At 36.6% G+C, this 72,089-nt stretch overlaps 3 protein-coding genes across 7 annotated transcripts in view; all 3 read right to left on the bottom strand.

Moving 5' to 3' along the window:
• Positions 1 to 36,073: 36,073 nt before the first annotated feature.
• Positions 36,074 to 48,668, bottom strand: caprin2 (caprin family member 2). Its single transcript, XM_056456369.1, is given in 22 exon segments — positions 36,074 to 37,027; positions 37,537 to 37,597; positions 38,357 to 38,454; positions 39,075 to 39,179; positions 39,718 to 39,880; positions 40,145 to 40,261; positions 41,400 to 41,486; positions 41,572 to 41,682; positions 41,775 to 41,827; positions 43,144 to 43,185; positions 43,188 to 43,227; positions 43,304 to 43,423; positions 43,503 to 43,544; positions 44,244 to 44,492; positions 44,572 to 44,612; positions 44,691 to 44,828; positions 45,157 to 45,239; positions 45,599 to 45,837; positions 45,924 to 46,010; positions 46,089 to 46,151; positions 47,091 to 47,328; positions 48,664 to 48,668. Coding segments are annotated over 22 exon segments (2,745 nt in total). The 3' UTR covers positions 36,074 to 36,464.
• A 3,870-nt stretch (positions 48,669 to 52,538) lies between these two features.
• sinhcaf (SIN3-HDAC complex associated factor) lies at positions 52,539 to 64,228 on the bottom strand. The gene is made up of 6 exons (XM_056455738.1): positions 64,089 to 64,228; positions 60,964 to 61,091; positions 59,713 to 59,812; positions 57,952 to 58,075; positions 57,700 to 57,850; positions 52,539 to 56,007 (listed from the first exon to the last, which is right to left on the bottom strand). Exons 2-6 carry the CDS (start codon positions 61,089 to 61,091, stop codon positions 55,770 to 55,772), a joined length of 741 nt encoding a protein of 246 aa, XP_056311713.1. The 5' UTR covers positions 64,089 to 64,228; the 3' UTR covers positions 52,539 to 55,769.
• A 3,414-nt stretch (positions 64,229 to 67,642) lies between these two features.
• dennd5b (DENN/MADD domain containing 5B) overlaps positions 67,643 to 72,089 on the bottom strand; it is a 61,419-nt gene continuing 56,972 nt past the window's right edge. For all 5 annotated transcript variants that reach the window (XM_056455736.1, XM_056455733.1, XM_056455734.1 and 2 more), the window contains 4 exons: positions 72,011 to 72,089; positions 71,807 to 71,933; positions 69,773 to 69,947; positions 67,643 to 69,236 (listed from right to left, as the gene is read on the bottom strand). The exon at positions 72,011 to 72,089 is cut by the window's right edge and continues 4 nt beyond it. In XM_056455736.1, coding sequence (XP_056311711.1) covers positions 69,053 to 69,236; positions 69,773 to 69,947; positions 71,807 to 71,933; positions 72,011 to 72,089 — 565 coding nt within the window. In that variant the 3' untranslated portion in view covers positions 67,643 to 69,052. The remainder of the gene's footprint in view (positions 69,237 to 69,772; positions 69,948 to 71,806; positions 71,934 to 72,010) is intronic.

Here is a 72,089-nt window from a genome sequence, read left to right as displayed (position 1 = left end):
TTAGCATAGATTCAACATGTACTGAAAATATTCCTCAGAGATTTTGGTCCATATTCACATGATAGCATGACGCAGTTGCTGCAGATTTGCAGATGATTCAAATCTCTCGTTCCACCACATTCAAAATGAGCTGTATTGGATTGAGATCTGGTGACTGAGGAGATCATTTAGGTACATTGTTCAATGTTCAAGAAACCAGTCTGAGATGATTCACATTTTATGACATGGTGTGTTATCCTGCTGGAAGTAGCCATCAGAAGATGGGTACACTGTGGTCATAAAGGGATGGACATGGTCAGCAACAATTTTCAGGTAGGCTGTGGTGTTGACACGATGCTCAATTGGTTGACACGATGCTCAAAAAGTGAGCCAAGAAAATATTCCCCACACAATTACACCACCACTACCAGCCTTGACCGTTGATACAAGGCTAGATAGATCCATGTTTTCATGTTGTTGACTCCAAATTCTGACCCTGCCATCCGAACTGCAGCAGAAATCGAGACTCATCAGACCAGGCAATGTTTTTCCAATCTTCTATTGTCCAATTTTGGTGAGTCTGTGCGAATTGTAGCCTAAGTTTCCTGTTCTTAGCTGACAGAAGTGGCACTTCTGCTGCTGTACGTGCATTCAGAGATGCTTTTCTGCATACCTCAGTTGTAACGAGTGGCTTTTTGAGTTACTGTTGCCTTTCTATCAGCGCGAACCAGTCTGGCCATTCTCCTCTGACCCCAGGCATCAACAAGGTATTTGCACCCACAGAACTGCCGCTCACTGAATATTTTCTCTTTCTCTGACCATTCTCTGTAAACCCTAGAGACGGTTGTGCATGAAAATCCCAGTAAATCAGCAGTTTCGGAAATACTCAGACCAGCCCGTCTGGCAGCAACAACCATGCCATGTTCAAAGTCACTTAAATCCTCTTTCCTCCCCATTCTGATGCTCGGTTTGAACTGCAGCAGATCGTCTTGACCATGTCTACATGCCTTGATGCGATGAGGTGCTGCCATGGGATTGGTTGATTAGAAATTTGCGTTAACGAGCAGTTGGACAGGTGTACCTAATAAAGTGGCTGGTGAGTGTATGTAAATATTAATTGAAAAATCGACTCTATATTCAACAACTACTCCACCATTTTGAGTTAGTCAATGAAAATTAAGCTAAATTTCATGCTAATACACTTTAGAGACAATTTTCAAGTATATTTGGACAACTGGTGGCCAATTTGTATGTTATTGTTTGTAAAAAAAAATCATACATTTTGGTACAAATTCAGGTTTCTCATGAGACTAGGTTGGATGTTGCCTTTTAACCATAATCACCTTAAAAGGAAACAAAATACCACTACCTAGTGTAAAGAAGAGCCTTCATTTCAGGAGTGTGTTTTTTATCCACAACATGTCATCTAAACTGGCAGCTCACAGCAATTTAAAATAAAACAACTGTTTATGTATGGCGTAGGTGTGCAATAAATAGAAAATGTGCAGTGCATTATTGCTTTCAGCATTAAAAGATCATTGCTGTTTCTCTTTCACAGCCTTTTCTTCACTTGCTGCTCTGTTCCAGTTAACGCATGTACGCTTTCTCATGCCATTTACATTAGAGGAAAACTGTAGGTGGAGGGGTGGGGGTTACTGGAAATGACCTTCACAATGTCAGGCAACAAAAAGACAGTGAAACGCTTACACAACCACTCATGATCTTTAAAATAACAACAATAAGAATCTATATAATGGAATAAAAATAAGTAGATATAGAAATAGAAGTTATGTAATAGAAAAAAAACAAATATAAAATATTTAAAAACTTTAGATATAGAGTGTGTGGTCGTGGAAGAAATAAAGGAGCCATTTATGCAAACATAGAAGTGTTTCTAACAAAGTGCCTGTTGAAACCAATTAAGTATATATAAATACACTCACCAGCCACTTTATTAGGTACACCTGTCCAACTACTCGTTGATGCAAATTTGTAAGCAGACAATCACATGGCAGCAACTCATTGCATTTAGGCATGTAGACATGGTCAAGACGATCTGCTGCAGTTCAAAACGAGCATCAGAATGGGGAAGAAAGAGGATTTAGGTGACTTTGAACGTGGCATGGTTGTTGGTGCCAGATGGGCTGGTCTGAGTATTTCAGAAACTGTTGATCTAGTAGGATTTTCACGCACAACCATCTCTGGGGTTTACAGAGAATGGTCTGAAAAAGAGAAAATATCGAGTGAGCGGCAGTTCTGTGGGCGCAAATGCCTTGCTAATGCCTGAGGTCAGAGGTCAGGTCAATATGGGCCAAAATCTCTAAGGAATATTTCCAGTACCTTGTTAAATCTATGCCACAAATGATTAAGGCAGTTCTAAAGGCAAAAGTGGGTCCAACCCGGTACTAGTAAGGTTTACGTAATAAAAATGGCCGGTGAGTGTTTATGCACATATGTAGAAGTGTGTGTGTGTGTGTGTGTGTGTGTGTGTGTGTGTATTGTGCATTCAGTTCCCGCAAGTGCACAAAACCAACAAATCAAACCAACTTAATCTGCTCTCAAAAAAAGTCATTTATTGGTTTATGTATTGCAGACAAAAGAATGCTAATGCTAGAAAAGAGCTAAACAGACTACTGAATACTTAGTAAAAACCTACTCTTAATTAAAAGTGTGCACTATGACAGACTAAAAAGCATATGACTCGTTTGAAAGCAAATCATTTCAACCAAAAACGTGCTTGTTGTTTTTTTTTGTTTGCTTTTTTTGTAGCAGAAGCAGCCGGGAGAATTCTGTCTGAGCTATAAACATTTTCAAGAGGGGAGGCTGATGGTCTTTGTCACTGTCCTTGAAAGAGATCTCGTGCCCTGCTGTCTGAAAGCGCCCTTTCTTCATCCAGTGGCAGGAGAAACCGTGCCTGTGTCACATCATTCTTCCCCGTCCGAAAGCCAGCTCTCAACTCTCACAAGCCCTGAGCCAAGAGACATGAAAGGACCCTCTCAAAAGAGCAGGGTTACAGTCCAGAGCGCCAGGGCCTGCCAGAGGTCTTCATTGACCAGCGTATAGCAGACGACAACAATGACTGTCTGTGACTCCAAAACACCCTCCTCCTTGCTTTTACGGCCGCCACATTTGCGTAGTCCACTACCCCCAGCACACACACACATATATACACACATCTGTAGTAACAATGGCCTCCTTTTCTCATGTCCCCCACAGGCCTTCTGTTTGAGTACATCTCTCAATAGCTTGGTTATACCAGCAGCCAAATACCCACCTCCTAATAGTACATTCACACACACAAACAGCCGTCTGATAACCAGGCACAGCTGGCACTTGGAAAAGTACGAGGGCACATGAGACGCTTTCCCACCAAAATCATGTTGTGACTCAAAAGCAGAAAGCTGGAAGCAAAACAGCCTATGATCACTGCGCTAAAAGTCGGGGAGCGGGAATTGTTCAAAGAAACAAAAAACAAAAGAAAACAGAATTGCTAATCAGGCTAGTACTTCTTTCACTCCAAGAAGCACTAAAAAAAACTTCACTTCCTAATTTATTCTCAAAAGCAGAAAGCCAAGGAGATCATAATGCTAGGATCTAAAATGAGGAACTATTACTCAAGGGAAAACTGTGATATTGACATGCTAATAGCTAATCAGGCTTGTTCTTCTTTCACTTGAGGAAACTCAACAATCTTTAAGGAAAACAACAAGCGTGTTTGTAAAGGGAACCAAGATGTAGCACAGATACTTTCAGTTCCTTCTTTGTCTATTTAACTCACATCCACGTGCTAACACACGAGACCTAACCTTAGCCAAACTTAGAAACCTGAGATCTAGTGGATTGACAAGAGGGACAAAGCACATGACATTTATTAACTTTCCTCATCATCCTGAACCAGTCTGTTAGTCAACCATCATTAATGCAAAGTTTGGTTTTATGGCTGATACTATCACGTCTGTTTGCATTCACTGTAGGCCAAGACCTGTAACTCAGGGCTGAAAAACAGCCTGGAGGCTTCAACCACAACATTGCTGCAAACACACCCACTCGTACGACTCTACAGAATAAATAACATGGCAATAACTGCATCTCAGTATAAACAGAAGCAGTTAAAAAAATGTTCCTTCATTGAGCCCACACAGGGCTCGTCACAAAGCAGAAAAGGAATTTAAGAGTTTATTTGGTTTGTTATATGTCACGTATGGCCCGTATCGAGCACTTCAAAGGCTTAAATCAGCTTAGTTTGCTGGCTTTATCGCTACCTGGGCTTACTATACAGGACTATGTTTCTGCAAAGATGCAAAAATCTACTTCTGCCTATACAAGTTTTGCAGTGATGTCTAGGATAAAGGTATACATGTAAAATAAACAAGGTATACTTTGGGCTTAAATCTATTTGTGTGGTTCATTACACAATACTATATAAACACATTAACGATGAGCATGATTTACAAGCAAATATGCTTGCGTCATGCATCTCTCTCTACTTGGATTACTAAGAAATTGTACTTGAGTGCTTACGTGCGAGACCTGCGAAATGTGGTTAAACTAAAAAAAAACACAGAAAACCTCAGTAAAATCACAACAATAAATGTTGATTTGCATCAAATTTGCTTTCGTTAACACATGGATAATAAGGTTTAGTGTATGGTAATGAACATGACAAACACAAATTTCATTATTCATTCATTCATTCATTCATTTTCAACCGCTTTTTCGGGGCCGGGTCGCAGTCTTGGTTAAAGAACTCCAAACTTCCCTCTCCCCAGACACTTCCTCCAGCTCTTCCGGGGGGATCCCAGGCCAGCCGAGAGAAATAGTCCCTCCAGCGTGTCCTGGGTCTTCCCCGAGGCCTCCTCTCGGTGGGACATGCCTGGAACACCTCCCTATGTAGGTGTCCAAGAGGCATGCCTGAGCCACCTCAGCTGACTTCTCTCAATGTGGAGGAGCAGCGACTCTAGTCCGAGCTCCTCCCGGATGACAGAGCTCCTCACCCTATCCATACGGCTGCGCCCTGCCACTCTGCGAAGAAAACTCATTTCAGCCACTTGTATCCGAGATCTTGTCCTTTCGATCATGACTTAAAGCTCATGACCAAAGGTGAGAGTAGGAACATAGATTGACGGGTAAATCGAGAGCTTCGCCTTTCGGTTCAGCTTCTTCACCATTACTGCTGCCACTGCACCAATCCGCCTGTCAATCTCACGTTCCATCCTTCCCTCACTCGTGAACAAAACACAGGGATACTTGAACTCCTCCACCTAGGGTAAGGACTTTCGTCCAACCTGGGGATGGCAAACTACCTTTTTTCACACAAATTTCATTTACAAAAAAAAAAAAAGCAATGTATTTCAGGTTTTGCGAAAATGTAGCCAGGTCACTGGTGTCAAACTCCTGGGGAGCCACAGCTCTGCATACTTTAGCTGTGACCCTGATTAAACACACCTGATCAAACTAATTGAGTCCTTCAGGCTTATTTGGAACCTACAGGTAAGTATGTTGAAGCAGGGTTGGAACTAAACTCTGCAACACTGCAGCCCTAAAGGCTAAAGACCAAAATCTTTCAATAAACTACCCAACAAAACAGTGGAGAGATCAACTAAGGGGTCATTTGAACATTTTCAGCCAAAAAAAACTGCAAACTTTTTTTATACAGTTGCCTGTTTATTTACAAGACATCTGTGTGTTTGGCACTGATACATAAATTTGAAAATGGGTTTCAAAGTGGAAGTTTTTGAAAACGTTACTATTGTAAACCCACTGAAACAAAAGTCTTTGAAAATGATGACATCATGCGAGTGCATAGTAGATATTAAAAGGCAAGCGCATACAAAAATACACAACAATGGCAGTAGACCTAGTAGTAGGCCTACATGGTGTGTTGCTGCTACTCAAGTATTTCCTAACGCTTCATCAGCAAAGTGTAGATTTACTTTACATTACAGCCAAGCAGAGATGAATCTTTCACATGGAGAATTATGGACATGTAGTCACTTTAATATGTGCAAACGCAGATTGTTTCATTTGTCAAAATTGGTTACATAATTTCGTTTATATGTAGCCTAATGCCGAGTTCAGACTGAACGATTTTCAAAGTAGTCATATCCCAGCTGTTTTCACACTGCATGACTATCTGGGCTAGTGTTCCATCGCTGCTGTGTTTACACTGCAAGATGGATTGGCGACAGGGGGTTTCACACTGCATGAATTTACAATAGGAGAAATCGCAGACAACTTTGTCTCCGTCCACGAACTACGTCTCACAACCAAACACACGCTAGAAGTGACATGGAAACAATGCGAGGTCATGTAGTATATCTTTTGTTATTAACTACACAATGAGAAAGAAGCTTTAAGAGAAAGTAGCATACTGATTTTGTTCACCTACATTTTAAAGGGAATTAGCAATTTCTCTTCCAACATTTTTATTTTTCGACCCGGTTGTGGTATTTCTTAGATGAGATGACACGTCAAATAGACACAGGAACTCTTGCCAATTTTCAAACAGGGTTTCCTCCATTTCTTGGGTCCAAATAGACGAAAAAAAGCCCTTTTAACAACTCCCCCAACCTCCCGCTGGCCTACAGATACCTATACTGCTCTCTCATTGGCTGTAGGTAATCGCCAACGTCATTTTCAATCAGAACACATTTCACACAGCACAATTCGATCGCGTCTTTGATAGTTCACACTGTGTGATTGTTACTCACGTGAATGAGCACCAATTTGCCTGTGATTTCAGCTGTTTGTCTGCGATTTCTCAAAACCTGTTGGCGAGTCAAAATCGGGTCATGCAACTCGCCATAAGTCTACCAAACAAACTTAGGTTGGTTTAGGTTATGTTTATTTCACTAGGCTGTTCTTATGGGTTCTAAGTTTATCACTACTTCTCATGCACTGGCACAAGCGCACATATGATAAGCAGCGCCATCAGGACAACAGATCTTTTGCAAAAACAAGCCCCCAAGGGCAACTGCCACTATGGGAGGACTGCAAATCTATTGTGACGCATTTTCCATTTTTATTTTGTCACACAAAAGCTGCCTATCAACATTATCAGCTCGTTTCCAGTCAAGCGGCCTACGTCTTTTATGATACCTGAATACCGAGAGGTGTGGCGGCCCTGTCCGTGCTTGTATATCACAACCTGAGGGAAGAACAAGGACGATAATACAGTGCATAGCCTAAACAGAGTTCTGCAGAATATAAACACTGAGATAAACACGAAAAAAGGAAGATGTGCGTTTTTCTGTATGGGTGTTTTGAGGGTGTGAGGGCTGCTGAATAAGGGATTTTTGTTGCCATAACAGGCCTGACGGCTCTTAGCTTTCTGTTGAAAAAGCAAAGAAATAGGACTGTTTAAAGCGCTAGCCTTCCTCCACTGTGGGCTGTTGTCATTTAAAGTAGAGGCGATGTGTATGTGGGAAGACTGTAAAGGTATTTTAAAGATGAAAACATCCACCCCTGAGTGTGTGAGTCATTTCACATGTGTGACAGACATCTGGAATGAGCAGCTGTTCCTCCGAAAGCTATGCTAACCCACTCATGTTGTTCCGCAAACACACACATAATATCTCAAAGTGAAGCTATGGTTTGCCTGTTGCTAAAGCTGCCTGGAAAAATCACACCTAAAAGTCATTATCGCACCTATAAAGTCATTATTACAACATGTCATTACTATAATTGTTACTGCAATGAAGTCAAAACTCAACCAAATTGGCATTCTCCCACCAAATGTTGTGTGTCATCTTATTTTCCTTCTTATAATTTTGAGTTCTCTGTCATTTGTGTGAACTCAAAATCATATGATATTTTTCACTGCATTTGAAGGGCATTTTGAGGTCTGCTAAAGGTCTGTTCAAGATGTCTGCAACTGGTTTGTGCTGTGAATTTACCAGTCAAAGCTCATATACACAAGGTATTGAGATCCAATTTTGTCAACCTACTAACCAGAGGACAATGCTAAATACAAGAGCAAACAAGTCTATTTTGAGCCCGTTTTCAACCACTTACCCATGGAGTTGAAACCAAATTTGGTTAGATTGCTTGTTAATGCTAGGTGGATAATGGTAATACATAGGCCAGGGCTATTCAATTAGTTTGTCATGGGGGTCAGTTCATGAAAAGCATCCCAAATCAGGGGCCGGAGAGATATGACTTAAAATATGAGTGATGACACAACTGCATATAAGAGCCCATATGTTGTATTTTTGCTCCTTAAGACACCCATGTTGGCTTTTTCTAGATTAAAATGTTAATATATTTAATTTGGAACTACATCATATCAGTGCATTTTACAATGGCCTTTTTTTTACAACAAAAGCAGTGCATTGCCCAAGTAGGCTTCTTCTACATTCAGACACATTCATATGCTATGTTTTGAACTGCATAACAATTATGGATGTAACAATTATAGATTTTGGTTGTGCGATTATATAGTCTGAAGAGTAATCATGGTTCCACGGTTATCACGTCTAATGTAAATTTAAGCTTTATATCAGGTAAGTATTTGAATGAACTGTTGCTATCATCTGCGTTCATACATAAAAAATAATTTTAATAATTTGTAACAATTCGTCAAACATTTCTTTTGTTTATATTGCACTGAAAGCTACGCACAACTCTCACCACTACGGTGCGAGACGATTTCTCTGCGCAGCCTTTAACTGCAGCTTGCGCTGTATTGAACAGATGCACGTGACTTCATAACTATTGCAGCCGTGTTTCGACTGAACTAAATTTATTTTTGATGTCTGTCACACTATTTGAAAGGGCCAGAACAAATTGCCTCGCAGGCCAAGTTCAGCCCGCAGGCCGCCAATTGAATAGTCCTGACATAGGCCATATGTCTCAAACTTGATTCCTGGTGGACCACAGATCTGCACAGTTTTGCTCCACCCCTAATGAAACACAGCTAATCCAACTAATCAAGGTGTTCAAGACAATTAAGCAGGTGTGAGTTGGAGGTGGCTGGAGCTAAATTGTGCAAATTTTGAGACCATTGACATAGGTTGACCGTTTGAGATTGGGTCACTAAAAATACATGTTAGTCCCAGGGGGAGATGGAGCCAAAGTTAACCAAATGTTAAAAGGACATCAAATTGACAAGAGGAATTTTCTCCACCAACATAAGTCCATCAGGTCAAATTACTCATCAAGACGCTTCCCATTGAAATGACTATTTTGGCTTTGGAAATTTAGACCAAAAATTAAGCTGCGTTTTATTTCTGTATTAGGGCTGCACAATATATCGTTTCAGCATCGATATTGCAATGAGATCATTTACAATAGACACATTACAGGATCTGCAATTTTGAGTTGGGATTCGAATTGATCATTTTCATGGGTTTTTGAAGCAATCAGGCCTAAGAAATTGTACCGTTTGTAACTTTAATAATGATTCATTTTATTTATAAATGAAGACTACAAAGTAATATTTTACATTTAATTATTCCATTACTGTACCTGAATACTGTTAGACTGATTTGAGACCAATAAAAGACTATTATATTTTATGCAGATGCACTACATTATGGAGTCATCCTAATCAATTTAAAGCTCTGAATCCTTTACAAACAGAGATATTTAAATCCATCTGGTGAAGTTGTATTCATATCGCAATATCTATTGAGAATAACAAAATATCGCAATGTTACATTTTTTCCAATAGCCCTATCAACAACAGCAGCCCTATTCTGTTTGATGATGTATTTCTAAAACTCATTTTATCTTTCACTCGCAACAAACTAACAGTTGGAGACAAACTGACAACATCGAAGAAGGACAGCCATTCCAGAGCAGAAGCGAACGGTCAAATTTTGATTAAAGATTACCAAAACTAACATTTTAGTTTCTTCTCAGTGGATTACCTTGCGCAGAATAATTTATTAATGCAGATTTTTAGATATTTTTTCACGTTGTTGAATGCAGGCCTTTTTAATGTATATTATACTTACATTTACTTGTATATGTGCGCAGGCATTTGATGCAAGTGCATTGCAACAAATATCAAATAATACCTCTCCTGGCCTTCAGAGGTCGGTTTGTGTGCAATCTCTCACCATCATCACACCAATTTATGCATCCCATTCTGTTATGTTTATGCAGTTTTCTTCAATTACCTAGTGAATAAACACACACAAAGCACAAATGTCTCCTAATTACTGATAAATAATTAAATATTCATGTGCGACCTGCGCATACAATGTATGCATTTATAAAATGTTGAAAAAACGTATTTTTCTACTATATACATATTGAGATATTGACTATATAATGTCACCAGGTGAAATGAATATGTCTATTTGGAAAGAATTCTTAATTATTAATACATCGGGATGATTTTGTAAGGGAATGCATCTACATAAACTATAATAAACCAATCACAAACACTGAGAAATATAGTACAGCAACAACACTATGCAAAGAAAATAAATAGTGCTCTATGATTTTCGGGAAGTCTAGCGATATTTAGATGCACAAATGTAATAATCAAATGTAAAAGAACACCAAATATTATATACACATAAATGGGATTTTTCTTAGTTAAAAATGTAATTCCTTTTGCCTGAATACTTTTAAACTGAATTAAATAATAAAAACCCACATAAATAATAAATGCTTTGGCAACCTCATGGTTAAACATGGCAAAAAACTCCACAAATCATGAGTGTTTTCCAAAATCTGGTCAATAATAATACTGATTCAACATTGCAGATCCTGCGATGTGACTATTGCGGAAGAGCACATTGCCATATCAATGCTGAAACGATATATTGTGCAGCCCTAAGTGCATGTGTAAAAAAAATACAAAGCATCTGCAATTCTTATTGATTACAAAGGTATTATTTTTGCTCACAGTTTCTGTGGAGAACAAGCGCAGACATTGCACAAGCATGAAATCTGTCTACTGTGTCAGTTCGCCAGACACTAAAGTACATGCAAAAAAAATTAAGTAAACTTTTTGCTTTCAATAATGTCTTTCACGCATCCAAACACATTTTTCCATTCCTCTTCTTTTCCATTATGTAAAATACACGTGCCACATTATTTTAAAAAAATGGTGCTTAAACTAAAAGACAAATTTTTTAAACATTTTCCAGTGACATTTTTAGGGTTAAGACAGTATCCTTGGTCTGCATGCTAAGAAAGCTTCACATAGCCACTCAGTATTAGTGTGTGCTTCTCACATACGCTGCCTATATGCAAACACACTTTTGTGCATTCAAAGCTCTCTTCTATTCTTCCACCCTCTCTTGATTCCTCTACCACAGCTGTTTTTGAAGGCATCTCCATGACTGGAAATAAGCTTGAGGGTCAAGCGCTCCGAGGCTGCCAGTGTCTGGGTTGAACAGAGGGTCTCTTTTAGACCCGTAAGGCTCACAGCGGCCTGTAAGATGACATCTGACCTTCTGCAATGCTAATAATGCAGAGACTCAATCCCGCAATGTACTGGCTATGCAGTTTATTACCATTTCACAGCGCTAAAGAGAAATGCTTTGTCCAAGCAACCAAATTAAAAAGTCTAATTTATGTGGAAAAACTCATTCAGGGCGAAACCAGTAAAAATATCCTTATAAATACTTCTGGCAGGCACAGTCGCAATTGTTCAACTCTGCATCACAAATATTTGGATCTAGAGATTTTACAGTGTGCTTTGAGGCAACCATCCATTCCAGCACAATAAATATAAATGATTTTCAGGAGGTGTGAGTTAAGACTGGTTAAGTATTCCGCTTCTATACGCTCACACACACACAATTGCACTTGTTTTTGACAGTTAAAAGTATGATTACAAGTACTGGTTGCCTCCCAATTTTTCGGTGCTCTGGAACCAGATCAAACTTGACACTTTTCTGCTGTGCGTCAACATTCTGACATGCCTCGAACACACCTGTCTTGACAACTCAAAACATTGCGAAAATTAATATGTGAATCAGCACCAAAGTGAAATGTATAAACACTTTTTCATGTGCGAGCGAGCAGAGCTGCTGGAACATCGACATGCCCACTTACCCTGAGACACTTCCAGGAAAACAGCACTTCCAGGCTTTGTTGCTACAACACTTATATCATCTAAATCCTCTCTCAGAACAGGCCTCAAAACAATTATCACAAATACAGACATGCACGAACCACCAGGGTTATTTTGGTTAACTAAAGCAACAAAAAAAACATTAATCTAGAAGCATATTTTTGTTAACTTCAATAAAGATCACTTGCAATGTCAAAAAAACTTCATTTTCACAAAATACCTAAAACTAAAATCAAAATTACAATAAATAATATATATTAAAATACATATATACATAATAAATGTACTCAATATATGAATAAAACTACATTTCAAATGCAAAATAGACAAATTAATTAATCTTAAAAATTGTAATAATGTTAATGTTAAAAATAATATTAATTCACTGTGCATTAAATAATGGTAACAAATAAATCTCTGCAATTTAGTCATCTATTATGTTGAGTGTTACCAAGCTAACAAATTTCAGCTTCATAACATATGCAGCCCTATTGTTTATGAGTGTATTTTACTACAGAGCTCCGTACGATATGGTTAGAGATAAGAGATTAGTGCATGAGTCAATGATCATCAGTCCTACACAGACGTATCATAAAGACAGGACAGTATGATCCATCACTTCTTGAGGTCACACAATGTACACAAACACAATCACATATGCATGAGGCATCGATGATGTCAGAGTGCGCCTACTGATCAGTTATTTGGGGCTTTGTGTGGAATTTAGCACGTTTCTACCTTAACTCAAACATTCACAAACTAAAATTGACCTTCTTATGGATGTGGCCACAATATCAGATCTTTTAAATCATTACATTGAAACTAATGCAATGTAACCTTTGACCTTTAGTTTATTACTTTACTTTGAGTATGCAGTTTTATGTTTACGGTTTAAGGTTTTGTTTTATGAGCATAAATTCAAAATGACTCATGAAAGTGATACATTTATGATGTAACACTTGAGAATCCAGATTACTGTGTCACATGATCCTGAAATTATTCCAATATGATGATCTGCTGCTCAAGAAACATTTCTTATTGTTATCAATATACTAATAATGTTAAAAAGTATATTTTCAGGATTCTTTTATGAATAGAAAGGTAAAAGCATTAATACTGAAATCCTATTTAAGTTATGAAAAATATCTGAAAAGACTTTGGTTGTGAAGGCCAGGTTGTGAAAATTTTTAATGCTTAATTCTTGCAGAGCATTTATATCAACTCTGTTCAAGACAAAGCCTAACAAGTAGCCGAGAACATGCTAATTCATGCTAATCGTATGCTGATCATGCTAGAAAATATATGATAGTTTATGCTAATAGTACTCAAAACATTCTAAAACCGGCATTAACCATGTGAGCAACTTGCTAATTCAAGCTGGCAAAATCTTTAAAATGCTCACTAAAAAAACAGAACAAAAATCATTCATGCAACATTCATGCTAATTCATGCCAGCCAAATGATAAACATGATTAAAAACTGCTTGATATATGCTAGCATCATCTTAACAATACTCAAAACATTCTAACAAGATGGATAAATGCATTAACCATGTTCTAAATCATGTCAACAACATGCTAGTTCATGCTAGTAAATGTTAAACATGCTAGCAAAATCTTAAACATGCTCACTAAAAAACTCATTAGCAACATTCATTGCTCATTCATGATTAAAAACTGCTTGATATATGCTAGCATCGTCAAAAATGCAAGCATGATGCAAAAATGCATTAACCATGTGCTAAATCATGTCAGAGAATGTGATAAATCATGTCAACAATATGCGAATTCATGGTAGCAAATATTAAACATGCTAGCCAAATGTTAAACTTGATTAGAATTTTTTGGAAAACTGCTAGCAACATGTTAACAATACCCAAAACATTCTAACAAGTTAACAATTCCAACATGTTAATAATACCCAAAACGTTCTAACAAGATACAAAATGCATTAACTATGTGCTAAATCATGTCAGAGCATGGGATAAATCAAGCTAGCAACATGCTAATTCATGCTAGTAAACGTTAAACATGCTAGCCAAATTTTAAACATGCTTGCCACATGGTAAACTTGATTAGATTTTTTTTAAATGCTAGCAACATGTTAAAAATACACAAAACATTCCAACATGCTAAAATGCATTAGCTATGTGCTAAATCATTCCAGAAACATGCAAATTTATTTTAGCAAATTGTAAAATATTCTACAAAGACGTTAATTCATGCTAGCCAAATGGTAAACATAATACCAACACACTACGTACATGCTACTTCAACATGTTAAAGCATGCAACAACATGATTCCTCATAACAAAACCCTTAAATTGTAATTACTTTACAGTTGTTTTAAACTCACAGACCTGGCTTTAGCAAGTCGGCATCATCACACCATACTCGTTTCAAACAGAAATCTCTAAGTGACATTATAAATGTCTTTTACTGTCACTTGTAAAGAGTTGAATGCATTCTTGCTGACGGTATTAGGCTATTAATTTTTAAAGGGCTAACAAAATGTAGCAATGCAATAATTTTGGCTCATGCCCGAACAATGACAGATACAGATCAGCTCATGATGGCACACCTATCTGCGGCACACACATACAACAAAACCCATCTGTGAGATCAACTGTAGACCAATAAACAGCTCTTACACAACCCAATTAATGCGTCAGTCACTATGGTGATGCACAATCCTACCGCAAACCGCACAAGAAATGAATGGCTGTGTTGAGGGTGGAGATGGGTGGTGCAGTTAATAACCGGGGAATGGTTTACATCACTCACAAAAGCCTATACAAACATCTCAAACTGCTATACATGACTACTGTCCTTTTTTATTCTTCCTTTCTTTGTCTATTTTCCTGCACCTGGCGTGCCTAATATAATGCGGTGGTGACGTGAGACACAAAAGTCACGATCAGCATCAGATGCCCATATGTTGGTTACTGTTCTCCGGCCCTATAAAAGCCTCCAGCAAAGGCTGATTGGATAATAAAATGAAAATTAAAACAGTCCTTCTAAGCTGTCTTTGTTTTTCCTGGTCAACACAAATTAAACAAGGTTGCTCGGGTTCTTAGCAGGAGCTCATATTTCTCTCTGTGCGGCCAACTGGATGAAACAAACAAATTCACTGCCAGTTCCAACGGGTCACGCTTTCTGCCCAAAATGACTAACGGGAAAGAGAAAATCTCCGGATGGAGTGACGGTATTTCAGCCCTCAGATGGCTGGAGATGAGTCAGAGGAATGATAACCGAATCTAAATTGGAACTTCTAACATTTTACTGTGATCATCAAGTCATCAGGGAGATCAGCAATATCCCTATTCATCCCTAACCGTGGGCCTGTCTTCAATTAAATTCAGTACTGGAAAGGGTTTAGTTTGAGAAGCCACTGGTAAATTATGCATTTAATGTAGCAATTTTTTCCAGTTAGAGAACCACAGAAACATACAGGCAATGAGGGATTTTAAATTAAAGCAAATTAGTCCAATTCAAATGATAAAAGGCATGTAAACTATTGAAGTTAAACAAATAAGAAAGTCATTGAAATATCTGTATTAAAACAAGCACCCAAATGAGTATTACCATATTTATTTGCATAATAAAAAACATACTGATGCTACAATATAAGAAAATATCAACATTTATATCAATTAATATCAAAATTAAGATATAAAAGTTTTAAATTATTTTGAGTTTAAAGTTTTAGACTTTTTTGGACATCAGTATACTATCCTGACTTACGTACTTACCTTTTTCCAAAAGTTTCGAACATATCCATAGAAAACCGGAAGCAGTAGACTGTGTAAATAAAAGCTCAGCTGCTTTCATGCCGCATTGTGCTCGTCTCTTGACAGCAAATGCTTCAGCAGTCTTGGTTCTATTCGACAGTTTACTGCACTCTCTGATTCATACTACCATGATAATAAGTTGTGAATACTTTACCTTGTCCATGAACATGATTTATGTAGAAGTCACATAAGATAAAACCTTCAACTCAGCATCATGCACCATCATCAAAAAATGCATTTGTTTGTAATGAATATGCACCCTCTAGTGGTGAAAATGACATACTGTGCCTTTAAGTAATCATTAAATACTGAACATTATATTAGGAGTATTAGGAAGAAAAATATCGTGACGTATTGACCTTATTCTTCAATGCGGAAGTGCGCGCGTTTTTGCGATTGTTTTAGAACTTCCGATTCAGTTGCCTATGGGAGAAATGACTAGGAATAATAAACGGCAAAAAACGGTCAAACCACTTGCTCTACAAACAAGTGTTTGCATTAGAATACAGACAAAGTAGAATAATATACTAAAAAAATATCAGTTTGCAACATCAAGCAGCAAAACGAGCTGTTTTTAACGTTTAAAAATGTATGGAAGTGAATGAGACCGAAAGTTTTGAGCCAAAATGATTCAAATGGCTGCGCCCACTCGTACGCGGAGAATAAGGTCAATAAGTCGTGGCGTATCTGTGACGTATGGAATACTGTTTCCGGGTCCAAGCCGCTATTCATTTGAATTGAGAAAATATTCATTTATGACCACTTTTAGTCCTATCACACATTAAAGTATATTATATATAAAATCATGGTGTACACAACATCACAGACATCAATATTTAAACAATATATAAAATAATTGATCACTTTCTGGCAATCTGATAATAGGCATGTATATATATACATAATCGTGATTTTCAAAAGTAATATGTCGCTTTTTAAACGTTTATTATTTCCATTTGATGAGCCTCCCCAAACAGTTTGATATGGTGCTTAGACCTAGGAGCCACTTTGTGTGACGTCACACTTAACAAGCGGATTATTTAAGCACCGTTTACTGAAAATATGCAAGTTCTATTTTAATATGTATTCATAACATTGCTTTGAAAATGCTAATCTAATAAATTATGAATTAAAAGAGTTTTTTAAATGATTTTTTTTCATCACATAACCTATAGCAGCTATAATAAATCTATTTTAAGCGGGCCACAACCACCACACACATTGAGAAGGCAGTAGACCAACATTTTCAGATCATACCTGTCAACCTTCCTGTTTTTTCCAGGATTCTCCTGTATTTTACAATTCTATCCTGATATCATCCCGTAAAGGTATTTTCAGTTTTTCTCTGAAGGGTGGCAATAAACATCAAAGAGCCGATCCTCCCTATACGCAACCCATACCGCCAAACCGCCAGGGGACGCCCCTCGCTCTTAAATGTGAATCAGTTCTGTGCTTTTGTATTATTTAGGCATGAAAACACTTTGAAATCATTTTAAAAAACAGCGGGATTCCCTTTCCTTTTCATTACAGGTGCCGTCGCCTCTCCTATACAATCCTCTAAACAGTCATATAGCGGTGCGTGACTGTCAGCTGACGCGCTCCATAGTGATAAATAGACGATGTTTCCCAAACAGATTCTGTACACGTGATTTGAAGCAGAGCGAAAGTCTGGGTTTTGGGTACATGTTTGAACAGACATATACACATAATTAATAATAATAACAACATCTAAAGATGTCGATCTTGGTGGGGGGGTTTTTCCAAACATAATTAATTTTGTCCTAAATGAACGTAAAAAGTTACGAAAGCAATCGAATACTTTCATTATAAAATTATTAATATAAGATTCATTCGCTGCTCTTTAATCAGAATTTGTAAGTTATACAGTGAAGATTAATGAGATTTGATAACTTAACCATTTCTTTATAATGGCTATTAATTTTGATAAGCTAAACTGTTTGCTAATTTATTTGCTGCTAATGCTATTTATTTTTTCTTTTGTAAATAATAATAATAAAACATATTACTAACTGTTTAACTGTTTATTTACAATTAAACAGCTCCAGAAGTACATATTTAATAATTTGGGAATTTTTGGGGGGGGGGGGGGGGGGGGGGGGGGGGGGGTTGGGGGGTATCCCTCATTATGGTGGGCATATCCCTTATTTTCACATCTCAATGTTGACAGGTATGATTCAGATTTGTTTTCAAACTATTTGAATGCGTCGTGTCTGCTTGGTCCCACAAATGCTAAATATGTTGGTCACATCTAAATAGTTTTGCTCTGGTTTAGTCTAGCTTGGACTGATAACACTCAGTCAGCTGATAAACATAATAACAAACTGACAAGATTCAGTCCCAGGCCACATGAGGACAGTTCACACCTCTTTCCATTCCATTGTTTTCACCACATACCTCTTTTTCTCCTTCTCAGATTTCAAGGTGTTCATTTCAACGATGTATTTGGCTCAAAACTGGAAAATCTTCTCCTTTCGCACATCTGAAGCAGCTGCTGTGTACACATGAAACACAAGCTTGATCCATCAGAGGTGAAGAAGTCAATTAACACCTGCACACACATAAACACAAGGTGAATAAACTGTATGTCAACCACTAACAAAACACTTGTATGTAAAATATGTATTTCACATTACCACAAACACCTGAAGATAGGAATGGACAGCCATACTGCAATCAATAAATATTTATAACCAGCAGTGGATCGTGTTTATGTGGAGTTTAAAAACAAAACAAACAGCAGCACTTCCGGTTTCGAATCCGATTGATTGGAGTTTCGTTTGTATCCCTCCGCTTGACCGTGTTTGCGCGCGGCCGTCAGGCTGTCAATTTTCCCGCGGCAGTCTGTCAGTTTGTAAAATACACGTGGTGAGTAACTTTGACTCGTTATTCCTCTGTTTATGCTTCAATGACAACAATAGGTGGCGATATTTTTCTCTAATGCTTCGTTTGAACGAGTCATTGAATCCTTTAAAGGGTTAGTTCACCCTAAAACTACTTTTCTGTTAATCATAAAACAAATTCAAAACAATTTGCTGAGACTAACTGTTAAAGGTGATAATGTTGTGTTTCTTGCACCAAAGATCATTTCACTCAGGCCCGTAGCCAAGGAGGGTTCGGGTGGTTCGGAAGACCCACCCCTCAATGACAAAGGTCCAGTATTTGTTCTATTCGTTAATTCATTTGTCCTATTTTGACTGCTACAGCATCATAAATTGTGAAAATAACCCATTGAAAAATGCTTTAAGACCAAGCCGAATCATCTGTTGACCATCACATCAGTGTAACTTCAGCTAATCAGTAAGCAAACTATTATTTTTCATGAGTCCAAGATCCAGCTGTGCAAGAAAACATGCAATCAGATGTAAGTGAAGTCATCTTTCTCTAGTGTATTGTTTTTAAATACAGAAAACATTTACAAGTAACTTCTATTCTCAATCTTGGACCTTATTCTTGAAACAGAAAATGACCAATAAAAAGGTGTGAAGCACCAAAAGTGACCCATATTCAGGGGTGGATTTAACCAATAAGCAGGTAAGGGGCCCTTAGGATCTCAGGAAATGTGAGGGCCCCCAAATAAATACCTAAAAGTATACATTGTCCCTATAAATTGTATATAACATTGTTTTCTGTCATATTTTGTACAGTGAGTGTCTAAAAATGTTAATTTGTGTCCCCCACCCTGAATCTTGAACCAGTACAGCAGTTAAATCAGTAAAGATTTAGTTTTTAAAAAGAAATAGTTCATTAATTACTTTTAGTTGTGAATTCAAATTATTTCAAAACAAATTATTTCAAATGTTTTAGAAGATGTTATGCTTTACATGTTATTGTTAATTTGCATTAGATAAAATGTAGAAAAGGAGATAGAGTGATATATGTATAAATTATATAAAGAAGTATCATTTATATAAAAAATAAAGTACAAAAGGTGCATTTAAAAACTTTTGGGCCTCATGGCTGGATTTGCTTAGGGTCCCCAAATCACTAAATCCGCCCCTGACCATATTAAAGTTAATTTGAATACTAATTTGACTATTGTTGTTATCGATGAATCTTTACTTTTCTTACAAGAAAGGCTAGAGAATCATAAAGCTCATTTATTATTATTATTTTTTCATTTTTTATTATTGAAATGCCCAAATTCGGCCTGAGGATAGTTGAATATACTGGCCAGTTTGTTATATGCCTAATAAATTACAATAGGTAACAGTTTTTAATTTAAAACTTAAACAAATGATGATGTAATAAATTAGTATTTTTAAAATAAGTATTTATTAAAATTTCTTTATTCTAAATCTTTAGGAAATATTTTGGTACATCGAAAAGTGTGGTTATGGTGACCATCCGACAAGCTAATCCATCCTAAAATGTCACTAAAATGTAGTATTTAGGCCTCATAAATAAATAGAAAATAAGGCAAATAACTACAAAAAAAGTTCACATTTTGATGGAAAAAAGAACCACCCCTTTCACCAGGTTGGCTACGGGCCTGTCACTTTATTTCACCTCAATGTATCGTCAAAAAATATGGATTCATTTTGTTTTGCCTGTATATCTTTTTGACTCAAAGCAGTGGATCACCGTTTCAGATTAAAAACGCCTCTTTAAAACTTTACTGAAGAAAAAAAGTTAAATTTATTATAGCTCAGCGAAACTCACTTAAATCTTTGTGACTCTTAGAGATAACATAAACTACCCTGACAGTTGTAATCCTGATATCATTACACATGTTTGCTGTTAACAATTTAGTCTAAAGGGTAGGTGTACTGAAAGTCAGTGTTTCTACATTCCTCTCTTACTGTTGACTTTACCTGAGTTTTAAGTGAACTATTCAGATCATCTGCCCCTTTAGCGCTGACTCTAAAAACAAAGCTTTGTGTTGTACTATGGGTGTGGAGCAGCTACATTATTACAGAACCATAGTGGTGAAAATGTATCTATTACTCTAACAATACATTTACAGACTATTATAGCCATAAATAATCTTTAGGTCAAATGAGATTCATAATGCAGTGAAACTGATACTTAAACAACTAAAACTCTATGTACACTTCCTGACAAAAGTCTTGCAGTCTATCCAAGTTTTAGGAACAACAAATAATAACTTGACTTCTAGGCATCAGAAGTGGCTTATATGAAAGGCAAAGATTACGCTTATTTTACCAAAATAAAATATGATTATGTCTTGATTTTTAATTAGTTAATTAGGACAGTAAGGTCTGACTTTGCTCAGACAAAAGTCTTGTGACCTAACATAAATAATGTACAGTGTAGAATATAAAGTCATGGTGCAGTGGAAAAAGAATTAATATCGTGTATGACTCCCTTGAGCTTGGAGGACTGCTTACATACATCTCTGCAGTGACTCAAATCACTTATTAATAAAGTCATCTGGAATGGCAAAGAAAGCGTTCTTGAAGGACTCCCAGAGTTCATCAACATTCTTTGGATTCATCTTCAATGCCTCCTCCTTCATCATACCCCAGAAATGCTCAATAATGTTCATGTCTGGTGACTGGGCTGGCCAATCCTGGAGCACCTTGACCTTTGCTTTCAGGAACTTTGATATGACGGCTGAAGTATGATAAGGAGCGCTATCCTGCTGAAGAATTTACCCTCTCCTGTGGTTTGTAATGTAATGGGCAGCACAAATGTGTTGATGCCTCAGGCTGTTGATGTTGCCATCCACTCTTCAGATCTCTCGCACGCCCCTATACTGAATGTAACTCCAAATCATGATTTTTTCCTTCACCAAACTTGACTGATTTCTATGAGAATCTTAGGTCCATGCAGGTTTCAATAGGCCTTCTGCAGTATTTGTGATGATTGGGATGCAGTTTAACAGATAATTCTGCCACTTTTCCAAATAATCAACTAGAAGTCAAGTTATTATTTATTGCTCTTACAAATGGGATCGAGGACAAGACTTTTGTCAGTTAGTGTGTGAATAGAATTGAAAACAATGTGCACTTGTTTTCCAGGTGGTTTCGACAGCACCAAAATATTCCTGTAAATATCTGCATGATGCAGCACACTGATGCCAGACCCTTCGGTAAGAGATGAGCTCAGAGGTTTTGTGTGTGCATGTGTGTTTGTTGATGAACATCAGTTCTGGATAATTTACATACGATAAACAACTCTAATGTGAAGCAGTCGGGCCCGGAGATTGTGCCTGTGAAGCTCTCACGCATGGATCTCCAAACACAGCCCCACAGACATGTAAATCTTAAAAGGATTCAAGCAACGCCTCACCGCTTGCATTACGTAACACACTCAGGGACACAGAATAATCTGAGATGTACCAAAATAAAGCTAATTTCACATTGCATTAGGCCGTTAGGCTGGAAATATTAGTGCATAATGGGTAAAAACAGCCCTCTATTTACATGCCGGTGACTTTGAAGTCTCTTCCACAGTGGAGAACGTCTCACCATTCAGACTGTGATATTCAGAGAAAGCTGAAAGAACTTGTTTACCTCACACTGTCTCCACACATACGCAGCGGGCAAAAAATCGTTTTACAGCCTGATTCTTTCCCAAAGGGGCCTTTCCAGAGGCATCATTTCCCGAAAGCTATAATTATCCTTCTACTGCAGCAAATAAGGATGAAAGAGAACAAGACGGTGAGGGAGACAGAGTGATACTTACAGAAAGAATAAGAAATCAAGGCCCGCCTGGTATGACAAACAAAGCGTGCGAATCCAGGAAAAAGAACCACAGTGTTAGCGTGTTGGCCAGAACAGGATTAATCTTTATTTGTGCGTGTTTCTGAGTAAACATGCAGATCATTAGTTCCTTTTTAACATGTGAAAACATCATGAGACCAGTCATAGCTTCCTTGTTTGAAGTGTTGTGTGAGGTAAACATGCTAATATTGCTAACGATGCTAAAAGTGGCTAACAGTGGTGGTTCACAGAAGTGACGTTCTGAAAAAGACTGATTTCTTTTTCCATGTGGAAACAATTAAATGGTCTCGCCGGCCGCTAAGTCAAACCGCACCAGTGCACTTTCCAACCTGCCCCAACATTATCTTCAGTCTCGGTCTGCAAACAGGAGCCTGTGGCCTCCCCATGCTGAACATCAAACTCGCTCGCTTCCAGCCTTCAAACATGAGAAAGATGGCAGCCATTAACGTTAACATAAATCTGATTTAAACGAAAACACAGCGTTTCCAAATTACAACACAATCACACTAAATCAAGAGAAAGCATTATAATGGCAGAGAAGTCTCTAGAGGATAAGAATGGGTAAGAAAAAAAGAGTAATGTTCTGTGTTTAAAGCCATAAAGCATATAAATGTGCAAAACCTTTTTTACACACTCTGCAGTTTATACTTCATAATGCCTACTATTGTTGTCATAGCCCATTTACTCAGATATTCCGGATTTAGTACAGAGTGATTTCAATGTATAATGTGAATGCTAGTACACTGTAAAAAGCGATTTGTTTAAAAAAGTGAATGAAACCAATGTAGCTTGGAACTGTTAAGATATCTTAACTTATTTTTTATAATCTTGCACATTTACAAATTTACTTAATAATTTTAAGGCAATGGGTTTGTTAACTTTTTAATACAGTAAAATAAAGGCTTTAAAAGCAACTGGTTTACTCACTTTTTAAAAAGTAAAGTCAACAGAGCAACGAAGTTACTTGTTTTTTTTTTCAAAGTAAAGTCAACTAATTGCTTCTAAGTCAATTAATCGCTTTAACAACATTGTTAAATAAAATCAACTAATTGCTTTAAAAGCAATGAGTTTACTCACTTTTTTAAAGTAAAAGTGAACTAATAGGCTTAAAAGCAACAGATTCCGCTTTTAAAGTCAATAATCGCTTATAAGTCAACTAATCGCTTTAAAGTACAATTTTAAGTAAAGTCAACTAATCGCTTTAAAAGCAATGGGTTTACTCACGTTTTTACAGTAAAATCAACTACACTGAAAAAAGTATTCAAAGATGATTCCTTGGATTTACTTAATTTTTTACGTTAAGTGGTTGTAAACAATTTATTTGGGCTGAATTTAAACAAACAAATTAAGTTGAACATTATTAAATTTAATTTGTGTGTTTAAATTCAACACAAATAAATTGTTTGCAACAGTTTTGCATGCAACACTTTTTTTAGTGTCGCTTTAAAAGCAACAGGTTTACTAACTTTTTTGAAATAAAGTCAACTAATCGCTTTAAAAGCAATAGGTTTACTCACTTTTTTAAAGTAAAAGTCAACTAATATCCTTAAAAGCAACAGATTTACTAGTTTCTAAAGTCAATAATTGTTTCTAGTCCAACTAATCACTTCTAGGTCAAGTAATCACCTAATCGCTTTAACAACAATTATCAACAAATCAACTAATGGCTTTAAAAGCAATGGGTTCACTCACTTTATTAAAGTCAACTAATAGGTTTAAAAGCAATGGATTTACCAGTTTTCAAAGTAAAGTCAACTAATTGCTTTTAAATCAACTAATTGCTTTAACAACAATTATGAGTGAAGTCAACTAATGGCTTTAAAAGCAATGGATTTGCTCAATTTTTTAAAAGTAAAGTCAACTAATAGGTTTAAAGCAATATGTTTACTAGTTTTCAAGGTAAAAAAAAAAAAGAATTAATCGCTTCTAGGTCAACTAACCACTTAAACAATTATAAGTAAAGTCAACTAATGGCTTTAAAAGCCATAGGTTTACTTACTTTTTTAAAGCAAAGTCAACTAATATAGGTTTAAAAGCAACAAATTTACCAGTTTTCAAAGTAAAGTCAACTAATCACATCTAAATCAACTCATAGCTTTAACAACAAGTCAACTAATCACTTTAAAAGTAACATTTACTCACTTTTTTAAAGTGAAGTTAACCTATAGGTTTAAAATCAATAGATTTACTTGTTTTCAAAGTAAAGTCAACAAATCACTTCTAAGTCAACTAACACTTTAACAACAATTATAAGTCAACTAATAGGTTTCAAAGGAACAAATTTACTCGTTTTGAAAGTAAAGTCAACTAATCGTTTTAACATCAATTTTAAGTAAAGTCAACAAATCACTTTAAAAGCAATGGGTTTACTCACTTTTTTCAAGTAAAGTCAACTAATGGCTTTGAAAGCAATGGATTTACCAGTTTTAAAGTAAAGTCAACTAATCGCTTCTAAGTCAACTAATCGCTCTAACAGCAATTTTAAGTGAAGTCAACAAATCGTCTTAAAAGCAATGGGTTTACTCACTTTTTTAAAGTACTGTAAAGTCAACTCGCTTTAAAAGCAATGTGTTTACTCACTTGTTTAAACTAAAGTCATCTAACTGCTTAAAAAGTAATAGGTTTACCCCCTTTTTACAGAAAAGTCAACTAATCGTTTTTTACAGTATACTCTGAATATTCTGAATATAATCACTTTTTAATAAAATAGTGTTTTGTTGTCACGGATTGGCCAGGCTCTTCCACCAACATCACGCACCGAGCACCTTCACCTGAGTATTAACCACGCACAGCTGCACCCAATCACTCCCATTCACTATATAAGCACACACCTCACTTCACTCATTGTCCGGTCTCGTTCCTACGAAGCGGACTCTGAGTGAACCACTTCCTAGGTTTCACTCCCCTACGATCTCAGCAAATATACTTACCTTATCTCTGTTTTCATTCCAGTCTGTCCAGTGTTCCAGTTGTCCTGTCAACGTTGTGTGTCTCGTCAGTCTGTCTTCCCCGCAAGTCCTCTGGTGTGTGCATTCGGTCATCCTTCTGTGTCTATCATCCCACCTGGCAAAGAGAATCATCAGTTCATCCAAACTCCATTTCAACTCTCAATCATTATCCAAATTACTCTGCTGTTGTAATAAACCTCATTTATACTTACTCCCCTTGTTTGTCCGTCTGCTTCCGTAACAGAAGACCGGACCTTCAACTACCAACAGCATGAGCACTCACGATCCCCTTCAGGAGTTGGTGGATTCATTGAAGAGAGTGCTACTACCATCTGCTCCACTTCCCGAAGCACCACCAGCACCGAGCACTTCTTCACCGTCCACCCACTCATCCAGTCCCATGGCTCGACCAGCGCCCTACTCTGGCGGGGCGGAGGAGTGCAATGGATTTCTCCTACAATGTTCTCTGGTATTCACTATGCAACCCGAGTTATACCCTACAGATCGGTCCAAAATCGCATTCATCATCTCCCTTCTCTCTGGGTCGGCTCTTCGGTGGGCTGAAACCATCTGGCAACAGTCTGGGCCGGTAACAAATTCCATTCAGTCATTCACCCAATATTTCAAGGAGGTTTTTGGTCGCGCGGATGCCGAAGTAGCAGCTGGAGAACAGTTATACCATCTCAAACAGGGAGCCATGTCCACTCAGGATTATGCTCTCAGGTTCCGAACTCTGGCTGCTGCTAGCGGGTGGAATGAGCGATCTCTCCTCACAACCTACCGGCTCGGACTAGAGCCCAGCCTCCGGTTACAGCTGGCCGCCCTCGACGACACGATGGGATTGGAGAAGTTCATCCAACACTCTCTGCGCTGTTCCGATCGTCTGAGGGTCTACCAGCATGATCCTCCACCGGTATCACAAGCACTCCTCCGTTCGCCAGAGCCAGCCGTTCCTCCAGAACCAGAGCCCATGATCATAGAATCTGGTAGACTCACAATCACCGAGCGACAGAGGAGGCTGACCCGGGGTCTGTGCATGTACTGTGGTGCCAAAGGACATGTCAGGCTGGACTGTCCCATTCGTCCAACACGCTCTGTGGTGAGTTTGTTCAGTTCTCCCATTGAAAAGATGCATCCTCTCACCACTAATGTCCAGTTAACTACCCCTTCTGTCTCAGTTTCAGTCACAGCCCTCATCGACTCCGGGTCAGCAGGAAATTTCATCTCGCACGCCCTCTGTCGCCGACTACAGCTTAACACCGAAGCCTCGACGCACGTCTACCAGATTCAGCCCATAACCAACGATATCCATTCTCAGGCACGTATCCATCGAAAATGTGAACCCGTCAATCTCCAAGTAGGACTGCTCCACAAAGAGGAGATTCAATTTCTGGTTCTGGAGGGTGCATCGATGGATATCATCTTAGGGCGCCCGTGGCTGGTGAAGCACGATCCCATCCTCTCTTGGGGCACAGGAGAGATTAAGAGATGGGGAGAAGAATGCAGATCCAGCTGTTTTCCCGATCTACCCTTACAAATTCAAAGACCCCTTACCGTCTACGTCACGTCTGTCGAAAGTCCTGTCGAGAAAATATCCATTCAGATCCCGAAGATCTACTCCTCATACGAGGATGTATTTTGCCCCAAGAGAGCTTCCCAGCTACCTCCACATCGGCCATGGGACTGCGCCATAGACCTGCTTCCAGATGCTCCTATGCCCAGAGGTAGGATCTACCCGTTGTCCCTTCCGGAGACCAAGGCAATGGAGGAGTACATCCATGAGGCTCTGAGTCAGGGGTATATCCGTCCATCCACGTCACCTGCTGCCTCAAGTTTCTTCTTCGTGGCTAAGAAGGATGGAGGGCTGCGGCCATGTATCGATTACAGAACCCTAAATCAAGGTACAGTCAAGTTCCGGTATCCCCTTCCTCTCGTCCCTGCGGCCCTGGAACAACTCAGATCCGCCAAAATTTTCACCAAGTTGGACCTCCGCAGCGCCTATAACCTGGTGAGAATACGTGAGGGGGACGAGTGGAAGACTGGGTTTGTGACCCCTACTGGACACTACGAGTACCTGGTCATGCCCTATGGTCTGGTTAACGCCCCCTCCGTATTCCAAAACTTCATCCACGAAGTTCTCCGGGAGTTCCTTCATCTCTTCGTCATTGTATACATAGATGATATCCTGATTTACTCCCGGAGTGAGGCCGAACATCGCCACCACGTTGCGGAGGTCCTGAAAACCCTCAGGAAACACCGCCTGTACCTCAAGGCTGAAAAATGCTCCTTCCATTCACCATCTGTTCAGTTCTTGGGGTACATCATCGATCAAAGAGGGGTTCGTATGGACGAGGGGAAGGTCACTTCCGTCATCTCCTGGCCCGAACCAAAGACCATAAAGGAACTCCAACGTTTCCTAGGATTTGCTAATTTCTACCGACGTTTCATCCAGAATTACAGTCTCATCACCGCTCCGCTCACCAACCTGTTGAAAAATAAACCCAAAGCACTACCCTGGCCTCCCGAAGCCGCCGCAGCCTTCCAAAACCTAAAAGAATCCTTCACTCAAGCCCCACTGCTGACTCATCCTGATCCTGACTTGCCGTTTGTGGTCGAAGTGGATGCATCGACCACCGGAGTGGGAGCCATCCTGTCCCAGTACCACGGTACTCCTTCATTACTCCATCCATGTGCCTATTTCTCCCGGAAGCTCAGCCCGGCGGAAAGGAACTATGACATCGGAAATCGAGAACTTCTGGCCATCAAGCTCGCCCTGGAGGAGTGGCGACACTGGTTGGAGGGGGCCAAACATTCGTTCCAGGTGATCACAGATCATAAAAATCTCCAATACCTAAAAGATGCTAAAAGACTCTGTCCTCGTCAAGCCCGTTGGTCATTGTTCTTCTCCAGATTTCAGTTCTCTATCTCATATCGACCAGGTTCAAAGAACATCAGAGCAGACGCACTTTCCAGAATTCACGACCAGCATGAAATTATTGAGACACCGGCCAAGATCCTTCCCGATCAGATCACTATCTGTCCCATCCAATGGTCCGCTCCTACAGTAAACGCCACTCCAGAATCCAGAACTCCGCCGGGCTGTCCCCCCAATCGACGCTTCATCCCTGAAAACCAACGGGTAGATCTCATTCATTCCAGCCATACATCTCTGGGCACAGGACATCCTGGGGCCAACAACACCCTCTCGCTGCTATCCCAACGCTTTTGGTGGCCGAACATGGCGAGGGATGTGAGAAGATACGTCCAAGGCTGCAGAGAATGCGCTATGGCGAAGAGTCCTCGCCATCTACCTGCTGGTAAACTCCATCCCTTGCCCATCCCAAACCGCCCCTGGTCACACCTAGGAGTTGACTTCATGACAGACCTCCCATTGTCTGAAGGTAACACCTGCATTCTAGTCATCATAGATCGATTCTCTAAATTCTGTCGTTTGATTCCTTTGAAAGGTATACCCACAGCCCTGGAGACCGCCGAAAACCTGTTCAACCACGTCTTTCGAAATTTTGGGTTACCAGAAGATATAGTCTCGGATCGAGGACCCCAATTCATCTCCAGACTATGGAGAGCATTCTTCAGACTCCTAGGTGTGACCGTAAGCCTCTCGTCTGGCTATCACCCCCAAACCAACGGCCAGACCGAGAGGAAAATTCAGGAAGTGGGGCGGTTCCTCCGGACCTTCTGTCACGGTCACCAAAACTCCTGGAGCCAGTTTCTGGGCTGGGCGGAATACGCCCAGAATTCCCTGCGGCAACCTACCACCGGACTCACGCCATTCCAGTGCATCCTAGGGTTCCAACCTCCACTCTTCCCCTGGGATGGCGCACCATCTGATGTCCCCGCAGTGGATTACTGGTTCCGGGAGAGCGAGAGAGTCTGGGACGATGCTCATCACCATCTCCAAAGGGCAGTACGCAGAACAAAGGAGGTATCTGATAAGAGGAGGATTCCAGGCCCCATCTATACTCCAGGACAAAAGGTCTGGCTCTCCACCAGAGATATCCGGTTGCGACTGCCCTCCCGAAAATTAAGTCCCAGATTTGTTGGTCCCTTCACCATTCTGGAACAGGTCAACCCCGTCACATACAAATTACAGTTACCACCACAGTACAGAATCCACCCCACATTCCACGTGTCCCTTCTAAAACCCTTTCACGATCCTCTGATTCCCTCCACAGAGCCTGGCCATGAAGAGGAACCTCCTCCCCCCCTGATGTTAGAAGAAGGGGCCATCTACCAAGTCAAAGACATCCTACGGTCCCGGCGTCGTGGTGGTCAGCTTGAATACCTCGTCGACTGGGAAGGATACGGTCCAGAAGAGAGGTCATGGGTCTCCAGATCCGATATACTAGATCCCGCACTTATGGAAGAGTTCCACTCCAATCACCCAGAATTTCCAGCACCTCGAGGACGAGGTAGACCACCACGACGTCGGAGGTTCAGGCCCTCAGGAGCGGGCCCTGGGGAGGGGGGTAATGTCACGGATTGGCCAGGCTCTTCCACCAACATCACGCACCGAGCACCTTCACCTGAGTATTAACCACGCACAGCTGCACCCAATCACTCCCATTCACTATATAAGCACACACCTCACTTCACTCATTGTCCGGTCTCGTTCCTACGAAGCGGACTCTGAGTGAACCACTTCCTAGGTTTCACTCCCCTACGATCTCAGCAAATATACTTACCTTATCTCTGTTTTCATTCCAGTCTGTCCAGTGTTCCAGTTGTCCTGTCAACGTTGTGTGTCTCGTCAGTCTGTCTTCCCCGCAAGTCCTCTGGTGTGTGCATTCGGTCATCCTTCTGTGTCTATCATCCCACCTGGCAAAGAGAATCATCAGTTCATCCAAACTCCATTTCAACTCTCAATCATTATCCAAATTACTCTGCTGTTGTAATAAACCTCATTTATACTTACTCCCCTTGTTTGTCCGTCTGCTTCCGTAACATTTGTAGTTTCCATCAAGACAATAATGGTAAAAAGGTATTCAGTTTTGCGCATCATAAAAGCTCAATATTGCTGTAGTAGTAAGACTAGTACGCTATTCTAAACATAGCACGAGACTGAACTAACAGCACTGGCATGTTGACATTGAGTAGGGGAGTTAGGGAGGAGGTTTAGGAAAAATATACGTCTAACATGAAGGAGCGAGAGCGCACGGAGCAGCCGAAATGAAGGGGTGCAGCTTCAGGTTAGAATCACACACCTGGACCTCCTCATAGAGGTGTAAACTCAAGTCACACAGCCCTTCTTTTGTACCAAATGTCTGAATTCTGTCAAGGCTGTGCAAAAACACTCAATGTTACATTTTACATGTGCTATGGCAACACGTTTTTGCAGTTCCCTATGAAAGTAAACTTGCAATTCAGTTGTTTTCAATTTACTAGTTGTTACGAGAAGATGGCTATCGGAGGGATTAAAACAACAGCGTAGGACTGGCAGAATCAGACGCTAATCTTATCGCAGCTTACAGAGTTTATTTCCTGGGCGGAAAATAGGATATTTACCCCCATCCCATCATGCGCTGCTAACTGCAACAATGCAAGACACCCAGCAAATGTGCTAGATTGGAAGTCTGAAAGGGGATTTCCTGCTGCGCTATGCTGGGAATTTAAGAGGAACTATTTTGCACACAGCCTTTCCCCGCTAAGGATTTTTCTTTTCTTTTTTGAGAAAAATCAGTGAAAAATTGAGAAGTAAACACACAACAGCACAATGACAACTCAGTCTAAAATGCTGACAATAGAATATCCAAGTAAACAAGCAATTATGCATGAGTTTTAATCGATTAACGTCTCTAAATATTAGCTTTGTGCACAGTACTTGGTCTGTCGCCAGACCAACACACATCGCAAGCCTAGCAGTTGTCGCAAGTGCTTTTAATGGAATGAAATTCTCAAATCTCTTTACTCACTCCTTATTACAAAGACACAAACCATAAAAATTGTTTTTAATTGGAAGCATTTGTAAAACATCACTGCAGCTTTGGAAATATTGTAACTAATGTGTTTAGGATGGTGTTTATATTCATGCTTGCAGACACAAGGAATGTATTTTTCCATAAGCTTGAAGCAATATATGGTATAAGAAATAATATAGAGATCCGCACAATAACAGATAAAGTACTGGCAGCTCATGACCTATTTTCTTGAACTTCTTAGTACATAAATGAATGTGTAAAATAACAAAATATATTGTTTAAGAGTCAATTAAATTGAAACTTTTCAACATCAAAAGTTGTCAGAGCAGATATTAAGGTCCCACAATGCAATATAGGGGCGGCACGGGGTGGCTAACGACCCACCTCTTAACAATTAGATGTTACAAAACACCAACATGGTGCAGCTAAATATTATCTTCAATTTAAATGGCCCTGGGAGAAAGTAGGTAATGCAATATAGACCATTTTGGAGGATGTAAACAAAAACAATGGTCACAACGTGACTTTTTTAATGTCTATAGCTTCCGAGAATCTAAAAAGAGCCACATATTGATAAATAATGTTATGATAGCTGTTTAACAATAAGTTATGATTGAATGGCCTCTTGTTACAGTTTGATAACAAGCAGGAAATGTCCATGACCACATTGAAATGGTCTATATCGACAGAAAACTCAATCTGGAGCTATAGGGCTGTTAATTAACCAATATTTTTGACCATAAAGTAATACTTTCAGCCACTAATCAAATATTCTACAAGCAAATTTTACTATAAATAGGTTAACAATATAATATCAGCAGGTCAAGTGACCTCTTAAAATGGCCGCCCCCATGAGGGGAGCCTCTGCATGTAACGTAACACTTTATTAGGCAGCTAATCTGACTGGAAAGACTTGTTAATGTACATAATTTCAAACATTTTCAAAAGTTCTATTAATTTCAGCTGTAATTTAAAACATTTAGAAACAAGGCAAGGCAAGATGACACTAGGCTACTGAATTACACATGATTGTCAATACAAATTCCTGAAACAGGGCCAGGAGTGTTGAATGTTCAAGGACAAGTCATTAAACAATGACCCACTTTGTACATCTGTTAAGAGTAAACACTGACTAAATACATTTAAACAATCTTCTAATGACACGGTCACCTGCTCTTTTGTTCACCAACTACACCTAGTTTCTCTCAGGAAGGACGTTGTGGCGGATGACAAATTACTAACATTAAGTTTAAAGGCCGGAGACGGGGAGAAACGGCTGTTTAGTCTCGTACGTTTCACAGCTTGCGTGAATACATCATTTACTTGCAGTCTTCCACAGATAAATGACTTCCAGGTATTATTTTGTCTCAAAAACAAATACAGATGAATCCAAATGGTCATGTCCACTTTACAAGTCTGTAGTTTCTTTGTTGTGTTTTGGATTTAGATGGAAATCTCAGAGATACACTTTCTCAGAATCAGATTTGTGACCGCATTACAAACTAAAAGGCAGAAAAGCCTCAGGGTAAAATTTGAAAAGGATAAAAGAGAAGTGGGAATTTTATATTTAGTCACTGTTTCTGTTCCAGCATTCAATTCAATTCAATTTATCTTCTTTTATATAGCGCTTTTACAATGTAGATTGTGTCAAACCAGCTTAACATAGAAGTAAATTGAAACTGTATAGAGTTTAAGTTCAGTTTAGTTCAGTTCCATGTGGATTTTCATTGCTGAAAGTCCAAACACTGAAGAGCACTGAAATGCACAGCTCCACAATTCTAGCACATTTGTAGGACAAAGAATGTCCAGATGATGGCAGGCTAGAAGACAGCTGATCATCTTAGTCATCCAGCGCTCCTAAGGAGCAGCGGTGGGTTTACATGGGACATGACCTAATGGAGGGTTAAACTAGGTTTAATGGGGGAGGGTATTATATGAACAAGTCTGGGCAGGTCGACCGCAGACAGACTCGCCCTGTGGACCAGCAGGAGGTTACATTTCATTGAAGGGATTATAACATGAGTGACAGTCTGCCAAAATTTATGTTTGCTTCTGTCTTGAAGCATTAGTCTTGTATATGTTTGTTTCTGCCAGCAACCAAACACTTTCTGCCAGAATTGCACATTTGTATCTTGCAATTTTGACTTAATCTCACATTTGGGAGTTTAGCTTGTAGTCATCAGGAGAAAAAAAAAAAAAAAAAAAAAGAGTTAGAATTGCAAGAAATAAATACAGAATTGCAAAATAAAGTCCTTGTGAGGGCCTTTAAACTTCTAATTCTTCTTCTAAACTACTAGAAGAACATGCTTAACCTTAAATACACAGAAATAACATTCACTTAAAGGGCATTCATTGAAAGCAAAATCAACCAGCACACTTTGGCTGCTAAGGCTGAGCACTGGAAAGTAAACATTTGTGCATTGTGTGACGTTCAAAGCCCTCGGCATGACACTTTTCCTGTAAGCTTAAATGACCCAAGTGAAACCCTACTGAACATGAATGTTTTTCCATTAGATTCTGAGCTGAAGTGATCACCGTGAAAGCCAACGTCGCCCTCTTGTGCTCATCTCAAAATGTTTCTAATTCAAAACAATATATGGTCAACAACGCAGCTTTCCAACTTTTCTTTTACATGCAGAGTGATGATATTTGAGCCTTCCATAAAGATCACTGGAACAAAGGTGCTCTTTTGTACCAATTTACTCCATCTCACACCTTATTCGTTTTAGTAGTAGTAGTATCAGTGGTTTAAATATATATAAATATATATAAACATATAAAAATATGTTTGTGTGTGTGTGTGTGTGTGTGTATGTGTATGTGTATATATATATATATATATGTATATATATATATATATATATATATATATATATATATATATATGTATATATATATATATATATATGTATATATATATATATATATATATGTATATATATATATATATATATATATATGTATATATATATATATATATATATATATATATATATATATATATATATATATATATATATATATATATATATATATATATATATGTGATTAATGTGAAGGCCAACAGCGGCCTCTTGTGCTCATCTCGAAATGTTTCAAATTCAACAATGCACCTAGATGCAGATTTCCAACACTCCTTTTTCATGTAAAGTGATATTTGAGCCCTTCATAATTATATATGATTATGTATAGGTTTGCATACAGAGAGGTCTAGCTGTATATAAACTAAAAGCATTTTCCATTTGCACATTTTTAAGGCCTTAAAATATTCCATCACCCAAGGTTTACTGCTAGTAACTTTAAAGAAATTTTTCTGAATTCTTTATACAGTAAAGACTTCTGCAGGGTTATTTTTACATTAAATTATTCCAATTCTTTACCTGAATACAATTTGACTGCCCCAGAAATCATAAAGCACTATTTATTTCACTCTTATCTTTGCTTTTTAGTATTTGCTTGTAATTTAAAATCACTTCCTTACAAAATTATCCCAATCATTTTAAAATTAATACATTCCTTCCAAATAGCGGTTTTAAAAACAAAATCTCATTTATAACAGAATTACTCTAGTCTTTGCCTTGACTTGCCAATGTCTTCTGCACAGTCCTGTATCTGTTGAATGGCAGTATTTACACTTAATAAAAATGTAAAAAAAAAATCTGTTCATTTACAAGATTTAATTGAAACATTTAATTTTCGTTTGCTTTTTTTGTAGCTTTATAATAAAACTTACAAATTAAAAGCTGCAAGCAGTAATGAAAAGGGACCTCATATTTAAAAAAAAAATAAAATAAATAAACTAAAAATAAAAAATAAATTTAAAAATAATTTTTTAAAAAGCTACATCTTATTAGAACTCTGTGTTAATGGCATTCGCCCCAACCCTCTCCATTATTCTATCCACCAAGTTGGGATGGTGGGCCAAATCAAAGGTTACAATAGGCCCTACTTCAAGCATCTCCGCAATAATTTAACCTTTACAGATGTGGCTTAATACACAGTATCCATGTGTAAACTACCAATGTCTAAAAACGGTTTAATAATAAAAAAGATTTAAAAAAATAATAATTAAAAAAAAAAAAAAAAAAAAGTGTAGATCAAGTGTTAGAAAAACCAGTCAGCTAATGTCATCTGTGTTTAATCCACAGAAATGCAAGCTTTTTCAATGTGTTGCATATTTTAACTGGTTGTGTATTGTGACTGCTGGCAAACTATAGTGAACAGTTGATCAAAATTGAGGCTTGGTCAGAGCATTCGTTGGGCCTTCAGTTAATTTGTGCTAATTTAGTAGTTTAAACTCACAATTAGTACTTTAAATACAAACAAAAACATACACAAACGAAAAGTCACAAAAGAAATGAACTGCACTTTTTTTTATTATTACAGGCACAAGAGGGAGCAAATTTTGGCCTAAATGCTTTCACAGCAGAGTCAGTGTTCAAGATTTCTCACTCACAGTATAGATTTCACAGACACACACAGATGAACACACACACACACACACACACACACACACCCCCAAACCCCCAACAAGGCCACCAAATTCCTCATGGTTTCTTTTTAAAGTGCTCAACATGTCAAGTATTACCAGAAAAGAAAAATCCTCAATTCTTGCGAAGCAATGCTTAAGTTCAGAGACCTCAACCCACCCACCCACCCCCAGAAAAAAAGGCACGTTATATAGAACTTTATATGGCTGGAAACCCGATTCTCATCTAAAAATGAGCGGATGGGGTCAATTAACGAACACTTGAAGATGCTTCTTAATGTTAGCATTTCAGTTTAGCGCACACTAAATAGGCTAGACTGGGTTGTGTGTGCAAACTCAAACTATAGGGAAAAAAGAAACCTAAAAAGAACAAAATATAACAACAACAATAATAATAATAATAATTAAACCCAATGTAAACTTTAACCAGCATATATATGCGTCAAACACCGACTTCCACTATTGAACGTGATCTTTTAAACATGCATTTGCACCATGCGTAACCAAAAGTGCAGAATAACTCCCAAAAAGCATCCCAAAATGCCTCATCCTCTCTTGTTGTGCCTATTTTAGGAGCTTCAATCCTGGTACAGCAGGAATCCAGAGAAGGTGCTGTACTTCCAGCTGCTGCCATAAATGGCGCCACGGTGCAGCCTGAGCCACACCTGATCGCCTTGAAACAGCTGCAGGACAGCATGATTACTGGCCGTTTCGTGATCCGGGGCACCGTCGTTGGCATACGCGGACACCATCACCTCTTCGTTGCGCATGAGGTTGATGTAGAGCGGCACGCTGATGGCCAGCTTGAGGATGTGGAAGATGAAGACGTAGGCACCGGTGGCTGGGCAGGTGAAGCGACCAGAGCCAGTGTCGAACATGTCACCCAGGTTGGTGTGGAGCAGGTCAAAGGCGATGGGCTGGTCTAAGGTGCCCGGGGCAAAGTTGGCGGTGCGGGCGGCGGAGAATGCCACACGGAGCTGGGTGAGTGGGTACACATGGACAGGCATCAGGGTGTGCGGGCCTTGTGGATTCATGGGAACCTCCATCGGCGGGATAGACAGGGTGTCACTGAGTCCCGAGTCCAGAGGATACAGCCCATCTCGATCTGGACTGCTCACCTGAGAAGAGTCACTCCAGCCGGCTTAAAAAGAGGTAAGGAGACAAACGCACAAATGACATTTATATATTTTATTACTATTATTTTTATTATTGTGACTAATAATAATAATAATAATAATAATAATAATAATAATAATAATGTTATTTTTATTATTGTTTTTTTTAATATTTCTGTTACTATTAAAAATTAAAATAATAACAATAGAGTCACTCCAGCTGGCCTAAGAGGAGATAGCACAAATGACATTTATTTATTTATTTATTTATTTTTGTTGTTACTATTTTTAAATTAAAATGATTAAAATATATATATTTTTATTCTTATGTTAGTTTTATTATTTTATTACTACTATTATTAAAAATTTAAATGATAAATAAAATAATAATAATAATAATAATAATAATACCATCTATGGAAAAAAAACTAAGACTACTTGATTTCTCAGTTTCTTTGGGATTATGTAACGCATTCGTTTATCAGTGGTTTATAGAATAACTGGATAGATAGTTTGAAAATACAGATCATCCTACCGCTGCTCCTCTGAGTTGCTGTGCCTGCTCCTCTCTTGAAGCTCTGCTGATAGCCGTTTTCCTGATAAAAGCAAACCATAAAAATGAGGATCTTACAGGTAAAGGAGTACACATTAATAATGGCAAAGCTGAGCCCCATTATATTAGAACACCTAATACACACTTCATTTCACTTAACATGGTAGGCATAAACAAATATATAAAGCCTACAATACAAATTTAACGGGTTTGAATGGTTTTGTTAAGACAAAATGCCTAACATCTCCAATGCAAAATGAATGAATATCATTTATATAACTAATGCACAATTAAATAGCGAACAAGCATTATAAAACAATGCAATGTAATGTGTATAAAATAAAAATATCAGTACACGCACACAACATTCAGGCCTTCTGAATGATGCAGAATTGTGAAAACTTCATAAACACATCAAAAGGTCAAGTTTGGCTTACAGTTGGGAGTCTAAATGTGTCCTACAATGATGAAGAATCACCACTTTTTTTTTTTTCTTTCAAATACAATTTATAAACTGCCCAAAACACATTTTTATTTGTAAATTCACAATTTAAAATCATGTACACACAGTTGAAGTCAGGATTATTAGTAAAATATCTAGTAAAATGTGCTGTCATCATGGCAAAGATAAAATTATTTATTAGAAAGAAGTTATTAAAACTCTGATTAGAAATGAGTTGAAAAAAACATTTCCGTTAAACAGAAAGAGGAAAAAAAAAATAAACGGGGGTTAATAATTCTGACTTCACTAACATTTACTTTTATAAATGTATACAGTTGAAGTTTAAAGAGCACGACTCACTTTGGCCATGTAAAGTGCAGAAGCAGGCTCTCTGTGTGTCTGGGCCATGAAGCCTCCTCCTGGAGAACGTACATTCACTCTATAAGCCTCATAACCACCTGCCCATCAGACAGAAAACAAACATTCACTTTTACACTACTAACCCACATCTTCTCCATCCATGACGTTAAAGTGGTCATGACATGAGAAAAGATGGGTTGATATAGAAGGGCTTTGTTAAAACATCCAGCAAATCTTAAAGCATCATCATTAACAGATATAGGATTCAGTTACCCTTTAAGGTCGGCTTTTAATGTTTTCCAAATCAAAAACAAGGGATGGAAACACTTATGATTTACTTCATATTAAGATGGAAAAATAAAATGGGCTTATAACTGCCCTAAATGGATGAAAATGCTGTATCAAAAACAAACTATAATCTGAGGTCTACAGTGTATACCATAGTATAAGTAACTTGGTATGGATAATGCTAAAACGCTTACTGCTATACAAAACTGTGCAATAGCAATGGGGAGTTGATGTAGTTTCCTATGCAATGACATTAGACAATCTACAGTGCAATGACGATCTACAGTGCTTTAAGAGGACAGAAGTACACCAGTGTAATATGAATGTAAAAAGTAAAGGACTTGCGGACCGTGAAGGAAGAGGAAGGTACCTCTATAGCCACCCGGTGATCTGAATGAGTGCCCCAAAGCCCTGCCTGCACGCATCATACCTCTGACTGCCCCGCGAGGGTAACAGGACTGACCCACACGAGAATGGGAGCTGGAGAACACTGGACCACCAGCACTGACCGCACACTCCAGAGGATACTGGCCTTCTGGAAACACACGCGCACAACATTTATGAGAGAAAGAAAAGTGACAGCAGTCTATCAGAATGATGCAGGATTGGGAACATTTCATAAACGAATCAAAAAGACCAAAAAGGTCAAGACTGGCTTGCAGTTTAGGGACTAAAATGTGTCCTACGGTGAAAAGAACATAAAATAAAATTTAATTATTAAAATAAAATTGAATTAAATTTAAAAAATAAATAGATGGGTAAAAAGCTAATTATAGTAATATACTTTAAATAAAACAGTCTATCTACATTAGTCTTTACCAGTTTGTTTTATTTACTTAAAATATATTACTATATTATCTTTTTACCCATCAAATTTATTTAAATTAATCTATCTATTTATCTATCTATCTATCAAAATTACTTAAGTCACTACATTAAAATAATAATTCAAATTTAAAGGTTAAGTTTAAGTGTAATACAAATACTAAAATGCAAAGTAAAAAAAAAATAAATTTAAATACTGAATTAAAATGTACAAGGCATTCAAGTAAAGTGCACAGCACATGCTTTACCGATCTGCAGTTCTTCCTCAGGTGGGTTGAGTTCAGGTGGAGTCTGAGTGCTGGCAGTGGTTACACTGGAGGTTTTGGCTGATGCGAAACTGCGATGTATGGACTCGGAGAAACCACTCTCATCTGCCTTCATCCCTGAGCTCTCGCCGATCACATTAAACACCTGAGGACAAGAGCAGGGTTTGACATCTCATATCCTTTAAGCCATAGATCTCAAACTCGATTCCTGGAGGGTTGCAGCTCTGCTTCACCACAAATCAAACACAGCTGATCTAACTAATCGAGGTGTTCAAGACTACTAGAGACTATTAAGCAGGTGTGAGTTGGAGGTGATTGGAGCTAGACTATGCAGAGCTGTGGCCCTCTAGGAATTGAGTTTGAGACCACTGCTTTAAACATTTAGAAGGTGATGTTTATTGATGCTCACAGAGTGAATGTTGTGGAAGGGGTTTTCTGCGCTGATGGATCTGCGACTGGGTGGAGTTGAAAATGTCTGTGCAGAACCAGAGCTTGAAACTCCATTGCATAACATCTGCTTTCCAGCCTGTCAAAGGTCAACAAAACAAAAGGTCATGTCAAATAAATGGCATTAAAAAAGTAAATAAATAAAATTAAAAAAAATTAAGTCATACAAAAATCTCTAGTCTTTAAATCTTTTCTACTTGGAAAATGTCAAACGCCAACACACAAATTCTAAAAACAAAAATCTTCTGCAGAAAGATTAAATAAGACAAAAATTAAATAAAAGACATAATTTAATAAAATAAAAAAATAAATAAAAAAAAACACAAAATTAAATCTTCAAAATTCCTCAAATAAAAAAAAAATAAATAAATAATAAAAAAATTTTTTTTTAAAAAAAACTCGAGCTGGAAAAATATAAATAAAAAACTAATTAACGAAATCTAAACCAATATTTAAAATGTAAAGTAAAATTGGTTTAAAAGAATGAATTTTATATAAAGTACCACTAATTTTAATAAAAATCTAAACCAGTATTTAAAACAGTGTAAGATTGGTTTAAATGAATTAATTAAATCAATAAATAAATACAAAATAAAAAATAAAGTCTTCAAAATTCCTGAAATGAAAAAAATAAATTAAAATAAATAAAATTAATAAACAAAATCCAAACCAGTATTTAAAATGGTGAAAAAGGTGTTTAAATGAATAAGTGTATGTCTGTTATAAGACATTTCGGCCCTCAAAAAATATATATAAACAAATAAACTCATTTAATTAACCTCTTTAGGTCAACGTCAACTGTAGCACCATTGTTTTCAGGACCACCATTTAGTATGAATAATACACCTACAGTTCATCCGCTTAAGTGTGATGTTCCGGGTCCAAGTGCTCTCAGACTGTATAGGGAGACTCAACAAATCGTAATAAACAATTTACAAAGCGACGTAATACTTTCGAAAATCATGATCGCAATACATACACATCCATGCGCAATATCCGATGACCAGAAAGAGATTCATTTTTTATAAATTGTAAAATATTGGGTTCTATGATGCAGAAAGTCCTGAGACTGTCATGTACACCATGGTTTTATAGAAAATTCACTTTAATGCGTGTAAAAAGTGGTCAAGCTAATATTTTCTCAATTCGGATTAGCGGCATGGACCCGGAAAGTATTCCATACATCATGACTTCAGCAGATAAGTTTGAGTGATTACCTGTACAGTGCTCTGGTTTTCTAAAGGAACAGAGATGGAGGATCCTCTGCGGTACAGTGGAGGAGAGCTGAAGCCCTCAGCCTGCTTCTACAAACAGAACACTAAAGTCAAATTCACACCAAAAGCTACCATACATCTAATATTTGCAGCACCACCACACAAAAATCCTTACCCGTGGCTTATCTTCAGAGTGCAGCTCCAGGTCAGAGCCATTTATAGAGCGATCGCCATTGGACAGACAGCCTTTACCCTCTCCAGACAGCAGGATCCGTAGAGGAGTGCTCTGACATTACAAAATACATGGTCAAAGCCAATGCAGACCTCCCGTTTTGATGGTTAGGCACTCAATATGATCTCAAAAGTTACTTTACTCACCCGCTGGGATGCAGGCAGAATATCTGAAGGGCTTTTGGGAAGTTCTCGCTGTACTGTATGATTTAAAAAATAAATTAAAAATACATTTATAAATGCTGAATTATAAAGTTATAGTGTGCTGTACTTGTTTAAAGTTGATCTTTTCCTCCAATTCTTTGAGAACAAAGAATTTTTTAAAAGCCTTTAGTAATTATAATAGCCTAGTTACATATGACCAGTAGAGGGCACTGTATAAGTGAAACTACAAGACTGCTCAAAAATCTGCATATTAGAAAGCGGATTGTTCATAGGATTATGGTTTGCCATCTCATGTGATAAGTCAACCTGATATAAAAAAGGCAATTTGGGCCAAAAGTCAAACTAAATAAAAAAATAAATAAATAAAAAAATATACAATAAAAATATTTAAATAAACTTAAGTTGTAATGTGTGCTCCCATATAGCTCAATAGGCCCACATTTACAACAATAAACATGCCACTGGAGAAAAAAGTAATAATAATAAAAAAAATAATCGAAATATTCATTTAGAACCGATAATTGATCAAATTTTTCCAGGTCAATTTTCTCAATTGCTTTATTACACTGCATGTGGAGTCATGAGACTCTGCTCTGTTTTAAACTTCTGCTGCCACTTTAAGGCATGGACCCATTCTTGAGCCTTACTCTGCACTACATTGACAATGATTGGAAGCTGTGCCAGAGTTGCCTTGAGACGGCACATTTTCCATTACATTAAAATTATTATTTACATTCAAATATTTGTTTACAGAAGATGCAAGAAATGCACCGTTTAAAATATTTTCTACAGGATATACACAAGTTATTTTATTTAGAAGAGATGCTGCTTATTTTATACTTTTAATATGAAAAACATTGACAATTATTTGTTTCCAAAGGTGCAGATCTGTCACTTTCTATAAAAGGAGGGAGAAAAGAAAAAAAAAAAAAAAGAAAAAAAAAAAGGGGGGGGGGTGGTCTGTTCATTTTAGGTAATGCGTGTTTTAATTTCAGTTGATCAACATTGAGGTTTAATAAATAATCATAGATAGTGTGCACTTAAGTAATGCACCCTTCATTCAGAAATCTGACTTGAAATATGTTAGCATATTTACTGTACAAAATCTTTCTGTAAACTATGAGGGCAAAAAAAATAAAAAAAATCATTCATTAAAATGGCAATAGTTAAACCGTTCAATTAATCAAGATTTTGATTTTAGGGCAAAATCTCCCAGCCCTATAATGGGGAAAACAATGAATTTAAAACCAGTTATGTGCCTGGATGAATCCTGTAATAGTCACTGCTGTTCTACACATGCAAATTTAACATTATTCTATTCTTACTGTGTTAATATGAAACAGTCCTATACCGATTGGAGTAGAGGAGCCTGGAGACGGACGGCATCTTTTGTTTCAGTGTTCACAGGTGATGATTCTCCATCCAGAAGGGACTCCTGCAAACAAGGGGATGATTAAAAAACTCTGACCGTTTCAAATAAAACTCTAAATTAAACTTGCTTTAATGCATGCCTGCATGAAGCTGAAGGAGCCAGAGATCTGGTCCATCAGGGTCTCCAGCTGCTGTCGGCGCTGAACGGGGTCTTTCGGTAACGGAGATGGAGAACTGAAGACTTCCACTGCAACGGGCATCTAAAAGTATAGTTCATAAAATGTTTACACTTGACTGCTGATTTTAAGTGTATGATGGATCCTCTGATCGAAAACACACCGATTTCGAGTCCTGCTCGGCCTTGTTCTTTCTTTGACGTTTCTAGAAAGAGACAAAGTTTAACACTGTTAGTTTCTGTGCATGCATACTGCAAATATCTTTGCAACAGGCAAACACGAACACCTTCAACAGGTTTTAAAAAGCAATGGGGAGTGCTAGGGGATCAGGGAATATTGTAAATATCTTTAGATTTATATTAATTAATTTGGTCATTTCATGCTAATGTTAGCACTACAAGCCTTTATAAAAATTACCATATAAAGCCACACATCCTGAATGTGCACTAAACATCACTACAATACATCAAGCAGCATTCATTAAAGAGACCTTTATAGTTCAGTTAGTAATTACAAAACCCAAATGTTAAAGGTAGGTCGATGATTGTCTGCCATTCTGTCTGAACCACTTCTGTGAATGCGCCTATGACATAATGACAATTAAATATTTTGACAAGCAGGTAGGACAGCCTATTGTACCATTCTGCCAGAGCATTTAGATTGGACAAACTTTACTTGGTCCTACATCTTCCACAGAAAATTTTAAAAAGTACATATAAATAACATTAACCACTTCATATAATGATTGATATCAGGATGTGAATAGACTTTGAACCAGCATAACAAATAGTTTGCTGAAAACAATCACCTATTGCACCATTAATGTAAAAATCTGATGTAGTAATAATAATAATAACAACAACAACAACAACAACAACAACAACAACAAGATGATGTTTTTCACCTCTTTAGGGTCAGTCGTCGATCTCTTCACAACATCTACAGTTTTAGGAATCAAACCCGCTGCTCCTTTCCATGGCTTCTGTATAGGGGACTGAGAGGACACAGGAGGATCAGTAAGCTCCTCCATTTCCCAGGAGTCTGGCGGCTCCCTCTCCTTCATGGCCAAAAAGTCCTCCTTCCAGCTGCGAGGCGATGCGTTTTCACCTCGTCTGCGCTCATCAGTTTCAGGCATGTATCGTCTGTTAAGAAACTACCATAGTGCAGACATTAGTGACCTGCTTGTTTACAACTTTTAAAGCATGAATTTTGGATAGGCGACTTGTTTTTACCTCTTTGGAAGGCACTTCATTTGAGCCTAGCTTCACCAACGCTAAAACAAAGAAATATACAATAAATGATGGTGTTAGTGAAAGTGTCTGCTTCATGACTATGTAGAGAGTAATCTCACTGGTGAGGCCACAGGGTCTGGATTGAGGATCCGACTTTATGCTTTCGGTCTTCTCTTGACTGTCAGATTTAGGAAGCGGGATGTGATCGAAAAAGCCAGAATCCACTAGTCGAAGAAGCTTCTCCTTCATGTGCTTGTCTGTAGATGAAGGATAGCAGTCATATTAAAAATAAATATACATTTTTAAAATGGATCGTATTTGTACCCTACTAAATGGCTTGCTTTAAATAATTAAAAAAAAATAATAATAAATAAAGTTATACGTTGACGTTTTATTATTATTGCTAAATTTTATAAAGTGAATGTGTTTTTATTGTAGTAATTTTTTTATGTATATAATTTTTTTTGTTTTGTTTATTTTACTAAAAGTATTTGCAGTGTTATGCTACATTTTAAAAATGAAAAACATTTTAGCGTTCATTGACCAACAAATCTGACAAAATCACAGTTGGAGATAGAAACTCACATGTCGAGCCAGCAACCGGTCTTTCATTCCCTTCCAGCAGCTCCCAGTAAACAATAGCAGCCCGTTGCATCTGATCCTCCAAACTAGAGCATGAAATAACAGGATAAAGAGACCACCAAATACAGCAACATGACTGAATCAAAAGCCTGAAAGCATTCAAAGCTATAGCCATTGATAACTGCACAGCTGACCTATCGGTAAACCCCTCACCCTTATTAAAATTATTAATATAGATCATTCAATGGCATACTTAAGCTCCGCTTAAATGCTCCTACATGAGCAGTGTACTCCAGTATCTAAATCATCTTGAGGCTAGGCTGACATTGTAAATTAGCAACTGTCCGAGTTAACAATAGGGGGTGTGGAGGATGCCGATAAATAATTGTATGCATAATGCAAAAACACTGACAGAGCAGATTGCAGTCTCCAATAAAGCACAAACCTAATGCTATTATCTCTTTTGCATCCCACCAGTGACGCCAAATCCAGCAAACCCTCCATGTCTTGAGCGGACATGTAGCAGGAGTATTGTCTGGTGTTGCAGAAGTTCTTCCGGACATCCTCTCTCTGCAGACTATGGAGGACGTACTGCACCTGGAGCATCAGACTCAGACGGCTCTTCTCCTCGTCAGTCTTTATTTGCTTCTCTTGGCGAACGGCTTTACGCTGAGCCTTCAGCAACTACAATGGAGGAAAAGGAAATTCAGAAAAATACTTAAGTAAATAGTTTGATAGTATTCTGTACCTCACAAAGACATAAGCCTTACATCTTGAGTGAGGGAGCCAATGGTCTTCTGGAGCTCTTTGGCAAATTTTAGATTGTGGACCACCTCATCGTACTTGCCCACAGCTTCCTACAATGACGCCACATGTTAGTGACACTAAAACGAGATGTTTCCTAAGATGCAACACATGAAATGAAAGCCAGTTACCAGTTGGTCTTCATTCAGCTTTTCCCCCTTCTTCAGCTTCTCACTGTATCTTTCCAGTTTGAGCTGTAAGAAATAAGCTTGGCTATGTCAAACACAAACTCGTAAACAATGTTAATATTAAAATTAACTGTGAAATATTTCTTCACTTGAGGTTAAAATTGGGGTTAAGAATGATGATCCCACTTAGGGTTTGCATGCACAGGTCTTACTTGCCCTACAAAACCTCAAAAAAGGTCACACCCAGGTCAAAGCACCAATTAACCAGTCTAGTTTTACTTGCAGCATCATCCCCCAAAACCTCACTCCCACCCGGGTCACGGCACCAATACAACCAGTCTTGTTTTTCTTGACTGCCAAAAACTCACTCCCACCCAGGTCACAGTACCAATTAACTAGTCTAGTTTTACTTGCAGCGTCATCCCCCAAAACCTTACTTCCACCTGGGTCATGGCACCAATTTAGCCAGTCTATTTATACTTGCTTGGTCACCTCCCAAAAACTTCTCCCACCCAGATCACGATACCAATCAACCAGTCTAGTTTTACTTGCAGCATTATCCCAAAAACCTCACTCTCACCCGGGTCATGGCATTAATTTAACCAGTCTAGTTTTACTTGCAGAATCATCCCCGAAAACCTCACTCCCACCCGGGTCACAGCACCAATTAACCAGTCTTGTTTAAAATTGCACCATCATCCCGCAAAACATCACTCCAACCTGGGTCACGGCACCATTTTAACCAGTCTAGTTTTACTTGCCCTGCTCAAGGCAGGATTCGGATAAATATCTTAACACTGGGAAGCAGACATGCCAACAATACCTACAGCATGTACTGGGCAGTTTTGGGACTTAAATGATAAATGACAAACTGATAGAACTACATAACCCAGGGCAAATATACAGTGTGTGCAGTTATAAGAACCATTTTCCATGTAACCTACAATATGGATCCAGCCTAAGAGTAATACAAAGCCACAGATTCATGCCTAAATATCAAAATACCTTCTTTTTCTCAATGTTGCGGATCTTGTGCTTGAGGCAGATGAGGCCGTCCTCGATGTACTTCTCATAGCCACAGTAGACAGTTGTAGAGCTCAGGGCGAGCTGGAGGGCGGAGAGCATTCGAGGAGATTCAGGTTTTGGGCTGCCCTGGCCATCATCCTTCTCCACAGTGAGCTCTGAGGGAGTCAACGTCTCTAATGTCCGAGATGGTGACAGCTGAACCATGGTTTCAGTCTTTCTGGTGGACAGGGGGGGGGGGGGGGGGGGGGCAAAATGGCCATACTACAGTAGTCAACATTTGAAGTAGATCAAAACCTTGTCCTACATCTACGTCTAGTCTTAGAACAATTTTTAAAAACAGATTTGAAACACTAAATACAGTTGTCAACATTTTGAAGTATGAAATTAAGAGATCTTTTATGCCTTAACTAAATGATAGATTACTTATTACTAAATGGGTAGTGTATATATACACACACTTGAAAGCACTTAAATGTATATACATTTTTTTAACAGCTTGTTAATATTAGTGGTCATGAACAATGCTGCCATCTGTTGGTGTGGATGAAGCATCACTAACCTTAAAAGAAAGTGTGCACTGTGCAGGTATAAGTTACTTTATAAAGTATATTGGTTATGTGACAAATGCAACAACAAATACTACATTTAAGGACATGCAAGTGTAAATAACTTCAACTGCCATTATATGAAAACTAGATAAAAAAATCCCAGATTTATTATTCTTTGCACAAGAATAAGAGTTAATACATTTCAAATCTTTCCTTTGTCATTTGTAAAGATTTAACAGATACCTATAACTAATTGTATTCCTAAGCTACCCCTATAATATTTAAAGGTGCATAATTTTTTACACATGAAAATGGGAATTAGATCATTTAAATAATCTAAATCGAAATAAGTTATATTAATTAAATAGTTTATCCATGCCTGTGCTATGAATGGATTTTCCTAAACGTTTAAAGGCCATATAAATGTAGACTACGTCTGGTTTATAATATGACAAACACTCGGTGACCATTAATATATAAAAATCACCTCAGCAGCACACATATTGAGAAGACAAACTCGAGAAACAGCCTGAACATATCGTACAATACACACACCAAACTCTGCCATGTGTCTGGACATTCGCCAGTGCTAACCATGACATGGCATTTACGTTAAGTGGTGACAAATCAAGAATAAACGGCGAAATACGTCTGGAAATCAATATGTAGCATAAACAAATCATGCTTGTTTGCTAGATCATTTACAAACATCCCACAAACAGTTTAATGTAACTCTAGCATTCGTAAATACTTATTAATTAAACAACATCAACAATAACGCTACAACAACTATTTCCAAAGGGATCGATTGTAATACTGTGAATCGTAACTTTTAAAACCTTAATCTAAAACAAATGGTATCCATTCCAGACTAACCCTACCCAAACAGCATCAACATGGTGCCACCACCCAAAACCCCGCAAAGAGAACCCAAATAAGTTGCTCGAGGAAGATTTGAGACAGATGCATGTGACAGCATAGAAACCCGCAGAAATCTCACCGACCTCATGCGTCTCTGCCAGAGTGTGTGTGTTTGTTTGCTGCGTTTCAGATCGCTAGGATGACTTGGGTGGGAAGGCTGCTCATTTAGAGCCGACGCAAATGACTTAGCCTTTCGGTGAGCTGCTGGACAGACGACATAAAGCGGTGGTTAAACAGAGAGGACAGACCGCAGCATCCTCTCACCTATTTATGCCCTAGGAAAAGAGGAGACACATCAGCTGGAGGAGCAATCATGACGTCACGCAGAAAAACACAGGACAGGACGGTCCTTGCGCGCAACCTCTCACTCGCTACTCTCTCTTTCCTTTTCTATCTATCTATCTATCTATCTATCTATCTATCTATCTATCTATCTATCTATCTATCTATCTATCTATCTATCTATCTATCTATCTATCTATCTGTCTGTCTGTCTGTCTGTCTGTCTGTCTGTCTGTCTGTCTGTCTGTCTGTCGCAAGCACCACGCTGTACTTGATCTACATTAACATCAACCACTGTCTACTGCACTGTCTAGTTTGCTATTTACTGACATAAGCTTACTGTGGCATTATATGTGGTATATTATGGGTTCAGATTCAGGGACTTGAGCTCACAACCTTCATGATGCATGTATGATGCTCTGTATGAGCTACAAATATAAATTATTAATTCTAGCTTGTTTAATTCTATTTACTGGCATGTGCTCACTATGTTAACAATATAATCATGGGTTCAATTCCCAGGGAACTGAACTCACAACCTTCATTTTGCAAGCACCATGATCTACAACACCATCAATTGTCTATACCTGCATCTTGTTTAATGTTATTTATTGACTGTGGCATTGACAATTGTGAGGGTCATGGGTTCAATTCCCAAGAAATATACTGGTATGTGCTAAAAAATTTGAATATTGAGAGCCCTTTTATTTCAATAATATTTGTTTAAAAAGTGAAACTTGTGTGTTAAATTAGTTCACTGCACACAAAGTGAAATATTTCAAGCCTTCATTTATTTCAATTTGAATGATTATGGATTAAAGATGAAAAACAAATCCAGTATTTCACAAAATTAGAATATCATGACAAAGTTCAACATTGTAGGTCTCTATCTAGTCCATTTGTAGGCTTCAAAATCATGGGACAGACTTCTGACTTGACGATTGTGCAGAAGACCATCATTGGAACCCTCCACAAGGGGGAAGAGTCCCAAAAGGCGATTGCAAAAGAAGCTGCATGCTCACTGAGTTCAATATCTAAGTATATTAATAGAGTGTTAAGAGGAAGGGAAAATGTGGCTGGGAAAGTTGTACAAGTATGACCGTAGCCTTGAGAGGATTGTCAAGCAAGGATGACTGAGGTTGGTGTCAGAGCATCAAGAACAAACCACATACAGACATCTGCATGACATGGGCAACAGCTGTAGAACTCCATGTGTCAAGCCACACCCGAACCAAAAATTATGTTAGAAGCGTCTGTGTTGGGCTAAAGAGAAAAATACTGGTCTGTTGCCCAGTGGTCCCAAGTCCTCTTTTCAGATGAATGCAAATATTGTATTTCATTTGGAAATCAAGATCCCAGAGTCTGGAGGAACGAAAAGTCTGCTTAAAGTCCAGTGTGAAGTTTCCACAGTCAGTGATGGTTTCGACAGCCATGTTATACAGTATGCTGATATGGGTCCATTCTCTTTTATCAAGTGCACAATCAACGCAGCTCTATACCAGGACTTTTAGAGCATCCTGCTGCCAACAAGCGTTTTGGAGATGATGATTTTTATCTTACAGCAGGACTTGCCACCTGCACACAGTGCCAAAGCTACCAGTACCTGGTTTAAGGACAATGGTATCCCTGTTCTTAATTGACCAGGAAACTGACTGAAAACACCCCCTGTTAAACCTCATTGAAAATCTATGGACTATTGTCAAGAGGAAGATGAGAGAACAGAGACCCCAAAATGCAGACGAGCTGAAGGCAATATCAAAGCAACTTGTAACACCTCAACTTTGTCAAAGGCTGATCGCCTCCATACTTGGGCTCCTTAATTAGTGCAAAAGGAGGCCCAACAAAGTGCTGAGGACATAATACAGTACGTTTACACACTTTTCAGTAGGCCAACGTGTTTAGGATCCTTTTTTTTATTAGTCACATGAAATATTCTAATTTTGTTAAAGACTGGATTTGAGTTTTTCATCTTTAATCATAATCATTCAAATTGAAATAAATGAAGGCTTGAAATATTTCACTTTGTGTGTAGTGAACTAACATAACACACAAGTTTCACTTTTTGAAACAAATTATTGAAATAAATGGACTTTCTCTTGATATTCTAATTTTTGGCACATACCTGTATAATTGAAACATTTGTGTTGCAAGATTTCTGCTCCATCCAGTCACAATAGCACCAACCCTTGGCTATTAATCGATCTTGGTTGTTTAATGTTTTTAATTAACATCATTCGACTTTGGTGTTATGTGAATGACAGGGGTTCGTATCCCAGGAACTGAACTCTATTACTTTATTCAAGCTTTTTTAAGTGTGGTTTATTTAAAAGCTAATTTCGAGAGGATCACGTGCTTATGATCAACACGGCTGGCTCCTCATTAGCTCCGTAATCTGACCCATTCGATGATTACGGAAGCATTATAAATAACCAGAGTTTTTCACTTCAGTTATCTTCGTCTTGAAGCTTCCCCCCCTTCCACCCCTACTTCCTCCCCCTTTTTCCGATAGGGCGACAAGGTGGCCCAGTGGCTAGCACTGTTGCCTCACAGCAAGAACACCGCTGGTCCAACCTCCTATCGGGCTGGTTGGTGTTTCTGTGCAGAGTTTACTTGTTTTCCCCGTGTTCGCGTGGGTTTCCTCCGGGTCCCCCGGTTTCCTCCCACCGTCCAAAAACATAAACCATAGCCAATCGACTAAACCAACACTATCACCGAAAACAACACTAGTTTACACTTCTCACGCGGCGACAAGCAGGGGAGTCCTTGAAACCTACCTGAGCTCGAACTCCGCTCTCGCCCTTCTAACGGGAGGGAGCCCCGGGCTCGAGGATATTACGAGCTCAGGGCTCTCTCCCGGGACAGCATGCCAAATACACTTTATTGATTATCAGCTAAGTGTGAACTCTTGAATGCTATTTAAATGGTATAAGTGAACTAAGAAAGCTAAAAGGCTATAGATAGGGGTTTAAATCTCAAGAAGTGCTTAAATGCTAAAACATTTATATTAAATGCAGTGCATTTGTTTGACAGCACATACACACTTTTAGTAATCCTGTAGAATCTAGAGAGGCAGCGGTTTGCCATATTGAAAAAAAGATGTCTGCAAAATTGTTGCAAACAATTTGTTTGTGTTGAATGTAAACTAACAAATTAATTGTAGTAATATTCAACTTAATTTGTTTGTTTAAATTAAGCCCGAATAAATTGTTTATAATTACTTAAAAAAAAGTAAATCCAAAGAATCATTAATATTTTTTCAGTGCAGTAACTTACTGTAAATCAATTAAAATGCTCTATTTACATTTACAACACCATTTATCTTGTTGTATACTGTATGTATATACAGAATTGAATTTATATCTTTACTGTATAATATACAGTAACGTTCACAGTGCAACTTTAAAATACAGTAACATACTGCATAACTGCCCTAACCTCATTAAAATGAAATTTAAAATTAGTTGAAACAACACAATTCTTAAGTTGTTTATGGAACAACTTCATTATTTTATGTTCTGTCCACTTAAACTTATAAAAACGATCGAGTTAACTTAATCAATTTGTGTTGGGATGACGAAATGTGTGGAACCCTGCATTTTTAGATACAGTAAAATACAGTTAATATTATAGTTAAGTACTGTGTAAGTCACAAATATACCAATGCCCATAACAAGTGTAATCATCACAAGTTACATTTATTGAGGAACAAGTAAAAAGTACAATATGTAAAAAAATACAAAACCTGCTTCATATATCTCTAGTAATGTGAATACAAAGTGCATAGCTACGATACATGCCTGTAGCACTACAACTATAGTCTAAGCAAAGGGATTCGGGCAATAGAAACCCTCAAACAAAAGTATAAAAATAGTCAAATAAAATAGCTATACTTAGCACACACACACACACGCACACACAAACGTGTTTAACAGCTGTCCAGTCCTGAATTTCTCCATAATATTTAGTGAATTTCGGCATACCCTCTGTGTAAAAGCATTTTCAGTCCGTCCGTATTGCAGTGTTGTAAGGACAAGTCAGCCCTATACGACAAACTGATGATTTTTAAACAGAAAAAAAGACCACAAGACAAATAAATATGAAATAAATAAGACAAAAAGAGTATTCAAAATAACCATTGTTCAGTCTTACATATCTTATATTTACAAATAACGCCGTCATAGAGATGACACCATTTCCCCCGTGTAGCTGCTTCACCTGAACAGATGTTACCAATACAGTCGTTGTTCATTCATGTCATTCTGTGATATGGCATATTCACACTTAAACCACAAGCTGCCACCATCAAATTACCCATTTCAAAACTGAGCAGATATTAAATAAGACAGAATTCAAATTAATGTGCAATCGAGTGTTTTTTTTTAACGAAGCTCTCTAGCGCCACCCCCTGGAATCAAACAGAAGTATGTGTGCTTCAACATTATTCTTTTATACAATCCAAGACAGCAAAGGCTATCATAAACAATACAATTATAAAGGCAGGACAGACCTACTGGACCATATAGGGGAAAACGTATGAATACTCCTTATATATGAACGCTTATAGTGAAAATGTACATTGGTTCAGCCTTTCAGTATTTGAAAAAGTTTTCCCCGGGCAAAAAAGAAGAAATAAAATAAGAACATGTGCTCAAATCTTTCATGACACTAAAAAAGAAGTCGTTACAAGAATACTGTATTTACAAAAGGCAAAGAGGGAGAGATAAAGAGGTATATATGAACACGTATATAAGATAAATAGCAAAAAAAATCACTGGGCTTTTTGGCTTTCAATGAGACAATATTGAAAATATCCAATTCTTAAGAATAATTAAACCCCTGTTTTAATTAAACAGCAGCCAAATTTCATTTTTGTTCTTTTCTTGAATTATCTACAAAAATATATTGGGACTGTCTCAAAATGTGCCCAAATTGTTATTGTTGCAACATGGTTGCTTAAGGAATTAAACAATCTTCCATGCAAACGTCATGCAGATTTTCATCAAGACAAGAGTTTCCTAGGCGTTCATGCTCGACGATGATCTCTTCCAAATACCTCAAATCTACACTTTTTGGATATTTACACTAATACACTGAATACAAGATAGTTGATGACCAGGCATTATATTTGGTTGGCCGTGCCCAGTCTGCCTCAGCACCAGAGAAATATGGAGCCAGATCAGTCTCAATAATAATACATTTACGAAATAAAAAATTAATACGTGCACAACACAATTCACATTTACAAAAAAAACTTCGGAAATCCAAAACACAATTCTTTATTGCGCAAATCCAATTCGTAAATTTAAAACCATTCATAAATACGCAAATCCAATTCGTAAATCCAAAACACAATTCAATAATGCGCAAATCCAATTCGTAAATTTAAAACAATTAATAAATGCGCAAATCCAATTCGTAAATTTAAAACACAATTCAATAATGCGCAAATCCAATTCGTAAATTTAAAACAATTAATAAATGCGCAAATCCAATTCGTAAATCCAAAACGCAATTCATTAATGCGCAAATCCAATTTGTAAATCCAAAACACAATTCAATAATGCGCAAATCCAATTCGTAAATGTAAAACAATCCTTTAATGCGCAAATCCAATTCGTAAATTTAAAACAATTAATAAATGCGCAAATCCAATTCGTAAATCCAAAACACAATTCAATAATGCGCAAATCTAATTCGTAAATCCAAAACACAATTCACAAATGGGCAAATCCAATTCGTAAATTTAAGACACAATTCAATAATGCGCAAATCCAATTCGTAAATTTAAAACAATTCATAAATGGGCAAATCTAATTCGTAAATTTAAGACACAATTCAATAATGCGCAAATCCAATTCGTAAATTCATGAATTCACATGTAAAAAGCATAAACATTTCCCCAACGCTCACACAAATGCATCTTACCTAAATACATATAAAATGTTTACACATATATGTATATCAGGTTCTTGAATAGACGTTGGTCACGCAATTATACATTTTTGCATTTTTGAAATTACCAATTGGATTTGTGCACTTATAATTGTGATTGGTATTTCTGAATAGTTTTTTGTCAATATAGATTGTGCTGTGCGTGTATAAATTTTATTTGGTAAATGCATTATTATTGAGACTGATCTGGCTCCATAGAGAAACGCTGTCTGGAGAAACGTTTGCAGTATAACACTAGGAGAAGAGTTGAGTTTGTTGCTGAATACAAGCAGACTGAGCCAAAATTAAGATTTAAAATGACAGTTCACCTTAAAAATATAATTGAATCTCCTCTACATCGCTCTGTTCTGGTTTACAACATAATTTAGAAAATAATTAACACTTTTTTTTTTTCAAAAAGTGTTTGGAATAAACAATTTTAAGGTGACCTGTCCCTTTAAATATAACCTCGTCTCACATACACACAGAAAAAAATCAAAAGCTTCCCTAAATAATGCCTATATCCCAGCAGAAATGGTGGAACATCAGCTAAATGCTGTAGAGGAAGTGCCTAGAGGAAGTGCACAGTGGTGCTCGCGGCTACAAAAGTGACAGTGTAGGATTGTGTTCACTGTCCAAGTCTATTCTCTACGTTTCTATGCAAGATGTCATAAATCCAGCATTCTGTGTTTGAGTGGGATCGCAAAACAAACATACAAACTAAAACAATTCCTCAAGTCTACAGAAGAACTCAATCTGAACTGGAATAGCATGGTACCAGACTCCGGAAAACAACGAAGCCAGTTCAGTTTAATAAATAAAGGCTGGAAATAAAAGGGAAAGAAAGAGGAAAAGACGGAGAGAAAAAGATCCAGCTGCTCTTGAATCGAAAGGCAATCTGAGAGAACGTCTTTGAGAGTGTCGGACTCTCCGAGGCTTCCTAAGAATGCCAAGTCAGTACCCTAACAAGGCGGCATCACCACTCCTCGTCCACTTCCTGCTCCATTTTGATTTGCGGTGGCTGGATTTCCTGACTGCTCGGCACTTCCTCTTTCTCCAGGTCTCCGTCCTCCTCGTCCTCTTCCTCGTCCTCTTCTTCCTCTTCCTCTTGCTCCTGCTCTTGTTTTTTCTGGCAGCAGGGCTTGTAGAGATGAGGGTCAATCAGAACCTCCCCGAAACGACCTTTGTAGATGATGCCGCAACATATCCGCTGCCTGGACAGATCAATTCAATTACAAGTATTAGTTATGATTAGGCCCACATGAAATCTGCGCGTGCAGAATTCCACAGAATTTTAGCCCATCATTAATTTTGTTTATTTACTCGAGTAAATGTGTGTAAATCTAAATTTATTCAGTTTTTAAATTAATTACAGTAAAATTATTGACTAATATGAAAATGTTCATCTGATTTATGCACAATGCAGTTTGTACAGTAATATTGTCTGTCTTTTAGTAGAGATATTATATGAGAGACTTGCTTTGTTTACCAAATAAAGTTAATCTAATTGGATTTGCAATTTAAACATTAAATAAAAGTTAAAAGGTATTACTTTTTATTTCACATATTAGGGTTTTTTATTTTATTTTAATTATGATACTCCCAAAATAATTCCACAGAAATCTGCAGATTTTTACCAAAATTCTCAGCAGAAATAGCAAAAAACTTGCCCTGGTTATGATCAATAGTATTGTAAAACATTACTTATTGATATTACTTAATCATGTATCAAAGTATCCTGAAAGCTCTGATAACAGTAATATTAGTTAATAAGTAAAAGTTCAATCTGTAAAAGCTTTTATTCATAAAATATTTATAAAATATGTATTTATAAACTTATTTGAACTAGAAATCTTTTGTGGCGTTTTAGATTCTTCACCATCACCTTATAAATTGTACTGTTGAAGTTAAGAAAACATATATGACGTATATTAAAAATGGAAAAGCATATATAATATAATGTAAAGTAATGTAATGTAATGTAATATAATATAATATGATGAAATAAATATTATAATATAATATAATATAATATAATAATATAATAATATAATATAATATAATATAATATAATATAATATAATATAATATAATATAATATAATATAATATAATATAATATGATGAAATAAATATTATAATATAATATAATATAATATAATATAATATAATATAATGTAATGTAATGTAATATAATATAATATAATATAATATAATATAATATAATATAATATAATATAATATGATGAAATAAATATTATAATATAATATAATATAATATAATATGATGAAATAAATATTATAATATAATATAATATAATGTAATATAATATAATATAATATAATATAATATAATATAATGTAATATAATATAATATAATATAATATAATATAATATAATATAATATAATATAAGATGAAATAAATAATATAATATAATATAATATAATATAATATAATATAATATAATATAATATAATATAATATAATATAATATAATATAATATAATATGATGAAATAAATATTATAATATAATATAATGTAATATAATATAATATAATATGATGAAATAAATATATATAATATATAATATAATATATATATAATATATGTGTAATATAATAACAATACATTTTAGTATGACTTAAAATTTTGTCATATAATATAGATCGTAACAAAACTATACAATTTAAATTGTAATCCTATTTCACAATATTTGAAAGTCAATCAAAGTAAATTTAGCAAATATTCCAAAGCATCAGAAAGTAACACTGAATTAAGCATGAAATTCATAGGTATAAAGTATTGGTATTATCCTGTTAAAAAAACACACTTCTAATCTTCCATTTTCAATCATCTCCTCAATTATAAATATTATTTATGATGATAAAAGGTCAAATCATTACCTCTTCCAGTACGTGAGGTCCAGAAAGGAAAAGACTGGAGAGCGGGCGGAGCCAGGAGTCAACTCGGAGTCAGAGCCTTCATCTGATTGGTTACTGTAGCTGGGTGACTGGGCAGGGCTTGCACTGGAGGTGGTGCTGTGAGCGTCTGAATCTGTTAACAGACACAGATCATGTTAAAGACTATTACAACAAGATGTAAACAGCACTTTCAGATTCGTTTTGTAACCAAATTGTGAGATTCTTTCGACTCACTGTGTCTCTTGAGTTCTTTCTGAACTCTGCTGATCTGGCTCGGTCTGATCCGTCTGGACAAGGATTTGACTTTCTTCGACTTCACTGTCGTTTTCAGACTGGGCCCCCCTCGTGCATCAACCACCTGAGAAAAAAAATCGATAACACAAAATAAATAAAAGTAGATTTTAGTTATAATAATAATAATGATAAATACATTCATATTATATTATATTATATTATATTATATTATATTATATTATATTATATTATATTATATTATATTATATTATATTATATTATATTATATTATATTATATTAGGTCACACTTTATTTTGATGGTCCGTTTGTTGAATTTAAGTTACATTGCATCTACATGCCAGCTAACTCTCATTAGATTATATATAGACTGTTAGGTTGGGGTTAGCGTTAGCGTAAGTTGACATGTACTTGTACAGTTTCTTATAGTCAGTTAAATGTCTGTTGAAGGAGCAGTATCAACAGATATTAAGCAGACACTCTACTAATACTCAAATGGACCATCAAAATAAAGTGTTACCATATATTATATTATATTATATTATATTATATTATATTATATTATATTATATTATATTATATTATATTATATTATATTATAATTTATTATATTATATTATATTATATTATATTATATTATATTATATTATATTATATTATATTATAGAAGGAATCAATAAGATGTTTACAATGTTTACTTGTGAATGTACCAAAAATAATGTCACTACATTTTTATCAGCCTAAAATACCTCTTATGCACAATATTGTCTATTTAAGACTTTAAAACTCCCATTTGACCTAATGTCTTCTTGCTATGAATCTTTAAGATTTATTTCAGTGTAAATATTGCTTCCACATCCCCTTTCTCCTGTAAATACCTTTGCTGTAGATAAGGTAAAAGGACATGTTCATCTGTATTGTCATGACGAAATTTCCGGGGGAATTTTTCTCCCTGTTTATGGAATTTAAATTGGAAAAGCTGTAAAAGTGACAAATGTCAAGCAGATGTGGGGAACTGTATCATTTTACAATAAAAAAAAGAACTTGTATTGTTGGTCTTGCGCTATGTACATCCATTGTTACATTATATTACATCTATTGTTGCGTTTATATTTATGATTGTGTTTATTTATAAAAAAAATATTTCACTTTACGTCCAAATATGTAGTGGAATGACAATAAAGCTCAGCTTGACTTGTTTTAGGCATTATATTTTGGTATTGCTCAGAATGTTTATTATTATTTTAATATTTTCATATAATTTAGTTACAAACAAAACTATACATATAATACTACCAATTTACTTTTGAACATATTAATATATTTTACACATTTATTGTATATTATATAATGTTATTTAGTATTAAAATAATAAACAGTTGTTCTTCTTCTTCTTCTTCTTCTTCTTCTTCTTCTTCTTCTTATTATTATTATTATTATTATTATTATTATTATTATTATTATTATTATTATTATTATTATTATTGAATGCTAGCATTAATAGTGTGAAGCTAATTACTATTAATGCTGTTACATCAATTCAATAAAAACTTGCACACATATAAAATTGTTGAAATCAGTGTGATGCTGAGGATGTGCTCTTCTTCCCCAGCTGATCCTCCACATCCACTGTAGCTGCACTTCACTTGTTCCCTGAGAGTCATTCAGTCTAAGAACAACATATACTGAAACTCTACTAAAAAAACTCCAGTGTGCTAAATAAGGAGTTTGACGAAGCTTACATGATTCCAATTCTTCTTGGATCCGACAGGCAGCTTCTTCCAGCGTTTGACCAGCAGGACACAAGCATTGCAGATTTCACCAGAGCGAGTCTCGCCTAAACTGTAAAAGTATACCATTGTAGCTGTAGTAAGATCATGCAAATCATTCAAGTTCTCACGTTACAAACAAACAACAGCATACACTTCACATTCATCCAGGTCTCAGATTCAATACTCAGTGGAACATAGGCAGATCTTAAGGGAGAGTTCATCCAAACATGAGGTGTGTCCTAATTGACACACTATATACTATGCATTTATACATTCAACCATGTAGTGTATTAGTTCAGTGTTGTCCAAAATGTAACAATATTTTTACTTCTAAATGAATATTCAAACATTTTCCTAGTTGATGTTTAACAGTTTACAAATTAGTGTAATAAAAAAACGAAATAGCAAATAGTACCTGTCATGGGTACAACCGCATTTACCACAGGGGGGCAGCATAATCACTTACGTCAACTTATTTTGCGTGCACAATCCAAATAAATCCTCAAATCTCAGCACCAGTAGCTCCTCCCCTTTACGTTACATGAGCAAATCTGGCATCTGTTAAGTGTGTGACATTCCACACTTCTGTTTATCAGTTATCAGTTGAATAAATACATAGCCCATGTATTTATAAAGCACTTATTGCTATTTTTAGATTTTTCAGTGTGGATTCACTCTTTATAGTACAAAAATGACATATTGAAATGGCAAAATGGCATATAAAAGTACAATATATGCGATTTGGGACATGGTCTATAGCAGGGGTGCTCAACCCTGTTCCTGGAGATCTACCTACCTGCACATTTCAGTTGCAACTCATATCAAACACACCTGCCTGTAATTATCAAGTGCTGTTCAGGTACTAATTAATTGGTTCAGGTGTGTTTGATGAGGGTTGGAGCTGAAGATCTCCAGGAACAGGGTAGGGTTTTAAACTTGAATGTGAATTTCTTTCTTCTGTTAAAAGACAAGAGAAGATATTTTGAAGAATGTTGGAAACCTGTAGCCATTTAATTCTTTAGTGGGTTAAAGATAAAATACTATGGAAGTCAATCGCTGCCGCTTTCCAACATTCTTTGAAATATCTTGTCTTGTGTTCAGCGGAGGAAAGAAATTCATAAAGGTTTAGAAACAAGTAAATGATGAGTGAATTGTCATTTTCTTGGGGGTGAACCACACTAGTATAAATTTGGCAAAAGTATAACAGAACAGCGAACTCACCCAAAGCAGCTCTGAAAGTCTCTCTCGTATCGTTTGCTGTCGGTGAAGCGAGAGCTGGAGGATTTTGCCCTGCAGATGCAGCATCCATCAAGGCTGCGGTACATCTTCGGCTTATGAAAGCCAAACATCTGCAAACAAAAAAAAGGTTTTGGTATTTCTGCTGATTTTTTTGCAGAGATTTTATGATATTTGTTATGATAGAATGATTTTGGAGATTTGTTTGGTGCAAAAACTACCTGTTGTATTAGTTTGCATTGGTTTCAGACCTTTTCAGGGTTCTTTGATGAAGTCATAAAGTTGTTCAAGTAGCAAAGTCACACTTTATTTGAAAGAAAAATGCTTTGTAACATTTTAAACACATTTACTGTCAGTATTGATCAATTTATTGAAGAAAATGTTTACATATTTTTATATATTATAGTATTATTATATAGTATAACTATAACAGTATTATTATATTATATAAATTATAATAGTAATTATTTTTTAAATTACATGAAAAAGAAAAGTGGTTATTATAAAAAAAGTTAATATTATTGCTCAATATTAGTTTTACTATATTTTTGATCAAATAAATGAAGCCAAAGTAAACATCAGAGACTTCACTGACAAAAAAAGGGTGTAGATTAAAAACAGTCTTGACACATTGCATGAACATTCCACAAAGAATCTTAACACACTGAATTAAATATGAAACGTGCAAGTCAAAAGTCAGAAATTATATTTTCCAGCAAAACACTCCTATCTTTTTGGTTTTTATTTTTAGGTGTTCTTTTTTTTAGGTGTTAGTATTTTACAAACTGTTCATTATAAGTGTGTGTAATAATATAATAACACATTTAATAATTATGTTATAACAACAGCATTCAAACCTACTAATTTACATTCACACATTAGGCAGATGCTGGAATCCAAAGCAACTTACATTTCAATAAAGGCAAAGATTTATCATTAAAATTACTATTAGTTCTTGCTTTTCTTGCAGAGGAATCAAAGCCACAACCTTTGCTTTGCTAGCACTCTGATCTACCAGCTGATCTTCAAGAAGGCTATAAGAGCTACAATACAGGTTGTTTAGATATAGACTATAAATAAGTTTAGTTTAGTTTAAAATAAGTATATTTTAGATTTAAATTAGAATAATTTGAATAAATCTAGTCATTAAAATAAATAAAATCGCAAAATGAAAATATTACTCATATATTAGGTATATATTGTATATTATTCATATTACATTATTGTTATACTCATGTTACGATGTACACACTTAAAATACACACATCATTTTAATTATACAAATAAACATTTAAAGTACGTTGTTAGTCTCGTTATTAACAGTTTAGTCCAATTCTAATAATATTATACATATATATTAAAATAATATTTTGAAGAAAGAGAGTGTGTGTGTGGGGGCTATCATCAGTCATCGTCATCGCGTCAGCAGGATCAGAGCTTAATGGACTGGAGCTACTCTTATATAACAGGGTGCTGATGATGGAGCAGACACTCACCGGTAACGGACAGCAGCACTTTCATTCAGAAGAGAGAAAAAAAAAACATCTGTATTTGCTTATCTGAAGCCTTTCATCATGTCTATATATATATTACTTTAAATAAATGTTAATATAGTTTACTATTGCAAAAAATGTTGTACAGTATAAGAGTAGATCGGGCGCTTGACTGTACATTCTGCCTCTGACGCAATTCAAACATGGCAACGCGTTTGAGAAGAGAGGAGGGGCAGAAAATGAGGGCAGGAAAGTAATGCGATGCCGTCGCGGAAACCGCGACCAAAAGTGCATTCAACATGGGTAAATGTGTCACCTAAAGTTACCCATCTCATATAATAACCGCATATTTAATATTTTGCGGCGTTTAAACGCACGGCCGTCCGCGCACTGCAGTGAAATGGTGCGCGCGTCCCGCTGTATTCACCGCCCACCAGCTCGCGCGGAAGCATGGCACGCCACACGGCATCTTAAAACACACGCATTCAGCAGGTTTTCGCCGCAGTTTACTAATAAAACGACCCCTGCTCTTTGGGAGGAATCAATTCGCAGGTTTTCCCTGATGTTAAACATGTCTAATAAAGACAGACAGCTGAAGGAAAGCGCTCAGCTCGTCCGCTGCTCTTTGTTTTCCGCGCGGCTCTGCGTCAGTGGCTCGTGCGCCTCCATGCTTCGCGCTCGAGACTGTAAACACATGCTGTCCGCGTAACAACTTCACCCAAGGACACAGAGCGCGACTAAACTCAGATTTTCAAGTTTATTTCATCAACACGACGATTTAAGACACTTTTGAGCACTCCAGTGTAATACTGAAATATTGATTTTATTAGCTCCGCGATTAAATGCGTCAGTGACACCGCCTCCATGTCTCATGAAACGATTCTTTAAGACTACCACAGCTGGTTTTTATAAACGTCAAACTCTTTTGAGTTACAGAAGCAGAAGTTTGTAAACGCACGTTGACGAGCTTGTGAAAATGCGGGTTTGTTTTGAAGCACACCCACCAACAGGAGTGAAGAGACCACACGCAGTCACACGGAGAGTTCACTATCCCAAGTTCAAATCGAGTATAAACAGCGAAACCTGTCCTAAACGCACGCAATGTGACGCCAAGTTCGCGTTTATTTGATATTGCGCGTACATCCGAAGATTTGCGCATCTATTTATTGGGTTTTTAAACGGAGTACGAATGCAAATTGGCTATTTTTAAAAGCGCTTTCTGTCTAAACACTCATCCCTAGCGTGTTTCTAATTTTCCCTGAGTTCAGTTATATAGAAAATAAATCAATTCCGACGTCAAACGTATCGATTTAGCCATAAAACACTTAACAGCAGCGATCGCCAGTAAAGGATGCGAGCGCCCTAAAATGTGATGCGCGGTATGAGCAGCCTCACCATCAAGTGTAAACACTGAACTTATCTCGCTTTTATCCTGAAGTAAAGGCTAAAAGTGTTTCGGAAAGCCTCCAAAGTCATCTTTCTGTTACATTGCTGACGAATGCGACAGCTTTCGCCCTGTCACACAACTTCTTTCCTCTCGAAAGGCGAATGTGACATCTTCTGCACGCGTAAAAACTCCCAAGTTACTTTTACGCAAAAAAAGCCCTTTATTCTTACCTCGACTTGGAGCAGTAGAAGTCAAACCACACGGCGAAATCCAAGAGTTACAGGCGTTACTCATTTAACAATGCGCCACTCGTTACTGTCTCACTTTCTGTCTGAGTATAGTAAAATGTTTACGCATGCGCCGACGGCCATCCACCATTTTCTGAATTTCTTCAATCAACCTCATTTGCATACGCCTCTGACGTTTGACTGCGTCTGCATTCTATTGCCCATATAAGGAAGAGAAAATTACGCGGGAAACGTGGGCGGGTCCGGTTGCTAGGGGCAGCAGCCAGTGCTCTGCGATCCCGGTGGGCGGAGTTACGCGTTACTACTACGAGCAGAGCAGATGTCGGAACAAACGCAGCAGCACATCCTTCAGCTCGGCAGCCATGAGCACATGTCGGCAGCTGCGGCTCTTCTCCATCTCAATAGGTCGAGCTTGCGGTGTTCGGACACTCTGCTGCGCACGTAATGAGAACACTGGAGGAGTTGAACGACATTAGACCTATAAATGTAACACTTTCTCAAAAATACAGAAGAATTTAGGAATAAGAAATCATTCCCTGGAGCAGCAGTCTGTCAAGTGTATATAGCCTATATGGAGACTGCCTAGACTGTTTTGTTTGTAACTCAGTGTTTGTTAGTTTATAATGTCCAATTCAAATATTTGTCTATCAATCAGTCAATAAATCAAATAAATTAAAAATAAAAACAAAATGCTAATATACAACTGTAAGCAGCTTGCAAAAAACAGATTTTTTATAATGATATACTCAAATATGCCTACTTGTATACTATATTGAAAGTGAAAACGGTGTGAGAAGAGAATGACTACTTATTATGCTCCAAAAATTACATTAGCTGTTTGTTCTATGTATTTAAAGTGTGTCAAAACAACACAATTCTTGAGATTTTTGGAACAACTTAATTGTTTTATGTTCAATCCAATTAAATTTGTAAAAACTAATAAGTTAACTTAATTCCTTTAGTTGTCCCAACACAAACTGAACACAGCATTTTTTACAGTGCACACCGTTAAAAAGAGAAAACGTAAACAAATTACTTTGACTTGTTACAATTAAATGAATTAAGTTTGACAAACTTAATTTATGGCAGTTTTCAGTGATAAATGAATTTAGTTATTTTAGGTGTAACAAGTTTTAGTCATTTATTTATGACAAGTATAAGTTGTGTTCGCTATTAATACACAGCAAAACCCAACAGTCAACTTTATCAAATGAAATGAGTGTAGTTAACTCAAAATTGACTGAAAGTTAAGAGTTTTGAAGGAAATGAGTTAATTAAATACCTCCTAACTTTAACTTAAATGAAGTAAGTTCACAGTACTCATTTAGATTAGTTTAACTCAAATGGTTTGTAGCAATCGGTTTTACAGTACTCAGTTAGTTTGAGTTCTCTTCATTTACTCAAATGGACTAAGTTCACAGCACTCATAAGGATTAGTTTTTCAACTTAAATGGTTTGTTGCAATCGGTTTCCTCAAATGTTTTTAGTTACCTTAACTTTTTGGATTTTACAGTGTAATAAACAATACTTGTACTTGCCACAAAACAAAAGTATTATTATTATTATTTATTATTATTATTATTATTATATCAACATGGGAAGGAAATAATTTGCACTGTAATTGAAGTATTTTTACACTAATAATAATAATAATAATAATAATAATAATAATAATAACTGATAATTAAATAGAAAATAAGGTGAAGAACACTCTTTTCACCAGGCTCGCTACAGGCCTGTATACAGTATACAATTTGAGATGTGACATATTTATTAATTATAATTGCTCATTTCTATATTGATTTGTAAATTTATCCAGAAAAACTGTAAAAGTTGATGTTCTTTATATAGTATAAATACACATTTACAGAGATGCAAGTTACTTTGTTTTTTAGCAGAACATTTGAAGACATTTATCTGTTAAAGATTTTCTAGCTAAAACTGTGGTTCTTGGTGATTATATAAAAGTCAATGCCCAGGACCAAAAACATACATAGCCAAAACAAAATAACAACCTGTGATAGGTACACTGAGGTCTTATGAAGTGAAGAAGTGAAACGCCCAGCATATACAAGTCGTCACCTTAGAATTATAAGGTTCTATCTGACATTTTGTCAAAATTGAGTTATTGTCATATTCTTATTAAATGACAACTCATTTACATTATGGAATGTTGTTTTATAAGTGGTTTACATTTGAAAACTTTATTTAAAGAAACAAATGTTACACACAAACTGTTTGCTATATGGAATTCAAAAACTTTGAAGCTCAATATCCTAAAATCCTTCAGAATGCAGACAGAACCATATAATTCCAAGATGACAAAATATCTGAAAGTTATTTACACCTTCATTACCTTTAATCCAGAGTCTCGACGAACAGTCCAGAGCATCAAGAGCCACAGATATTAATGTAGTTTTGCCTGTACATTGAAAAAAAATATTTATTGTATTGAACAAATTAAATTTAGTATGTTCAACTTAATTTGTTTAAATTCAGCCTATATAAATCGTTTGCAACCCCTTACCTTAAACAAAATTAGTAATTCCAATGAATCATTTTTCAGTGCTTTTCTTACTATCAATGTGCCAGTAGCTGTTGATTTTTACGAACTGCCAAGCATCATTTTCTGAATTGCTAAGAACCACCGTTTCACACACAGGAAAACCTCTTTACTGTCCTTCAAAAGAAAACAAGTTAGTAGTAAACTAAATCTTTTAGGGGTGAACTATTTCTTTAAAATGTATTTGCAACCACAAATCAAGTAAGAGAGACACCAAACTTTGCTTCTTACCCTTATGCACACTGTAAAACACTGTAAAAGTTAAGGTAACTCAAACCGTTTGAGGAAACCGATTGCAACGAACCATTTAAGTTCATAAATTAATCCTAACGAGAACTGTAAACTTAATCCATTTAAGTAAACGAAGCAAATTGAGCACAGTAAAACTCAATAAATGAAGAGAACTCAAATCAACTGAGTACTGCAAAACCCAATAAGTTACAGCAACTCAAACCGTTTGAGGAAACCGATTGCTACAAACCATTTGAGTTAAAAAAAAATCTATACGAGTACTGTGAAGTTGCTCGATTTAAAATGTAGTATTGAGGTATTATCTAACTCATTAACTTCAACACTGAGTTCAAAACTCTTTTCAAATGAGCAGATGAGCAGAATGAGTAAATTTTGTGTTAGCTACACTCATTTTATTTGATAAAGTTGACTGTTGGGTTTTACAGTGTACTGTAAATGTTGTCTATATACATATAGGTAGTGATGTCACCACTGTAGTCAATCTGTAAGTAGCTAAATAGGTTTCCATTATAAAAATGCCTTCTCTGAGCCAAGCGCAGAGCATTTATCTCACAGATGCCATCAGCGTGTCCCTAAAACTAAAAATAAAGCTCCACAAGGAATGACTCTTCATACAGGAATGTTCTCTAGGACCTGAGTGCTGTCCTGGAATATAATGCATGCCGAAATGATGTCGACACGCACCACTCATCAACAACATCACAGATGACTCCAATACGGATTTATGTACGGAGCAATTTTAATGAGCTGCTTCACAAATATAAACATGACGGAGAAACCCAGGAGCATTTCATAATATGAGCAACACTTTTATACAGGGAATAAACTGATGCACAGAAAGAATCTAGAAGAGGAATCAATTAATTTACAGCAACAGTACTTCTTCTCCGAGATCTACGTAAAAAAAAAAAAAAAAACGTCACATGCATCAGCACCGCAAACAGGTGGACAGTTCCCGCATGGATTTTTTTTTACGCAAGATGGAGTGGGATTCGACCCTATACACACACTCCGAACCCATGATAAAGTAGTTTACCTAAAATAAATAAATGATTCAGTGTCAGCTTACTGCAACCCCAAGATACTCAATAATAACCAGTGTCTCAAAAGTTTCCTCTGAAAATAAATACTTACAAACAATCCGAGTAACTATAAAAGAAATATAGAAAGGAAATAAAACACACAGGTTGAGTGTTCGCATACATACGGATTAAATGTAGAGCGTCTTAAAAACAAAAAGTAACGCTAAGCCATTTTTAATCCTGCAACACTTGTCGATTTCTCTCAGAAGGATTAAAATTGATCATAAAATAATATGAGTTTTACTTAATAACTAAGCGCTGTGCAAGTTCTGTAGTAATCAACTTGGATTTACAAAGTAATACGCTTAATTAAGTGGTAAATATGAGGATTTACACCCCACAGGATACTGTAATTTGAAGGTTTATGGCAAATAAGGGCTTGTTATTGCTTTGAATGATTTCCAGTGTTTCTTTCTTAAACGTAAGCCAGTTGAAACCCACCGAAGTAGCTAAGAATGAAGTTAATACTCATTGGCAAAATAAACATCTCCTTAAAGTGTTCAACCAGACCCCATAGATCACACATTTAGTAACATCCAGCGATTCACATCCTATAGGAATGACCGTTTTCTCTGAAAATGAAGTATGAACACGTTCAAAACAGGAACTATTACTCGCCAACAAACAGCATCAGCTTAAACAGTTCAGTTCGTATAAACACTCGATGTTGTGTGAATTCCTCAAGTATAATCCGACGCTGATTAACTGAATATAATCGGTCCATACTAAGGCTCCTCAGCAGTCATCAAAATAAAAAGTGTTTTACAAAGTCAGCGCATGATCTGAAGCAGATGCGACTCGATCGCAGACAAATGACCACAGGTTTTCGAAAGCTAAATAAATCCACAGGTCTTCTTAAAATGTTCGGCAAGAAAGAGCACGACTCCAAATACTGCTACAAAACACACGTCTGAAGTTCAGAGTTCATTTCTTTGGGGGTGAAAGAGAGTCTTCAGTCAATCTCCACAAAAAAAAAAAAACAGCAAACTTGTAATACCGTTTTAGTCCTGAAGATGGCAGCAGTCTGATTTGAACTACGCCGTGCTGAATTACAGCTCGACGCTTTTGGTAAGCGAAGTCTCCAGCGTAATGGGGAAATCATGTAGCGTTTCTAAGACGCCGAGGAGAGAGCTTACGGTGAGTTTGTCCCGAAGTAAAGCGTTTTCTTCATACATACGCATGATGACAGGGCATTCGGCCAGTAGAGGGAGCCACTGGGGTAATAATCGATCTCTGTGGGTGAGAAAAGAAACACATTTTACATTTATTTTGTTGTGTTTTATACGGTATATGTACAGCTAGTGTTGAAAACTTCTGGTGAAAGGTTTTTGTGACTATTTTCAATTTCATACGGTTCCTTTTACAGAATCAATGTTGTAATGTAATTAAAATGTAATCAGTTAAAAAGATTTAAGCATTCATTTAGTTGTTGAAGCATAAAATGAAATGAAATGCCGTTTAAACACAAGCGATGTCATACTAGCGCAGAAATTCCATTGAAAATACTGTGGTAAAATAAAATTTCAGATTTTAAACACATGATGTGGAACAATGTAATTTAATGCAGTGCTTTTCGTACATTCTGAGACCCAATTTATATCGTATATCAATCAGCCAGTAAAGATCATTGATTTTTAAAGAAAACAGACGTTAAACACTGTGATTTTGTAATGGGAGTTCACTGGAAGCGCTTGAGCAGGGTTACTTCAAATTAAAAGTCCTGCATATACCCTATTGAAAAACATGAACCAACATGTATGTGTCCTCACCTCGCGCCGAGGCAAACTAGCAGCTGGAATTTGCCGTCTTTGCCGATATTGCGTGGCATGTTGTTAATAGCGTTGACGTATCGACAGAGAGATTCGCTATTCAGGCTGAGAGGCTCGGGGGATTCTTGCAGGTCTCCAGTTTGATCTCTGTTCTCCAGAAATGCTACTATTCTCTCTGTACAACACACATACATCGTTTATAAACCTAAAAACATCATTAAATGTACAGAAATCTGAATTATTAGCTATCCTGAATTATTAGCCCCCCTGTATATTTTTTTCCTCAATTTCTGTTTAACGGAGTGAAGACATTTCTAAACAAAATAGTTTTAATAACTGATTTCTCAATCTTCTATACAGCTTATAGTGCAATTTAAAGGCTTAACTAGGCAGGTTAGGGTAATTAGGCAAGTTATTGTATAATGATGGTTTGTTCTGTAGACTATTGAAAAAAACATTGCTTAAAGAGGTTAATCATTTTGACCTTAAAATGGTTTTTAAAAAATTAAAAACTGCTTTTATTCTAGCCGAAATAAAACAAATAAGACTTTCTCCAGAAGAAAAAAAATATTATCAGACATACTGTGAAAATTTCCTTGCTCTGTTACACATCATTTGGGAAATATTTAAAAAATAAAAATAAAACTTCAACTGTATATTTATGATTAAAGTATTTTAAAAGTAATGGCAGTCACATTTTTAACATAAATTTCTAAAAGATTTAAAACAATGAGTCAATATAATGACTAAAACAGATTCGTACAAACTTTTACTTTACTTTACTTTACAAATGATAAGACAAAGACAAAAGCGTGTAGCCCAGTTTGGGAAGACTTTTGGTCTTAAGTGGCAATGTATTTTCATGTAACAATAATATAAACTTTCATTCTTTTTCTTCTTCATTATTATCATTATTTAATCATTTTTAATCTACTTGGTTCTCTTTTCCTCCTAATTTAGTATTTTTGTGCATTTTACCTACTGTATATGTTCTGGTTTTACAGTTGAATTATTAGCCCCCTTTGAATTAAAAAAAAAATAATATTTCTCAAATGATGTTTAACAAAGCAAGGAAATTTTCACAGTGTGTCTGATAATATTTTTTTTTCTTCAAGAGAAAGTCTTATTTGTTATATTTCAGCTAGAATAAAAGCAGTTTTTAACTTTTTAAAAAATATTTTAAGGTCAAAATTATTAGCCTCTTTAAGCTATATTTGTTTTCGACCTTGTTGTTGTTGTTTCGATTTTGTTGTTCTACAGAACAAACCATTGTTATACAATAACTTGCCTAATTACCCTAACCTGCCTAGTTAACCTAATTAACCTAGTTAAGCCTTTAAATGTCACTTTAAGCTGTTTAGAAGTGTCTTAAAAAATATCTAGTCAAATATTATTTACTGTCACCATGGCAAAGATAAAATAAATCAGTTATTAGAAATGAGTTATTAAAACTATTATGTTTAGAAATGTGTTGAAAAAGTCTCGTCTCCGTTAAACAGAAATTGGGGAAAAAAAATAAACAGGGGGGCTAATAATTCTGACTTCAACTGTACATGTAACAGACCTACTTGTATTAACCTGTAACATGTATTTATATTACTTTGTTATGTATTGAATGAAATCAATAAAAACGAATTACAAAAAAAAATCTAAAGCATAATAATGAGGAGGAGCGAGGAGGTATAAAACCAAAATACATAAATATCTTATGTCTTCTGTGCTAAATTATAAATTCCTAAATTTTCCATTAAATGGAATTGTCATTAATATTTCTGACTACATTCTAACATACGTTTTCCACTGTTTATATACTTAGCATTTAAATAAATCTGACTAGCATAAATTTAAAAAGCAGTACTAGTAATAACACTTGTATTGTAAGATTTTATGTTTTAAAAATTATTTTTAAAACAACAAAATTAATTTTCTATACTAAACTTCTAAAAAATTAATAAATAATCAACTGTAGTGTTAATGACAACTGTTATTCTTTTACAACGTCAAAACAAACTACAATTAATAATCAGCTCTTACCAAAGAAATCCCACACAAAGACATTTTTCTGGAAGATTCGAGCGGAACGAAACCCATGGTGGAAAAACTGCTCCAGCGCCCAAACAAGACCACCTTCTCCACACAGCAGAACCGTGAGACTGCCCCGCTGAAGAACAACACAAAGATTTAACTGAGAAAAAGGTGGAAAATGTGAAGTGTAATATATAAGTAGACAAGTCATACCTCTTTCTCTGGTTTGTGGAAATGTTTAATTATATTGTTGACTGCTTCACCGATAGATTCCTGGATCTGAACGGTTGTT

Source organism: Danio aesculapii, chromosome 4, assembly GCF_903798145.1.
Source record: "Danio aesculapii chromosome 4, fDanAes4.1, whole genome shotgun sequence".
Lineage (NCBI taxonomy): Eukaryota > Metazoa > Chordata > Actinopteri > Cypriniformes > Danionidae > Danio > Danio aesculapii.
This window is presented reverse-complemented; position numbering and strand designations above follow the sequence as displayed.

Excerpts from the sequence above, each read along its gene's own strand:
- sinhcaf (XM_056455738.1), bottom strand. The coding sequence starts at position 61,091 with ATGTTTGGCTTTCATAAGCCGAAGATGTACCGCAGCCTTGATGGATGC. Across the intron at positions 57,851-57,951 it reads GAAAGAACTCAAGAGACACA|ATTCAGACGCTCACAGCACC; the intron begins GTGAGTCGAAAG and ends GTCTGTTAACAG. Across the intron at positions 56,008-57,699 it reads GACCTCACGTACTGGAAGAG|GCAGCGGATATGTTGCGGCA; the intron begins GTAATGATTTGA and ends TGATCTGTCCAG.